The sequence below is a fragment of the Nicotiana tabacum genome, chromosome 7, assembly GCF_000715075.1.
Source record: "Nicotiana tabacum cultivar K326 chromosome 7, ASM71507v2, whole genome shotgun sequence".
Lineage (NCBI taxonomy): Eukaryota > Viridiplantae > Streptophyta > Magnoliopsida > Solanales > Solanaceae > Nicotiana > Nicotiana tabacum.
Window position 1 is genome coordinate 11,168,187 of NC_134086.1, and position 72,089 is coordinate 11,240,275.

The 72,089-nt window shown below is 35.3% G+C and overlaps 3 protein-coding genes across 4 annotated transcripts; 1 reads left to right on the forward strand and 2 right to left on the reverse strand.

The window, feature by feature from the left end:
* Nucleotides 1–24,612: 24,612 nt before the first annotated feature.
* Nucleotides 24,613–29,079, reverse strand: LOC107826975 (ER lumen protein-retaining receptor). The gene is made up of 6 exons (XM_016654019.2): nucleotides 28,818–29,079; nucleotides 26,598–26,863; nucleotides 26,334–26,449; nucleotides 25,246–25,319; nucleotides 24,988–25,051; nucleotides 24,613–24,907 (listed from the first exon to the last, which is right to left on the reverse strand). Exons 1-6 carry the CDS (start codon nucleotides 28,906–28,908, stop codon nucleotides 24,871–24,873), a joined length of 648 nt encoding a protein of 215 aa, XP_016509505.1. The 5' UTR covers nucleotides 28,909–29,079; the 3' UTR covers nucleotides 24,613–24,870.
* A 30,251-nt stretch (nucleotides 29,080–59,330) lies between these two features.
* LOC107806588 (purple acid phosphatase 15) lies at nucleotides 59,331–65,285 on the forward strand. Of its 2 annotated transcripts, XM_016630775.2 has the most exons (8): nucleotides 59,359–60,587; nucleotides 61,243–61,434; nucleotides 62,076–62,409; nucleotides 62,652–62,869; nucleotides 63,044–63,234; nucleotides 63,351–63,635; nucleotides 64,444–64,560; nucleotides 65,135–65,285. In XM_016630775.2, the coding sequence occupies exons 1-8, from the start codon at nucleotides 60,314–60,316 to the stop codon at nucleotides 65,144–65,146; spliced, it is 1,623 nt and encodes a 540-aa protein (XP_016486261.1). In that variant the 5' UTR covers nucleotides 59,359–60,313; the 3' UTR covers nucleotides 65,147–65,285. The 2 variants fall into 2 exon arrangements, with proteins under 2 accessions (XP_016486251.1, XP_016486261.1); XM_016630765.2 differs by lacking the exon at nucleotides 65,135–65,285 and having other exon boundaries at nucleotides 59,331–60,587; nucleotides 64,444–64,870.
* An 804-nt stretch (nucleotides 65,286–66,089) lies between these two features.
* On the reverse strand, nucleotides 66,090–71,043 carry LOC107807562 (PLASMODESMATA CALLOSE-BINDING PROTEIN 2-like). The gene is made up of 3 exons (XM_075256935.1): nucleotides 70,605–71,043; nucleotides 69,932–69,965; nucleotides 66,090–66,501 (listed from the first exon to the last, which is right to left on the reverse strand). The coding sequence occupies exons 1-3, from the start codon at nucleotides 70,915–70,917 to the stop codon at nucleotides 66,246–66,248; spliced, it is 603 nt and encodes a 200-aa protein (XP_075113036.1). The 5' UTR covers nucleotides 70,918–71,043; the 3' UTR covers nucleotides 66,090–66,245.
* Between the last annotated feature and the right edge of the window lie 1,046 nt (nucleotides 71,044–72,089).

Here is a 72,089-nt window from a genome sequence, read left to right on the forward strand (position 1 = left end):
GGCTTCAATGAGAGGCTAGAGGTTTGGAGACATGCCCTTGAGTCTAAAGGTTTCAGGCTGAGCAGGACGAAGACGGAATACCTCGAGTGCAAATTTGGGGCCGAGCTGACGAAAGCAGGAGTGGAAGTGAGGCTCGACTCTCAAGTCATCCCTAAGAGGGGTAGTTTCAAGTACCTTAGGTCAGTTATTCAGGGGACCGGGGAGATCGGTGAGGATGTCACACATCGTATAGGGGTGGGTGGATGAAGTGGAGGTTAGCAACGGGAGTCTTGTGTGACAAGAAAGTGACACCGTTACTAAAAGGTAAGTTTTATAGAGCAGTAGTAAGGCCTGCTATGTTGTATGGGACCGAGTGTTGGCCGGTTAAAAATTCACACATCCAGAAGATGAAAGTAGCAGAGATGAGGATGCAGAGGTGGATGTGCGGGCATACAAGGATGGACAAGATTAGGAATGAAGATATTCGATAGAAGGTGGGCGTGGCCCCATGGAGGACAAGATGCGGGAAGCAAGACTCAGATGGTTCGGGCACATTCAGAGGAGGAGCATTAATGCACCAGTGAGGAGGTGTGAGCGACTGGCTATGGTGGGCACGAGGAGAGGTAGAGGGAGACCTAAGAAGTATTGGGGGGAGATGATCAGGCAGGACATGGCACGACTTTGGTTGTTAATATGGGTATGCATCGATCATGTGTTTTGTTGGTAATTTCAGCAATGTTTCTGTTTATTAAATCTACAACGCACTAGAGGGAGACTAGCCATTTAGGAGTTAGACTTAGGATGCTACTGATCTGCTACTGATGCAGGGCTATATCTGTTGGATATTAGTATACCTTACATCATTTTCGTATTTCCTATATTTCTTATAGTATTGTTATTTTTTTATTTTATGTTATGTATTTTATGTTATTTACTATGAGTCTATTGATAGTACTAATATATTGTCTGTTGTTGCTCTCTTGAGCCGAGGGTCTCCTGGAAACAGCCTCTCTGCCCCTCAGGGTAGGGGTATGGTCTGCATACATATTACCCTCCCCAGACCCCACTTGTGGGATTATACTGGGATGTTGTTGTTGTTGTTGTTGTTGTTGTTGTTGTTATTTATTTTTTCAAATGGAAATAAATTGCACATCTGAATCTCCTAAAAAAGATTGGTTAGAATAAACTTATTCTAACAAATATAAAGAAATATGAACCTATTTTTGTCTCATAATAATAAGAAGTAGTCTTTGACTATCTGTAATTATAAGAAAACAAATTAGCAAATTATATTTGAAAAACTTCAATACAATTCGTTTACAAAACTTTTAGAAATATAATCAATCTAACTAACTTATTTTATACTTTTTTGCAGGATACATATTATAAATTCAATGCACAAATAAATAATATAAAAAATAAAAATGATAAGGTCCTTAGAAATGTTGATTTAATTTGTTGCGATTCACTAAAAAAATCCATCCTCGACAAAAAAAGCCATTTGCTATTTTCTTAGATATTAAATAAGTATAATCTTATACAAAAAATATATAGGCTATTTTGGCAAGAATGTGCTGAAAATAGATGTCTAAATAAATATGTCATTTAGAGTTACGTTTCAAAATATCTTTAATTAAGGAGATGCGAAACAATATCATACAAATAATTAATAATAGGAGTCTTTACAATAAACTCATTGGTGATAATGTTTATTACAATTTTTTTTACAAAATGTTTAGAAATAAAACCATTCTAATTAATTTATTTTATATTTTTTTTGCAGGATACATATTATAAATTCAATGCACAAAATAATATAAAAATAAATATGATAAAGTCCTTAGAAATGTTGACTGAACTTTTTCACTAAAAGATTCCATAATCGACAAAAAAGCCATTTGCTATTTTCTTAAATATTAAATTAGTATAATCTTATACAAACAAATAGGCTATTTTGGTGAGAAGTGTGCCGAAAATATAAGTCTAAATAAATATGTCACGATTCAAAAGTAGTTTAATTAAAGAGATATCACATTATCATACAAATAATTAATAGGAGTATTTACCACAAAGTCGCCAATGATAAAGTCTATCAGCTACTACTTTACTTCAATTTATTCTTCTTGTATACTAAAATTTTACTTATTGACGACAAATATGCGTATGCAAAGCACATACACAAGGGTATAAAATTTAACGGCAAGCAATTTAGCAACGGATTAATGACGAAGTTCGTAATTAAGTCCAAATTTTTTAATAATGTTTGCTGTCAAATGAGGTACCTTCGTCTTTTTTATCCTTCGTAAGTGTATTTCATATTGAATTAAATTGTAATCATAAATAAATTTAGCTAAATTCTCTCATGATAATTCTACACTAATTACGCTTGAATTTGTTAAAGAAAGTTCTTATTCCCTTGATTTCGTTCCAAATTTAGAGACCTAAAGAATTCGTTTCGAGAGTTGAAGAAGATCTTGTATGACTGCATAAGCGTATCTCCAAGTAAAAATATGAGAATTTGTAATACATTCCTTATTGCAATGGAACTCATTTTTCTTTTGTATGTCAACTACTCAATGATGGAACAAATTAAAATCCTTCCAGAAGAAGACGGAGCCAAATACTTGTATAAGATATTCCAGTAGTCCGTATTCATCATCAATTTTAAGCAGTATTTTGCAAAAGGTATAATTCTACCTTTTAAGTTTATTTATGATCTTAGACAGTGATTAATATATAAATGATCTTGTATTTACAGATTTAACTTAAAATGTAATTTTTTTTTATTTCTTTTTTTGCTTTTGATTCTGTTGTAGGAATGTAACAGTTCTGTTAGATTCTTTTTCAATAGTCTTTTAGAGGCCCATGACTTAGGATTACTGAGGACATGGCCCTTGATAGGGAATTATGGAGGTCGAGCATTAAGGTTGTAGGTTAGGGGAGAGTGTGAATATTTCTACAGCACAATAGAGTGAGACTATCCAGTTAGGAGTTAGACTAGGAATGTCATTGGTCGTCTATTGATGCAGGGCTTTACCTTCTAGTTGTACTATACCAGCCATCTATTTCATATTTCGTATTTCGTATTCTGTATTTCATATCTCTTATATATTGTTGTTATTTTTATTATGCATTTTTATGGTACTAATATATCATCTCCTATTGCTTTTTTGAGCCGAGGGTCTCCTGGAAACAGCCTCTCTACCCTTCGGGGTAGGGGTAAGGTCTGCGTACATATTACCCTCCCCAGACTCCACTTGTGGGATTATACTGGGTCGTTGTTGTTGTTGTTGTTGTTGTTGTGTTAGTGTATTTCTTTGTATGCATAGTCGAAGTTTTTATTCTTCTTCCTACAACTCTCACATGTGACTCCGATTATTGTTAGAGATAGTTATATTTGAACATCTAGATTCTCATGCTCATTATTTCTGATTTATCATGTAGTTCATTTTTTTTTTCCTCTATTTTTTACATTGTATAATTTTTCATGAATCCAATAATAACTTCAACTTTTGATTTCAGAACTCAGCAGGGAATCTTCGCTCAATTTCTAGCCCCTGCTTTTGCTTTTGTTGACAATCTAACAGATCAAATAATTTATGAATCATTAAGCTTTGAAAATTTTTTGCTTATGATATATTTTCTCATTTGTAATACAAACGAAGTATTATAATTTGCTCTCAGTGTGCTTTGTTCAGCCCTTCTACGGAGTAAATGTATTCTTTTCCGTAAATCACAAATTTATTGGTATAGGACTCATAATTGATTACCTTAACTTTTTAAGAGTAATATATTTGAAACTCTTGAAATAACTATAAATCTGTAATTTTTTTCCTATAATTCTGAAAAATTGACATCAACGTGGTGAACTCTTAAAATTTCAGAACAATTATTTTCTTGTATAATGACATATGAACATAGAGTTTATAAAGAGATGCTAGGTGAAATACATAACATAACATATTTGTATCTTCTATAATAAAATATTTATAACTACAAATACTACTACAGAACTAATTATAATAAATTCTTTAGAAACTATTGAATTCAACTATGTTGTGTCAATCTAATAGTATTCATTTTCATCATTTAAACACTTGATGCGTTTAGTTTAACCTCCATTTCTGTTTTTCAACAATTTGCATATTTTTTTTATTGATTAATGCGATGCAAACGTGCAACGCACGTACACTAAAACTAGTAAAGACAAGAACACGTGAAGTGCAATGGCCGTAGTCTTTTATAGAGGCTGTGTTGTGATTCTCGGATCAATATGAAGATTATTTGGGAGGAAAAACAACTCTATTTCACAAGAATAGAATTATAGAGAATTTACACCAAGAATTTCTCTCTACAAAAAACCTCACCAAACTCTCTTTTTGTTCTCACAATCTCTTCCTGGATTGTATTTCAATCTCTCTGGATTGATGTTTCTGTGTAAAACATAAGGCTCTATTTATAGTCTTAAAGAAGGTGGTTGGTGGTTGAATTCTTCATTCAACAATGGAGGCTTCAACAATGGTGGCTTCTAGAATGGGTTGGTGGCTTCAACAATGATGGGCTTCTAGAATTGGTAGTTGGCAGCAGCTGAACTTATCAATTCTCCCCCTTCAGCTGCATTCCAACGCAGCTACTATTTGAAAGTTATTCCAACTATGTCTCTGCACAGCTCTAACTTTTCTTGAGTGACCACCTTTGTTAACATGTCTGCTGGATTCTCCTTCGTATGGATCTTCACTAGTTTCAACAGTTGTTGATTCATCACCTCGCGTATCCAGTGATAGCGAATGTCGATGTGCTTTGTCCGAGAATGATACATTGAGTTTATGCTTAAATCAATTGCACTTTGACTATCACAATGTATCTTATACTCTATTTGATTTATCCCTAGTTCTTGGAGAAACCGCTTTAGCCACAACATTTCTTTTCCAGCTTCCGCTACAGGAATATACTCTACTTCAGTTGTGGATAGTGCAACACACTTCTGCAATCTTGACTGCCATGACACAGCTCCCCCTGCAAAAGTATAAACATATCCTGAGGTTGATTTTCTTCCATCAGGATCTCCGGCCATATCTGAATCTGTATAGCCTTCCAAGACTGGATCAGCTCCCCCAAAGCACAGACTTGATTTTGAAGTACCTTTAAGATACCTGAAAATCCATTTAACTGCCTCCCAATGTTTCTTTCCAGGGTTAGAAAGAAAACGACTTACCACACCTACCGCATGTGCGATATCTGGCCTCGTGCAAACCATGGCATACATCAGGCTTCCAACTGCTGAAGAATATGGAATTGTAGACATCTCCTCAATCTCTTTCTTGGATGAGGGGCACAAACTCTTGCTCAACTTGAAGTGATTTGCCAAAGGGACACCTACCGGTTTGGCATTACTCATATTGAACCGTTTGATCACCCGTTCAATGTAATTTTCTTGAGATAGCCATAACTTCTTGTTTCCCCTATCTCGAGTTATCTGCAATCCCAAAATATGTTGAGCTGGACCTAAGTCTTTCATTTCAAAGGACTTAGAGAGTTCTTTCTTCAACTGTCTAATTTTTGTTGCATCTTGTTCGACGATCAACATGTCGTCTACATAAAGTAGAAGTACAACAAAATTGCCATCCGAAAATCTCTGAATGCAAACACACTGATCTGCAGCAGTCCTTTTATATCCTTGACTTACCATAAATGAGTCAAACCTTTTGTACCACTGCCTCGGTGCTTGCTTTAGGCCATATAAACTTTTCGTAAGCTTATAGACAAGGTTTTCTTTTCCTGAAACCTCAAAACCTTCCGGCTGCTCCATATAGATTTCTTCATTTAGATCACCATGAAGAAATGTTGTCTTGACATCCATTTGTTCCAGCTCCAAATTCAAACTGGCTACAAATCCAAGGATGATGCGGATTGAAGTCAATTTTACAACTGGTGAAAATATTTCATCAAAGTCAATTCCCTTTTTTCTGTAGGAATCCTTTGACTACTAACCGGGCTTTGTGCTTCACCACCTTTCCGCTGGCATCTTTCTTCAGCTTGAATACCCATTTACTCTTCAGTACCTTCTTTCCTTGTGGAAGTTTCACAATCTCATAAGTGTTGTTTTTCTGTAAAGAGTTCATCTCTTCGGTCATTGCTTGCAGTCATTTTTCTTTATCCGTATGAGATATAGCTTCATGGAAACTCTCTGGTTCTCCATCTTCAGAAAGTAGAATATACTCGGTTTCTGGGTATCGAGTTGATGGAATCTGACCTCGTTCAGATCGACGAGGTTGTTGATTATTAGCTTCAAGATGTGTACCATCATCGTTCCCCTGTGATGGTTCTGTAGTTTCCTGAGGGGTTTGTGCCTCCCCCTGCCAAACATCCTCCTGTTCTGCTTCTGGTACTGCTTCATGCTCCCCCATGCTATTTGTGTCAAACTGCAATGGTAGTGGATCTGGACCAACTTTTTGGGCACTGGAACCTCTTTCATAAGACATTGTGGGCTTTTCAATGTCTTCAATTGTCTGGTTTTCGTGGAATACAACATCCCTACTTCTGATCACCGTCTTCTGTATTGGATCCCATAATCTATACCCAAATTCTTCATCTCCATAGCCTATGAAGATACATGGTATAGTTCTACCATCAAGCTTCTTCCTGAGCTCCTTGTATACATGTGCATGTGCTAAACAACCGAATACCCTTAAGTGAGAATATGAGGGATTCTTACCCGACCATATTTTCTCTGGAACCTCAAAATTCAACGGGGCTGATGGTGACCGGTTGATTAGGTAGCAAGCGGCACGAACAGCTTCTCCCCAGAATGGCTTAGGCAGTTTTGCGATACTGATCCTACTTCTGACTCTTTCCATAATTGTTCGGTTCATTCTCTCGGCTACTCCATTGTGTTGTGGGGTGCGTGGGACCGTATTTTCATGTCGAATCCTTTGTCTCTTGCAATAGGAATCGAACTCCTTGGAAGTATACTCGCCTCCATTATCTAAGCGAAGGCATTTTAATTTCTTTCCCGTTTCACGCTCTACCATGGCATGAAATATCTTGAAATAATCAAAAGCCTGGTCCTTTGTCTTTAAGAAGTACACCCACACCTTTCGAGAAGCATCATCAATGAAAGTCAGAAAATACCTATTGCCGCCAAGTGACTTCTCCTCCATGGGACCACAAATATCAGAGTGTACCAGACTGAGTAACTCTGATTTTCTGGTTGAAGAAAATGTAAAAGAGACTCTATGTTGCTTTCCGAATAAGCAATGATTACAAGGGTCTAAAGCAGCATTCTTGTCCATTCTGATAAGCTGCTTTTTCGTTAGAATTGATATCCCCTTTTCACTCATGTGACCGAGTCTCTGGTGCCACAGGTTTTGAGACGCCTCTTTTTCCATAACATTGAGGCTGTCTGAACATACCTTCACATGAGTTTTATATAAGTTGCCACAAATATGTCCTCGAGCGAGAATCATAACCCCTTTCAGCAATTTCCATGTGCCTTTTCCGAAATAACTTTCATAGCCCTGTTTGTCAAGAGCTATACCTGATATTAGGTTTAGACGAAGATCTGGCACATGACGGACATCCTTCAATATCATTGTACTCCCGATATTTGTTTGTATTTTGATATCACCAATTCCAACTATCATACAGGAAGAAGTGTTCCCCATCTTCACTACTCCAAAGTCTCCTACTTTGTATGTTGTGAAGAAATCTTTTCGGGATGTGGCATGGTATGATGCTGCAGTATCTACCACCCATTCGTTTTCTTCTTGACTTGAGACGTGAAGGCATGTCTCTTCTTGGATGGAACAAATGGCTACCTCTCCGTGGGTAGTGACTAATGCATCTCCATCCTTTTGCTTCAACTGCTTCTTCTCCTTATGCAATTTTCTGCAGTTCTTCTTTAAATGGCCCTTTATTCCACAGTGGTAGCACGCATATGATGACTTCCTACCATCCGTGGATTTTCCCCTACTCTTGCTTCTGCCTCTCCTCTTATCTTGACTTCTTTCTTGTTGTCTCCCTCTTTCTGTAATAAGGGCATGCGACTCACCATAATCGATGTCCTTTCTTCTGGCTTCTTCATTAAATAAGGCATCTTTAACCATAGACATGGTCAGATTTCTACTAGGAGCTGAATTACTGAGAGAGACTACCAGCGTCTCCCAACTATCAGGAAGAGAACTAAGAAGTAGTAGGGCTTGCATCTCATCCCCGAGCGGCATGTCAACAGACGATAATTGATTTATCAAGCTCTGAAACTCACTGGTATGCTCGGCAACTGAAGTTCCGTGCTTTAACTTCAAATTTACCAAACGCCTCATCAACGAGGCTTTGTTCCTCGCGGTCTTGGCTTGATACATCCCTTCTAACTTCACCCAGAGGGCATACGCATCTGTCTCTTGTGCAACATGATGAAAAACGCTATCGTCAATCCATTGTCGAATTTGACCGATAGTTTTTCTGTTTAATTTCTTCCACTCTGCTTCTTTGGTGGAATCGGGGTTCCTACCCTTTGCTTCTATGGGATCAAACAAATCTTTACAACTGAGGAGATCTTCCATCTGAGGTCTCCACAATGTGTAATTTGTGGCAGTAAGCTTTATCATAGCTCCAGATGATGATGACTCTTCCATTATGTCTTTAAAATGGCTTGGTCAAAATTTTGGAGCAGAATCTCACCAAACGGAACTCACCAACACGTCCGGAATGGTGAAAAATGGTAGGATTGACTCTTCTTGGGTCAAAATAGGGCCTTCAGAAAATTTTCAAATTTACACCAAACTTTTGGGGTTAAATTGAAAATATACTGAACTTGTGGGGCAGATTTATAATTTCAGTAACTTCAGGGGTTATTTCATAAATTTCTAAAAATTTTATGATGACTGGATGCTGACGTGGCGCTGACTGGATGCTGACGTGGCGATGACTGGATGCTGACGTGGCGCTGACTGGATGCTGATGTGGCGCTGACTGGATGCTGATGTGGCGCTGATTGGGCAGTTACTATTCATCATCTTCTTCCTTGGGCAGAAGAAAAAAAATTGCCATAACTTCTTCGTTTTAGCTTTGTTTGGCCTCCGGAAAATTGCGTTGAATTCGTATCGACGCCAAGGAATCTAATGAAATGATCAAAACACACCGAAGATCACGTTTTCGAAAAACGTAAATCCGGGTTGAAATTTTCAGTGTTCCGATATTTCTCGATGAACACAGAATCGAAGGCTCTGATACCACTTGTTGTGATTCTCGGATCAATATGAAGATTATTTGGGAGGAAAAACAACTCTATTTCACAAGAATAGAATTATAGAGAATTTACACCAAGAATTTCTCTCTACAAAAAACCTCACCAAACTCTCTTTTTGTTCTCACAATCTCTTCCTGGATTGTATTTCAATCTCTCTGGATTGATATTTCTGTGTAAAACATAAGGCTCTATTTATAGCCTTAAAGAAGGTGGTTGGTGGTTGAATTCTTCATTCAACAATGGAGGCTTCAACAATGGTGGCTTCTAGAATGGGTTGGTGGCTTCAACAATGGTGGGCTTCTAGAATTGGTAGTTGGCAGCAGCTGAACTTATCACAATATCAGTTACCGGGAGGCTAGAGTAAGAAGGAATATTTCTATAAGTACAATTGTGAATTTTGTTTAATTTTATTAGCACTACCAATTACTCCTATAAAATATCCATGTCAAACCTTCAAAAACTTGTCCTCTGGCACATGTCAGAAAATATTTGTAAGTTATTATACTATACAGTATATATGTTTTTTTAACACTATTAAATTACTTTTATCTATTATAAAATATAAGATGCTTTATTTTTAGGAATTTACTTTTAGTTCATGCATCCATGATATTGATTAAATCCTGCAAATTGAATAGTCAAAAAATTACTGTTTCTGGTTTTATAACAGCAACATTAACAAATCCAGTATAATCTCATAAGTGGAGGGAAAAAAAGGCAATTGTTTCTAGATTTGACCAAATTTTAGTTCTCTTTTTTTAAAAAAAAAATTCTCAAACTTTGTTATCGTTAAAACTTATTAAGTGAGAGGTGAACTTTTGGGCTAATTATTTTATTAAATCTTATCCCCTCTTGTCATCTTTCCACTATATATCTCGCAAAATATAATCTTTTGGATTGAAGGAAATGGCAAGAAAGGAGAGAAACGTAAGTTTAATCATTTAGTTAATTATTGGGTTCACGAGCACATATTACCATTATATGTATATAAAAATTAGTTATAAGACATGGAGAAGTAGAGTCGCATTCAACCCGTCTTTCACATTGGCCATAAAGTGGTCTAAAAAAAACTAGGAAATTAAATAGGTAAATATTTACCCGCACCGGGTATTTACACCAAACTATATTAACTCACCATGGTTAATTAATTTAATTAATTAAAATGCATATAACTTACCATGATTAAATGATTGAAGTTCATATGCAAAACACATATCATATATCTATTGGTTTGGTGTAAACACCCGGTGTGGGTAAGTTTTTACCAATTAAATAACAAAGTGTAGTAAACAAAAGAAAAGCTTTTAAACTCTAACATTTAGAAAATTAGCCTTTTACCATCAGGGATATTTAAAGTAAATAAGAACCCAAATCAACTTATATAACCATATGAAAAGGAATAGAAACTACAAAACTAAAAGACTAAAGATTACTCCAATTTGATAAAATCACCTACTTCTTTCTCTTGTGCATGCATGGCATATTGGATTTCGGAAAATACGAACTCTCCAAACATATTGGAATTATGTAACGTCTCGAATCATTGGATATTTGAATCGACTTAACAAATCGACGTCGTTTAGGATCATAGATGAAAATACGATCAAGCCCCCATCTTGCATGGCAGAGAATATCACCATTTCTCGTGTAGCCCAAAACTATAATATTATTCGCTATATAGTACCGGTAAAGTTGTTGCAATTAATTTTTATTAACAATTTCCATCCATCTTGTTCCATGATCCAAACATCCAATTCTTTGCTATAATAACTACATACTAATTGGCTAATTTTATTAAATCTGAAACACCAAAATACATAACCGACAATGTTAATCCCCGAACAACACTCACATGACTTTGCATCAAGGTCTCGTGCTTCTCTAGAGAAACTATATGTTTTCTTCCTCCAGTAATTCCTCTTTACGTAATAGATTGCATAAAAAGATTTATAAATCAATATAACCTTGTAGTCATCGTCACTAGTATCATAACACAATCCACAACCATGTGGAGTCATCCCATTCAAATATGGACATGCAATGGTTTGACATTCATTGGTACAAGGATTCCATAAAGCATATTCCTTATAATCTATATGTGTTTTCATTAGTACCAAACTATTTTTTTTTTAGGCAAAAGGATAATAATATTAATACTAAGTACAGATAGAGTTATTACAAGCCAAGTTGGCAGAACCAGAGATGCTTAACATTGCATCAATATTACCTAGAGCTGCTAGTTTGCTACAAACATCAAAAGCCATATTACGAACTGTTCCATCGCCACTTTTATCCCCCAGCATCCTGGACATGACAAAGTTGGGAGGATTATGATAACATACTAGGTTATTCCTGATGGTTTGTTTAGCTACTTCTTTTGCTAGTAGATGTGCTGCTCTATTGGCTTCTCTGCAGCTATGGCGGAGAGTTACTTGTCCCAGCTTGTGCATCAACCATCTACAGTTAGAGATAATATTAACGTAGATCAGTGACCCCTTGTCAAAACAATTTAAAATATCAGAGGAATCAATTTCTACTTCTAGTGGAGTTAAGTGCTCTGAAGCTGCATAGATCAGTCCTTGATGGAGAGCTAGAAGTTCTGCATGCATGGGATAGTTTGTATGTACTGATTTCATGAACCCAAGGATCCAAGTTGAATCAGCATTCCTGAACAGTCCTCTAATACCTGAAGATGTCTCAGTACTATGAAAGGATCCAGCAGTATTGAGTTTATACCAACCTCTAGGGGGTGCATGCCAAGAAATCCTCACCTGAAGGGTTTTTGTGATGTTGGTAGTTTGTTCAGTTAGGAACCTATATTCCAAGACTTGATTCTTTATTGTGTAGGGAGTTAGAGAGAGGTTTGTGTTATTAAAATTGTTCCTATTCCTGGTGGTCCAAAGGTTCTAAATTGTGAAGGGAAAAATATTTTCCCATTTCATAAAGTTGGTTTGTAAGCCGGAACAATATATGGTAGGAGGGTTCAAATTTTTAAGGGAAAGGAGCCAGTGCTCATTAGGAGTGTAAGCGATTATAAAGTTATTTAAGTTAAAGAGAGATTGCCAGAAAACTTGAGCATTTCCACAGTGAAGGAAGATGTGGTCAGTGTTCTCTACATCTTTCCGACAGATTGTACAAGTAGGATCAATGTTTATACCAAGGGAATTTAGATAGATTCTGGTAGGAATTCTATTATGGAAGCAAAGCCATAGAAAAATTTTGATTTTATTGGGGCATTTTAAGACCCAAATCCAGTCAAAGCTTTGTCCAGTTATGGCATTAGCAGAGTACGTAAGGAGATTGTAGCAAGACTTAGTGAAAAATGTACCATTTGAAGAATGAGTCTAGTATAACCTATCAGAGAGGCCATTGTGGGGGAAATGTAATAGATAGGATTTTTGTAGATATGAAAGTAGGGATTTCAAAGGAGTATCAAAGGCCCAAGAATTGTTTTAGAATAGGTCACTAGGTGTTAGGAAAAGGTCTTTTGTGGTAAAGGACCTATTAGGATGTGGCGAAGAGGCTCACAGTTGGGAATCCAGCTATAAGACCAAATATTTAATTTAGAGTTCTGGCCTATCGACCAGGCAATACCTTTGGAGCATATACTCCAACCAATTTTAAGGCTTTTCCAAATAAAGGAGGGACGATTGGTTGTGGTATGGATGTACTTGAAAATGAGTAAATTAGCCCAAGGGGTTGAGGGATTATTTAAGAGACGCCATGCAACGCTAGTGAGAAGGGCTTTATTTTTGTCCCGAGCTTTCCTTATGCCAAGCCCCCCTAAAGATTTATCCCTAGTGATAGTGTCCCAATTAAGGAGGTGGAGTTTTTTCCTAGTGTCAGTTGTACTCCAAATGAAGTTCCTAAAATGATTTTATCAATGCTGGCAATGATCTTACTGGTAGCATTATGGTTTGCATGACATAATTAGGAATGCTTGCTAGAGTATATTTAGCAAGGGTGGTCCGGCCGGCTATGTTTAGAAAATTGGTTTGCCAGCTACCAGTCTTGTTCTTAAAGAGTCCAGAATGTAATAGTAGTCCTTATTTTTGGGATGGTGATTGTTAATAGGGAACCCTAAATATTTTCTAAAGACGTTAGTGCTCTTGATGCCCAAGTAGGTTGAGGCAAAATTAATGTCATTTTTGGAGCAATTGGTGGAGAAGTAGATCCTAGATTTTGAGTAGTTGATTTTTTGCCTAGAGATATTGCAAAAATTATTGAGACAAGATAAAATAGTGGAAAAATTTTTCTTGGTAACTTTACCCATGAGGGTTAAGTCATCAGCAAAAAATAGATGAGAGAGGTAGGGTCTTTTTGGAGTCACCTTAATGGGTTCCCAAAGGTGAATATTAACAAGGTGATTAATGTGATGTGAGAGCATTTCCATGTAGAGAATGAAGATGTAGGGGGACATAGGATCACCTTGGCGAATATCCCTACTTGGGCTGAAATAATCCGTATGTTGGCCATTTACAAGAATGGAGATTTGGCTAGTGGTTATGCAGGACATAATAAGTTTGGTAATTTTCAGAGGAAATTTAAAGTAATGGAGTGTTCGATGAACAAAGTCTCATTCAATTCTGCCAAACGCTTTTTCTAAATCAATTTTGATGACCATGTTACCAACTTTGCTCTTTTTTTTTTATTAATAGAGTGAATAACTTCTTGGATGATAGTAGCATTATCACTGGCCCGCCGATTTTTCATAAAACTGGCTTGAAGGGGGCTGATAATGGTGGAGAGGAATGTTTTTATTCGATTGGCAATTATTTTGGTAAGGATTTTGTAAATCATATTACAAAGTCCTATGGGTCAAAAAATTTTAACGTTGTTGGCATTGGGAAATTTGGTATGAGACAAACGTAAGTATTATTTAAGGGGGTAGAGATAGTGGAGGTACTAAAGACCTCGTGACAGCATGCTAAAACAGATGGTCCAACAATCTGCCAAAATTTTTGGAAAAAAAAAAAAGATGAAGGCCATCCGGACCCGGGGCTTTGAATGGTTTAAAGGAAAAAGTGCATTAGCAATTTCTAGATTAAGTAACGGATTGTCTAAGGAGGATAGATTAAGGCTAGAGAAGCTAGAAGGGTTGTTATCAATAAGATTCCTAGTAGAATAGATTATGGAGGTATTAAATAATGTATGGAAGAATTTGGAAGTGTCGCTTATTATAGTATCTTGAGTATCAAAACAATTACCATGCTCATCTTTGAAAAAGACAATCTGATTTTTCCTTTTGCGATTGGAGGCGGTTAAGTGAAAAAATTTAGTGTTGGCATCACCATCATTTAGCCAAGCAAATCGAGATCTAATTTTCCAATAGTCTTCCTCTATCTTAAGAATATCATTGTATTCCCGTTAAAGCTGATCTTCTAGGTTGTGAAGGAAAGAACTAGTGTGATAATGTGTAGAGGATTGGATGCCATTTAGCCTAGCGAGGATATTCTTTTTTTTATTAAGAAAATTCCCAAAGGTATTATTCTTCCAAGCAAGGACATTTTTTTGAAAATTGTAGAGGCATTAATGATGTTGTTAGACCAACTATTATGGATAACATTTGTAAAGTCAGGATGATTGCACCAATAGGATTCTAGATGAAAGGGTCTAGGACCACTGTTCTTAATGGTATTAGAAAGAGTAAGAAGAAGAGGGTTATGGTTCGAATAGGTCTTAGGGAAATGTGTGACAAAGGTAGTGGGAAAAATATTTAGACATAAAACATTAACAAAAATGCGACCAAGGCGTTCCATGATCAAACCTTTGGATCTTTTCCTATGATTCGACCAGGTGAATTTACAACCTTTATATCCTAAGTCTAATAGATTACAACGGCTAATATATTTCCAAAGGAGGGAGGTTCTGCGAGTATTAATCGGACGACCCACTAACTTATCACTATCCATAAGTACATCGTTAAAATCACCACCAACCAACCAAGGACCATTATAGTTATTAGAGATGCTAGTAAGATTGTTCCAAAGATCATTTCTATTAGTAACAGAAGTACTAGCATATATTGAACTAAAGAGCCAAGTTTTTTTGTGACAATTACCTCGATCATTTCATGAATGGCTTGGTCCCGCCTAGTGAAGTTATGGACATTGACAGAGCTATTGTTCCATAAAATTACCAACCCTCCTGCTTGCCCTTCCGCAGGAACCTCGATCATGTTAGTGAAGTCATAATCATTTAAGAGTGGTGCATGGGAAACCATACGGGTTTCCAGAAGGGTTACTACACTAGGTTTATGGGTATCCATTAGATACTTAAAGTGCCTATGAAAGGTATCATTGTTAGCACCTCGAACATTCCACAAGATTATACGAGCAGGTCTATTCATTTGAGGGACAAACAGATTGTGGGCTTGCATCCCCTCCTCCGGAGATGGAGGGGGGTTCCTTCTCAGGCAAGGTACCAATATTATGGTATTCTTCCCCACTGTGGGGTCCTGGGGTGGTCGAATATCTATGGAGCATTTGTACAATACCATCGGACAATTGAAGATGTACTTATTGTCCTGCATTTCCCTGAATAATAGCACCTTTACATCTCCTAGACTTGCAAATTCTGTTGGTAGCTCGTGGTGGTGGAGGTCTAAGTCCTCCTCTTCTGCTACCAGGTTTGATATTGGAGGAGGATTGTTGGAGAGATATTTTCTTGCATGGGAGCTGGAGGGTCCTTCTGAGGTGGAGTTTGGTTGTGGTGGGGTTGGATTTCCCATTGCATGAAGATGGGGTTCAGTGTGGTCTATTCTTCTGGTGGAAAGAAGGGGAGGTTGGAAAGTTGGAGGGGTAATGTTGGTGGTTGGTTGTGAGGGGGCAGGTTCCAGTGTTGTTGTATCTCCTGAATCAGACTGGGGTTGCGGTTGGGAGCTAGAGGTTGAAGGATGTGGTTGAGCCATGTCTGGTTGACATAGTAATTCATTGCAAGATGCATTCCTTCGGAAACTAGTTGTGCGAGATACTGAGGATTTTGGATTATTATGACAGTCTCCTGGCCATTGATCATCATGTTGAATGAGATGGCATGGCCCATGAGGCCCATCTCCAGCCAAAAAAGAGGTTGATGGTTCTGGGGTGGCGGAGGAGAAGTGTAGTAGTAGGGGTGGATTGAGCAGTGGGAGAGGGAGGTTGTTCATGACTGTTTGATGTTGATGATTGAGTATTTGAATTAGCCTTAGCCTCCTTCTAAGAGATAGTGGAATTTGTGGCATGGTTGTCACCTTGGTTTATAAGGGATTCTGATGGAGAAGAAGAGTGTGGAGTAGTAGGCATATGTAGGTGAATAGTTATAGAATCTATAGGCATGCAAACCGTTTGAGGCATGGATGGATTAGCAAAATATTTGAGGCAGATTTTCAGTGAACTCTGAAGATTTCGATCTGCCATTTGGTTGTTGCATGCAGTGGTTGTTGACAAGTGTGAGGTGGTAATTACAGTAGATGGTGGGATGGAGGCTTCGAGTGCATGCATCCGACTAGGGGTTTGGGTTAGCTTTGATGTGTCTATTGGCATGTGAGATTTAGTAGTAGGATTAGTAGAGTTAAAATCATTTAGGCGTGGCTCATTAGAGGAAGAAACTGGTAATGATGTAGTTAGACAGGCTGCCACGTGGCCATCATCGGGGAAAAGGGGTTCCATGTCAGCCTTCATGCATTGGGCGATCATAGAGTCCGTTCCGCTGGTAGAGGTGGTATTATCAGTGTCTGTAGGCTGGATTTGTAGCTTTACAAATTGATTTGTGTGTTCCTGGATTTTGAGAGTAGGAGTATTCATGTGGGAGTGTAATTGTTGCTTATTGGGGCCAAGTTTGTCGGAGGCAACTTTATTAACATATTTCAGATTTTGAGTGTTTAAAAACTTACCTGTTTCAGCATCAAAAATTCGAACCTTTATACCTCTATCATCAGGAGAGGGGTTTTGTTGTCGAGGTGGAAAGGTCTTCTTTCTGGAGAAGGAGACTATGTGTCATTCCTCTCTGAGCTCGTTGGTGGTTGATGGAGGGAGGACTGGTGGTTGTTGTGGAGTATTGGGGCTTGCATATGGACAGCTGCCTTGAGTGTGGCCAAGTCTACCACAATTCTTGCATAGAAAATGCTCTCCTTCATATTGTATGACTTGACGATGCTTGCCTATGTAGATGTGTGATTTAACTGGGGAATCCATTGGGAGTTCGAGGCAGAGTCTAGCATATCTGCCTCTTAAAGTGCCAGAGGTGCATGCATCGATCTTTACTAGCTTCCCTATTTTATTACCAATTTTTTGTAGGATGAGGGCATCATAGAACTCAGTGGGAAGGTTAGGTAATCGAACCCAAACTGCAGTGATGTGTGGTCTGGCTTCAGACGCAACGAAATTTGGGGACCATCGTTGTAAAGACAGATAAGAACCATTGATGAACCAAGGTCCTCCATTGAGGGCCTTGAACATGTTTTCTTCAATGGCGAATTTAACTATGTAGTAGTCTGACCCTAAGTCTATTAAAAGAAAGGATTCTGAAGATTTCCACATATCTTGTAGCTTCCTTTTTAGCTAGAGATGTTGGACTCGTTTGCGTAATAGTTTGATGATGAGAGAGTGCCTCCAAGGATAACAGATGCGCTGCAAATCCTCCAAGGAGAGGTTTACTTGTAATTCTTCCGACTGAATTGGTTGATCTTGTTCCATGGTGGCAGTAGAGTTAGCCATTTCTATTTTTCTTGGACCGTTTGGAAGTTGCATAGATATGGGGTGGTCAGGGGAATTTGAGAGGAGAATTGCTTTGAAAGAAGGGATAGAATCATGGGGGGTGGCGGGTGAGATAGAGTTTGGATCTTGAGTAGATGGAATAGGATATCATAGGATTCCATGGTTGGAAAAATTGGCTTTGCGGCTAGTTGTGTTGGAGGAAAAAGCTTTGCATTAGGTTTGTTCGTCTTTGTTTTAGTTTGATGTAAATTATATATAGTTTTACCTCGATGTGGAAAAAAGGAAAGAAAATAAAAAGTGAATGTTTAGAGCTGAAATATGATTCAAGACCTATTAGAGTTTTTTTTGTTTCGTACTCACAAAGTATACGTGTTTTTTTTTATTTTGTATTCTGTTATTTTCTAATATTTGCCCCAAACGTGTTAGGAATATTATTTACATCCCTAAAATTCATAAATCTCTAGTTCTAACTTTTGTACCAATTACACTTTTGGAATTATAAATTTAAAATTGAGTTTACTTAAAATAGTAATTTTCTTTCATCTATATCTACAGTCAGACATCTCTATAACAACATTCATGGATAACAATACTTCACTATAAAAGCCAAACTTTTTCGGTACCAATTTTTATGTTATGTTATAATATATGTTCTCTATACCAGCACCTCGCTATAACATCCAAAAATATTCGGAGCAAACGAGGTTTTTTTAGAGAGATTTGACGGTATATTCCGTGTCAAAAACATTGTGATCAGTTGAATCAATTGACTATATGCTATATAATTCAATGCTACTACTTTTGGTATCCACATTCTATTTAATCATATAAATTTTACGGTGAATAAAAATTTCAACGTGTGAAAATTTTAAAAGAATAAACCAAACAAAGATAGAAAGAAGTAAAAGTACTTAATTAATACGAAGAAAAAAAAAAGTAATACTAGATATGTCCATCTCCCTTGGACGCTAGTTCTAGAAAGAAAAAAGAAAAACAAGATTGACATAAGATTTGAACTCACAATCTCACTTAGAAAGGTGCACCCAATAATCATCGTATCATATATATATGATACTTTGAACTTGCGTTTACGCACGTATATTTAAGTTTTTTCGAAAAAAATATGATATTACTATACTTCTATGCTCATTGCATTTCTTGTGTTTTGACTGTTTAATTCTCACATGGAGCATTGAAATTTATCTTTTTAGTTGTATTAGTGACAAAATCCAATGGAATTTGGAAAAAATAATTCACTAGTAGGAATATTTTTGAAGTACATAAGATAAAAATAATGTTACAAAACTAAAAATACTCTAGATTAATACTCATAAATAAGTCATACAATTTAATAATAATCGTTGCACATATAAAAAGAATAATAATAATAATAGGATATCATAGGATTCCATTGTAGTAGTATCTTTAGCAGACAGCAATTGCTGTGGCTGATGTATTATATTGAAGGAAACGTGCTTTACTTCAATGTGAAATAGGAAAAAAAAAATAGGAAAAAAGAAAAGATTCGAGAATTAGATCTGAAATAGGATTCAAGACCTATTGCTAGAGTTCTTTATGTTTGTACTCCTAGCGTATACATTATTTTCTTATGGGATCTTACCGAAATATCCCAAAAAAGTCTCAATTTACCAACCTCTAGTCATTAATCATAAACTTATCAAAATTAGTCAAGCACATATAAAATAAGGTTCTTTCTCTCCAAGAATCACACACAAAGCTCTCTTTCCATATTTTTAAGCGTGATTAACAACATTAGATGCAAGACGGAAACGAAATTTAATGGATGAGGTAGCAAATAAGGTGATAAAATATAAAAAATATATATATATATACAAGATTCCAAAAATCTAGGCAAAAAAGGACTTTATTCATTGAAAACATACATATGAGTCAATACACAAAATTTGAGGAAGATTGGAAGTGAATTGGTATCAAAATTTGTAGTTAAAATCGAGTTCAAAAAGTTCTCCTGCGACACAGGTATCAAAAATGTATCACGTATGTATCTCACACGTAGGTATACATTGATATACATGTGATATACATTTGATACAAATATGATATATATCTGATACACAGTGTGATACATATATCATTTTTTCATGTTCATCTTTTACTTCGAATTTTCAATTCAAACCACATCAACATACCACCAAATCATCTCAAAACTGAGATTCAAGCTCCTTAAGATGTATCCAATCAATTTTAATAACACTCACTCAAAACAAAGCAAAATTTTGACTTTGTTTTGCTACAAATAGCTAATTGGTTAATATTAGTAATATTTTATGAATTGGCTAATTTTTGTAATAAGCTACTTATAAATGGACATAACTGGTATTTTTCTTATTTGCACCATATTATTTCTTATAATTCGTCCGCTTAACCTTTACATATTTTAAAAACACTATTAATCAAATTGTTTTAAAAAATTAAACCAAATTTACAATTGTTCTTATAAAAACTAAAAGACAAACAGTCAAATATCAATTTGTAAGGATTTGAAATGTAGGAAGAAGCCTGTCATGACCCGAAATTCCCAACATCGGGACCGTGATGGTGCCTAACATTTTGCTTGCTAAATAAGCCAACGTTAGAACAATTTATCCTTTTTTCAACAGTTTAAATTAAATAATGAGAAAGAATTAAAATAACTGTAATAATCCAAAATAAAGTGCGGAAGTTATAATAACTAAAATATCTGATACAACTCTGGACCCGGTGTCACAAGTGCATGAGCTATTAAATTAGTACAAACAAGGGTCTGAAATAAATATAAAGCTATCTGAAGGAAAATACACAGCTAGATAAAAGAAAGGGGACTCTAGGAGCTGTGGAAACTGAGCAGATGTACCTCAAGTCTCCACAAGCTGACCAATTCGAGCACGCTAATAACCGCCGCTAGGACCGACTCCAAAATCTGCACAAGAAGTGCAGAGTGTAGTATGAGTACAACCGACCTCATGTACTTTGTAAGTCGAGTCTTACCTCGACGAAGTAGTGACGAGGCTAAGGTAGGTCACTTACACTATAACATGTACATAGTATATAATAAAATAGGAGAAAGAAATACAGAACGAAATAAGATAGTTAACTGAAGAAAATAGTTAAATCCTCAAGGGAAACCAGCACCAATCAGAATTACTAATCCTTAGAGTTTCGTATGAAAAATACCGAGAACCAACACAATACAGAGAAATAGAAGCACATAGGTTGTTGCGGCGTGAAACCCGATCCCACCGTACAGCACAATCCTCCCTTATTCTACCGCAATAATATCACAATCATAAACAAATAATATATATGTTGCATCGCGCAACCCGATCCCACCATATAACAAAATCAGTATCATAATCACCCTTATTTTACCGTATCAATTTACCCTTATTTCACCTGTTACGGCGTACAACCCGATGCCACCATGTCAGTACAAATTCACCTTTATTCCACCGTATCAATCCACCCTTATTTCACCTGTTTCAGCGTGCAACTCGATCCCACCATATCAGTACCAAATATTCAATGAGCACAGTCAAGTCAATAATTCAAATCACAAGAACCTCTATGATCGACGAATACAAAGCTGAATTAGAAAGGAAAACCTTGTACAACATGGAAATTCATATATGTAATACTACACGGGCAGACAAGTTCAACAAATGACAATTAGAAAGTGCAAGTAAATCAATTAAGGCAAATAGCAGCGAGTCATGAAAGAATGAAAAGGATCTAGCATTGTTAATAGGAGAAAAAACGATTAACATGTAGCGAATAAGCATGGAAGACATTTAGAGCATATAACAGTTAAAACCGAGAAGGAGATAATTAAAGAAAGACAGAAAATCAGGGAAATAAGTAATTTGGCGGCGTATAAGCACTCGTCACCTTGCATATATACTGCAACACATGAAATTAACATAGCACATAGTCCAAAGGTTCCTAATTCCCTCAAATCAAGGTTAAACTCAACACTTACCTCACTTAGCAGTCAACTCAAAGCTCTACCGAGTCTTTCCCCTAGAATCCACCTCCAAATCACTTGTATCTAACCACAATTGACTCAATAATATCAAATATTGCTAAAGGAATCAATTACAATGCATAAATTAAGAATTTCCACACTTCTCCCCAAAATGTCAAAAATCGACCCGGGCCCCCTTGGTCCAAACTCCAAATTTGGATCAAAATCCGATTGTCCATTCACTCCCGAGCCCGGTTATATTATTTGTTTCGAAACTCAACCTCATATTGAGGTCTAAATTCCAATTTTACAAAACTCCATAATTCTACTCAAACCCTCAATTTCTACCATGGAAATCCTAGATTTTAGGTTGAAATCTTATGAAATGTAATGGAAGATTGAAAGAAAAAAGGTTAGAATCACTTACCAATGACTTTGGGGAAGAAGGGCTCTTGAGAAAATTGCCTCTAGGGTTCTCTAGGTTTGAAAATTTGAAAGAATGAGAAAATTCCCCTCTAACTCAGCTTTTGACCAGTTCCAGATGTCGCAATTGCGACTTGGGATTCGCAATTGAGAACCCAGCAAATGCGAGGTTTTCTTCGCAAATGCGAAGTCCCAGCATCTCTGCTATCATCGTATTTGCGATGATTTGTTCGCAATTAGCCATCACGCAAATGCGACCTATTGATCGCAATTGCGATCCATTGCTGCCCCGTCCTTCTTCGCAAATGCGAAGTCCCAGCATCTCTGCTATCATCGTATTTGCGATGATTTGTTCGCAATTAGCCATCACGCAAATGTGACCTATTGATCGAAATTGCGATCCATTGCTGCCCCGTCCTTCTTCGCAAATGCGAGGAAGTGGTTCGCAAATGCGAACCTGTTAGGAATACTAACTGCTCTCAAATACAAAGCTTTCTTCGCAATTGCGAGGCTCGCATTTGTGAGCCAGACCTCGCAAATGCAAAATCTGGAGCAAACACTAGAAACCAACAATTTTTTTAAGTTCTAACCATCTGTAGCCTATCCGAAACTCATCCGAACCCTTGGGGCTCCAAACCAAGCATGCACACAAGTCCAAAAACATTATACGAACTTGCTCACGCGATCAAATCGCCAAAATAACACCTAGAACTATGAATCGGACACCAAATCAAATGAAATTTTTACGAAAATTTTAAAAGTGTTATTTTAACAACAAGACGTCCGAATCACATCAAACTAACTCCGGTTCTCACCAAATTTGACAGACAAGTCATAAATATAGTAATGGACCTACTAAGTTCTGAAACTAAAAATACAGACCTAGTATCAACAAAGTCAAACATTGGTCCAACCTTTAGATTCATTAAGCCTTTAAACATTTAATTTTCGACAAAAAGCGATAACTCGAGCTAGGGACCTCCGAATTCGATTCCGGGCATACCCCAGGCCCCAAATCACGATAGGGACCCACCGGGACCATCAAAATATGGATCCGGATCCGTTTGCTCAAAACTTTGGCCGAAGTCAACTCAAATAGATTTTTAAGGCAAAATTTCATATTTTATCAATTTTTAAACATAAAAGCCCTTTGAAAAAATACCCGGACTAAGCACGCAAATCAAAAAGGGCTTAAAGAAGCTATCGGAGACTTCAAAACACAAATTTAAAATTTAAAAATCTAGATAACCTATCGGGTCATCACAAAGCCATTGGATTGGAATGTAATCAAAGGATCTTCTATGGAATAGTAATATATGTAGAGTGTCCCATCACTCCTTTCTCCAACCAAATACTAAAAAGTACTCTCTCTACTTCTGATTAATAACATATTTGGTCAAGTTGAAAAATCTATTTATTTTGAGAAGTACTTTTAGAGAAAAATAATTTTTATTTCAATAATCAACTTAAAAATCACTTTTGAGTAACAATTTGTGTTTTGTCAAGTTTTTCAAAAAGTACTTTTAAATATCAAATTGCGAATAAGAACATAAAAAGATGTACTTAATAGTTAATATTATACAAATATATAAATAATTATAAATATTTATTATTGAAGACAATACCTAAGTTTTTTATTTTATTTTATTTAAGTAAATGTACGCATCCCTTTACTTTATTCTTTCAAGATGATTTAAATATATCAAAAAAAACATTCAACAAATATGAAAGTTCACACAAAAGTTATTATATATTATTTGATAGTTTAAACTAAGGTTATTTTGGTATATACAACATTTTGCTAAGGATATTTTTGGTAGGAAGAAAATTCAAAACTGCTTCTGGGGAGAAGCTATTTTTTTCTGCTTCTTAAAAGCTGCTTCTGCTTCTCCCGAAAAGTACTTTTTTTTTTCTCCCAAAAGCTTGGCCAAAAAAAAAACTTGATCAAACATATAAGAATACTCTACTGTGGGAAGGGACGGACGATTCATTTAAATTATTAACTTTTCATGCGAAGCCTATATATATATATATATATAAAGACGCATTAAAAACTCAATCAAAATTAAATCTGAACATATAATTTTAACAAATATTAAACGTTAAAATTATTAAATTTAAACTTTGAATCCACCACTAATCATGTGTAGGTGGTTTCTCAATTGGGCTCAAAGTTGTTTGCCAATGAAATGAAAAAAAAACTATTTTATAAACTGGTGAGGGATAGAAGTAGAGATAATTTTCTCTTTTTCTTGAACTGATAAGAATGCTTCCCCAAGCATAAATAAAGTCCAAGAAACAATTTCTAGTACAACAAAAATGAAGTCACAAATTTTTCCTGTTACATAAAGAATATGCTTTAACAACTTACTAGCAAAAACATGTTTCTTGATGAAAGCAGATTCTAAAAATTATGATATATTATCTGGTATCTTACTCTGACCTAATTAGCCAACAAAATAAGGATGTTTTTAGCTCATTAAACACCCAGCAGACGTTCATTGTTTACGGCCTGCTCCTGTTTTCTTCGATATGAGGTGAGCTCAGGCAGGAAGTTCGAGTTTGGTGTTATTCTTCCAGCTGCAACCGATTATGACCAATGAGTTATAACATTACAAGGATCCGCATATGCTTTTTACAGGAATGATAAATTTTTTTACCTTTGGAAGTAGTAATAGAAGAAATCAGCGTAAAGCGCTGTCTGCACGAGGCCTGCAATCCACGCTGCAATAACAAAGACAAACAAAGCATAGAAAAGTAGTCATTTTCATAACAAAACACATGAAACAGGAACCTTAAAATGATGTCTGTTTGGAGGTAAAATGCTAGTTAGATCTACAAACACAGGCATTCTTGTATCCAAGCAAGGAATAAACGGACAAACAAAGAAATGACAAGAGGTAGGTGGTGATTCATACTTATCCAATGTACAAAGTGCGGTTCTGTGAAGTAGCGATATACCCAGTTCAAGATGTAGAGTGACCGATATGCACTGCAAAACCGGAATCAAGAAAACAGGTCAGGCAAATTTGTCATGGTTTCCACGGTCACATGAATGAACAATGTGAAGAGCATGAACGAAGAATGGTTGCTAAGTCCAAGTCTCCAAATTTTTCCAGAACGCTCTTAATCCAAGAGCCTTGTAATAACACAAATGATTGTTACATATCCTGTTGGCTGACAAGCAATATGTTCATTGCCGAAAGGTGGTTGTTGTCGAACTGCATGAACCATGTCTCAATAAGAAAGGGAGCGCTTTGTTTAATCACTTGTCTGTAACCATCACATGTAGGCAAATGTTTTTTACACGAGCCAAGCCTGTGGCTTCTTTTATGATGTATGGCAGAGACACAAAAGAAGGAAATCTGTCAATCTAGTACCTGATGAATTATGTGACCGTCTTATCTAACAGCTTAATTATTATGTATTTAACCCTTAACAGGTCATGTGCTACAACAAGAAGAATTGTTTCAGGTGTGAAGGAAGACGATGATACAGGGATGGATGGATGGATCCAACTATATGTGCCTATGAACTAAACCATTCTCCTGGAATAAGTTCTTGGGTGCGAAAAAACCAAGGTATGGCCTAAGAACCATTTTATAAGTAAATGAAAGCAAAGTAAAATTCACAATCCATTACAAAGAAAATACATACAACAGGAGGTGGTACAAGGACTCTATCAGGCTTCACCATTCCGATCATTTTAAGATTTAAAAGGTGAGACCGCACTCTTTGCAGCTCCCGTATTCGATCCCCCCCCTCCCCCGAGATACCTAGAGTGCTTTTGGAGCTTTTCGCCCTTGACAACACTGCTACAAGCGAATACCCACCCCTCAAAAAGAATCAGCAAGATAAATAGAAACTGAGATCTTCATTTGAAAAAATAGAAACCGAGATAAAAGCCCTTAGCAAACAAAATAAGAAGAAAAAAAAAGAAGGAAAAGAGATTGAGATGTGAGCATAATCAACTTTCGCAAATGGTAAGAAAGGAAAGATACATCACCCCAAGAGTAAAATGTATTGTCCAGTCAAGTTGTCTATATTTCTCGTTCTCTGCAACAAGACCAGCTGAGGAAGGATGGCAACAGCTTCCAAGAATATGGAAAAGGTCCACATTATCTGGTAAAAAATGCAACCACATGTCCTTGATAATGAATATACCAATTAACGAGAAAGTGGAAGCACATCCAAGTAACAAGTGACATAATAATATGAAATGCTACAACAAAGATTTAATTCCAATGAGCTATAGAGAGTGCATCAATACCTCTTTGAAGGTAAACTTCTCATGTATAACAAGAGCCAATACCAGGCAAGGAAACACAAGGAAAATGTGACGAAAAGTATCCTGGTCTTTGTCATAAGATCTGCGCACAATTTTGTGATGCCTCATGTACCACACAATGGATAAAGAGCTTCCTAAGAAAACCAACTTCATTGTAGTATTGTATAGTGAAATAAAGTCTGTAAATATATCCAAGTAGCGAGTAACAAAGACGAGAGCATACAGCTCTTGAGTCTTCAGAGAAATACCTGTGGAAAAAAAAACATTAATTAACAGAGTCTAGTCACTAGATATAGCTTTATACTGTGATACCAAATTAACAATTTCATCAAGCATTAACAATTATCTATATACAGACATTTGACCAACTATAAAAACTACGAAAGGACAATTGCACACGATCTGCTTGGTATAGATAAAAAGAATGTTTTTGTAGCTTGGCAGCTTCTTTAAGGGATAAATCTCGACCAGCATAATGCAGAGTGCATCAACAGTTCCAACAGTCCAGGTAACATCACTCAAGGCCAGGGCTCGTATTGAATCATGCTTACAACGCAATCAAAAGTGCCCAATTTCGCTTAATGTGTCTCGATGCGCGGCTTAACTCTTGGTGGCTTTAATGCAAATAAGGTTATTTGTATGACTTAGGCACCTTTAATCGTTCATTCCAGCTATTTCACTTAACGTCCACTCAAACATTGACAAACCTACCCTGCTTTTCCTTATTCTGGTGAATATAGCCACATCAAACAACTGAATAGAACAAGCATCCATTTATTTGGGCTAGTAGGCAATTAAACATAGGCATCAGACACATAAGGCGTATCCATTATAACCTCTATATCATCATTCTGCTACTTCAACCTAATATTTCCACGATACCAGTACACACGAAGCAACTAAATCCTTACTGAGATATCTTTCAAAATCATTACTCCCTCGTAAATCATTACAGTAAAGGCTTTGTATTGAAGTTCCATCTCTTTTTTATGGGTAAAGATTATAGAAACAGGAACCAGACACCAAGATGGTGACTGAGATTTACAAGAGTGGGCATTCCCCTATGCAAAATGACAAACCGCGTTCCATCTCTCCTCCTTGTAATCAACAATTCTAGGACAGATTGCTCTAGTAATAGTCTCTAAAAAGTATCTAGATTAAAGGGCAGCCCGGTGCATCACGCAGGGTCTGAGGAAGGACCGCACCCCAAGGAATGTAATGTAGACAGCCTAACCTAATGCACACATTAGTAGCTGCTTCTACGGCTCGAACCCGTGACCTTTTACCGTTGCTCCAACGCTCCCCTTCCCTAAAAGGTATCTAGATTATCAAATTAAAATTAAAAGTAAATTAAATAAAATATAACAAGCAACAGGCATACAAGTATACACACGACAAACTTTTTCTCTTCAGCATTATTCCAATATTATCGGGTGTCCCAAGAGGGGACATCTTTTTCCCTAATGTATAAGAAAACTAAAAAGTCAAAAGAGTTCAATCCCTTCTTGTTCTTAATATCACATATCCATGTTTATGTACACCTCACAAAAGAACCTTCATGCCCAAAGTCACTTTAGCCTTTGAGGATAATGTCGCTCCATGAAAAAGGTTAACCAAAAATGAGTGAAAGATTATCCTTCTCTTAAACAATTTTCTCCGCTGTTTGTGCCTTTGTGGTGATGTATATTCATAACATATATCCACATTTATTTGCCTCGGAAAGCATACTAGTAATTTTAACTTACTACACTATTCTCTAATTATTTCCTCTCAAAAAATTCTAAGAAAAGGAGCTCTCAGGCATTATAGTTTTGGTTCAATTTACACATTTCTCGTTTAATTTCTAACAAATAACATGTCATTATCCAATTAAGTATTAGATTCTGCTTTCTGCAATAATGCAATATACAGGAGCTTCAACAACAGGAAATGCAATCCATTCACCTCATCAGCTCAAAAAAGAACCATTTGAATAAAATGGTCAATATTACAAACAAGATAATGCATCTATAAATCCTAATATTAAAACGAAAAAACCCAACACAAGCATTTTTCCTATTTCAACAAATACCCATGATTGTTCACATCAATATAATATACCAATCACTTAAAAATGAAGAAATGAGATGAAAACCAAAAACTTAAAACGTAACTATATACAACACATAAATTTAACTTTTTTGCTAAAATAATGGAAAATACCAGCACAAGATTTAATAGTGTGGATCTTGAGGAGCAAAACAAGAACACTAGCCAAATGGGTCATGTCCCCAGCAAGCCTGAATATATTCATATTTGCTTCTTATTTTGAACAAACCCCAGAAACAGATCTGCTCAGAAAATCCTTTTTTGGGTTACAGATCTTGGTTGATTTACACACACACACACACTGAGTTTTTTGTTTCTTGAAAAAATTGTACACAAATGTTTCGGGCCAAAATAAGATTTCGTTTTGGTAACGGTAAGAAAACGGGTTTAACGGCGTTAGGCTAAAGAGGGAAGTGGTGTTTTGCAATCACCTATGTACGTGTCTTATCCAATCAAAATTTAGCTTCAAGCGTGTGAAAAGTGTTGATTAATAGTACTCCCAATTTATATGGCACGCTTGAGGAGTAATTAAAATTAAAATTTAAAAAAAATGCATGTTTAGTGAATTGCCCGTTTTTTTATTTGGAAGGTCGTTTACTTTAGCATTTATTTTTATAATAACCATCCAGATTTTAAAGGTCCGACTAATTCAAATTTACATCATGTATAGCTTAACCTGTTGGCTATAAGAATTTTTTTTATTTTTTCAAAAATATTTTACTTTTTTTAAAATCAGCGGTTCGATCACCCCACATATCGACGGTTTTTTATTTGTCCATGAAAATTTCAAAATTCACTCGAAGTTGAATTTTGGAATTTTTGAAAAACTTCAAAAGGCTATTTTTTAAAATTTTCACTTCAAATCACTTATAAAAGTTCAAAAAACAGCTCCAAATTGTATTCATGTCCAAACACAATTTTAATTTTCAAATACTATTCTTACTTAAAAATTTACTTTTTTCCATAATTTTACAGTTCTTATGTCCAAACGCCCACTAAATATTCTATATGAGGAGTTTTTCTATTTTCAGAGCTCGAATCAAAACTCTTAATTAAAGAAAGATGGTATTCCATCTGTCCTAACATATCATCAATGTGATTAATTATATATCGTATTCATTTTATTTTTATTATTTGGTTAGAAAGGATAGAATTTTATATATCAAACTACTATTACAACTATTTACAAGTAGCGTCCCCTTTCACATATTTATTCACATATATAAACAAAAATAGTTCCCAATTTGTCTGCATCTAATACATTTGAGGTACACATAGAAAGAACGGCAACAAAACATGATATTAGTAATAGTAATCTGCTTGACATGTTTCTTTTGGTTTTGTTATTTGGTGTTCGACAATTATATTGGTGCTTAGCAATTTTAGATTCGCACTAAAGGAGAAAGCTTGACGTACTAAAATTTTTATCATTCTTAGAATTCCAACCCGAGAACTAGGAATGGCAATGAAGCGGAGCGGGACACGTTTGAACTTAACCTACAAAATTTTAATCCGCTCCGCCCGACATAGCATTTTTTTCTATTTTCACCCCACCCCGCCCCGCCCTGTCCCGCCCCGCAATTTATTTATTTATCATTTTGTTATTTTTGCTGAAAAACACAAATTTAATATTATTATTTTTAAGTTTCTTAAATCCCTCAATGGATCCAACTATTATATTTTTATTTTCAGAAATTATAATAGAAAATATTACTGAATTGGAACGCGTAAAAACTGGAAAATAAACGCGTTGAAAAGTGTAAAATCAACATATTATATACCTAAATTTAGGTATTAACTTGTACTTGATAAATTTCCGTATAACAAATATGCACCATAAATTTTATATAACTAGTTTTTAATATGTAATATGTAAGCTATGATGGTAAGCAATCTCCACTTCCAATCAAGATGTTGTGAGTTTGAGTCTCCCCAAGTGTAAGGTGGGAAGTTCTTGGAGGGAAGGATGTCGGGGGTCTATTTGGAAATAGTCTCTCTACCCCAGGGTAGGGGTAAGGTCTGCTTATACTTTATAAATTTCCGTATAACAAAATGCATCATAATTTTTTTATAACTAGTTTATAAATATATACTATGATGTAACAGTAGTGGACACTGGACAAGGTCCTTGGCACGTATAGGTGAATGTCTTGTATAGTTAACAGTAATAATTGCATAGTCATATTTTCCAGCCACTTTATATTTATTGCTTGCCTTAATACCTTATTTTGTACAGTATGCAGTGATTTTCAAATTTTCGAAAAATTCTAAAATTCAACTTCAAGTGATATTTGAAATTTTCTTGGCTAATCACTGATTCTGAGCCGCAAGATCAAACCCACCTCGCCCCGCTCTGTCCCACCCCGCGTAAGATCAAATCTGCCCTGCCCCGCATAAGATCAAACCAGCCGGCCCCGCATCCGCACCCCTCATTGCCATCCCTACCGAGAACTATGATTAAGAGTAGATGAATTTTATTTATCTACAACTGTTGGCGGCTACTTGATATGTTTGTTGTTGGTTTCCATTGATATTGAAGGTCCAGGTTCCCACAGTTATAGCAGAAAAGTCAAGAAATTCACACAAACATTCCAGGAGGAATGTGTTTAATTCCTTCTAATGAGATTGTTGTTGGAGTAAAGTGATAGCTTCAGTTTGGAGAATTACTATTTATGCTTTTTAGAGGGTGTTTACCCAAGCTTATTAGCTGGTCAATGCGTTTGGCAAAGTTAAAAGTACTTATAAGCCAAGTACTTGTAAGCCAAAAGTCATAAGCCGATCACCCCTAACTTATAATTTTTTAGCTTATAAGCACTTTAAGTTTGACCAAGATTTTTACTTTTTATCCCTAAAATATTCCTTTTTAAAACAAAACTCATGTATCCCTGCGTCAAACCTATTTCTTCACTGCAAACCTATTTCTTTGCCTCGCGTATTGATTCAAACTTAAATCTTCTGCCTCTTCAAGTCTGCAATTCTCACTAATATTTAAGGTAAGCAAATTCTCTATTTCTATGCATATTTGTATTTATGTAAACACTAGTGTCGTCCATGATGAATCCTATAAAGTACGCATTAAGTGTTTGTTTTTTCTCTTCAAATCGTTTGTCCTATTTTGTTTATTGAAATTTTTTTGTCAATTTATTAATTATTATTATATAACTTCTGATTATATTCTTATCATAAAAATTATCTTATTTAATCACGTTATATTTAAAATAAAATGACAAATAGAATATTTTGTATTTGAATCGATCTCGAATTTAAAATTTTAAACAAATTACATCCTTATAAGTGTAAACAGTTTTAAGGTTATTTAAGTCATTTTAACATAAAAAGAGCTTGTCAATACTTTTTTATCAAACATCTAGCGGCTTATTATTAATTTCAACACTTGTATCCTAACAGATAACTGCTTATTTATTAAATCAGTTTCAGCATTTAAAGTTCTTTTCCGCACCTAATATTTATCAGCTACTTCAATTCAGCTAATCTAAACGGGCTCTTAAACATACCATTTCCAGATATTGGAAGTGATCGGTTAGAATATTTAGATCCCGTTTGGATATAGATTTTTTGTATTTTGCTTAAAACTCTTTTTTTAAATTCAACCAAATCTATATCCAAACGCTCGCTTAATTTTGATATGAAAGAAGAATTGAGAAACCAAAGCATTTGGAATCTATTGGTACATAATAAATTGTAGGAACTAAACATGTCAACAAGCTCAGACTATAGAAACCAAAGCATCGATTAGCTAGAGTATTAACTGCTTCAGTTTTTTCAAATGCTAAAACCTTCAGATCCAATCTAGAGGCCATAAGCAAAGTGAGGACATTGATTAGTTGACTAATTACTTCAAAAAAAAAAATCAACCAGTAAATTAATTTCTAAATAAATCTGACATTTCCCATCTAGAGACTAGAGAAGTAGAGATATTCCCTGTTGTATTTTGGAATATTCTTTGTGAAAGGGAAAAGGCAAACAATTAAATGTAACAAAAAGAATTTTATTTTGAGATACTTCTTTTTGGAAATTTTTATGCGGAGATTAACTGTTCTTATTTTATCAACCAAACGAGTCCCTAAATTTATAAGCTGTGTTGCATTTTATATCGAAATTAACTCTTCTTGAAAGACCAACCAAATAATGTATAATATGAAACTTGTCCTTAATATAAGGGTAAGTGCGCATATAGTCATTCTCAGGGATACTATTTAAAGATTAGTCTTTAAATTAAAAATCCTAATTTCAGGACAGTTCATGATATTTTTGTCCTGAAAATTTAAACTGCAAATATAAAATTCAGGATATACTGGCTAATTCCTAAATAGCAATCCTTTAAAGTGGCTATCTGGTGTCATTTCTACACAAAATATACAACATATAAGCCTGAATAATTAGCTGGGCCGGACAATTGACATGTTGTGAGGCCCAACAAGCTATGAGTGAGCAATAGTGGGCTATTCCAACTTTATAAGACCCAAATTCAAAAGCCCATTTCCAAAAAATGTAGAAACATTTTCAGCTTTCCCAACCAAAAAAAAAAATCAACAAAATTAGAGAAAAGATTCTCAGAGCTAAATAATGTGAAAAGAAATAGATCCCCTTTGTTGGAATGATAACAGTAAGGGTGTACAAAGGAAACCGACAAATCGCACCAACTCGATAATTCGAGTCAAATCGAGAAAAAAAATTCGACTATGGTTTGGTTTGATTTGATTTGGTGTTGAAAAATAAAACCCGATCATAATTGGTTTGGTTTGGTTTTAACTAAAGAAAATCAAATCGAAATCAAACCAACCCGACATTACATATATAAAAATTTTAGATATATTTAATATATAAATATACTTATTGTGATGTAATTTATAAATATTTCTTAAAAAATTTCATAATTTTATCTTTTAAGGTATTATTTCAAGGTTGGACTTAGAACTTTTAAATGTTCCAATAAGTTTTATAGCCATTAATATTAGGAAACTAAATAATGCTAACAAAAGCCCAAACCAAAATTAAATTAATACTAATGCTAACAAAAGACATTCAATTCAATACTACGAATCGGAATGTATTGAATATCTATTTTTTTTGTTTTGCAATAATTCAGATAAAAATGTATAACCTATTTTTATTTTTTCTTTAGCGTTTGGTCATGTAATTAATACTCCTTTATTAGTCTATTTATTTTAGCATGACTTAGTGCTTTTAGATTATGTATATTTTTATTATGGCTTTTTAATTAGCAATATTTATATTACATCATTTTATTGTTTATTGTTAAATATTTTAGGATAAAGCCATGACAAATCTCATATTTTGTATTATTTTTTGAAAAATACTTTATATAGGTGTATCTTACTAGGATTAAAGAAATATTTTGAGCACAAGTTATATATTTTGTTCTACAAAGATTTTGCTGAAAAAATCCCGAATAACCCATAAACCCGAGAAAAATCGAGATTGAAAAATCCGAATTTTATTAGTTTGGTCTTTAGATTTTATAATCCATCACAATTGGTTTGGTTTGGTAATTATAAAATCCGAACTAACTCAACCTATGTACACCCCTAAATAATAGCTAGTATATATTTGAATTGCAACATAAAAGAGAAATAATAAAAAATAAAGGAAAAAGAAGAAGATTAAGACAAGACTGTCATTACCGGACAAAAACTTATCTAAATCTAGCACACACCAAATAAGGAGTGAATGATACGTTGTCTTTATATATTTGGGCAAAATATAAAATTAGCTGGTTGGCGGAAGTTAATTACATTTTCTATATAATATATATATATATATATATTATATAGAAAAAATATATATACTATTGGCTATATTTTTTAAGTTCTACCATTGTCCCTTCTTTTATATATTTTTATTATTTAATTATAGCTAAGTGATATATATTCTTACCTTTATTTAATACTTTAGCATGAAGAATTTTTTATTATTTGGTGTCCTAAGTTTTTTCCTATCCCATAAGGAGGAAAATGTACTTATAGTGAGAAACCAAATCATATGGAACCTATGTCCACTAATTAAATAGAAACTTTGCGTCTCAGCAAGTTCAAACTTAAAAAGGAAGCAACATATAAATATAGATGCCATAAAGCAAAGTGAATGCATTGATTAGTTTGACTAATTAGTACGTAACTGCTTCATTTTTTTTAGGGCTATATTCATTAGTCCGAGCCAAAAACTATTTATATTAAAATTTGTATAATATTTTTATATAATATGCAAAATGTATATAGATACAAAAAAATATATATATATATATTTTCGGTCATTATTTTTAGAGCGGATATACAGTATCATTTCTCCATTTTTTTTATTCAGCCAGTAAATTGATTTCCAATTAATTATGACATTTCCCATCTAGACAATAGAAATATTCCTTATGGTATTTTGAATATTCTTTGTGAAAAGGCAAATTAAACAGATAACTCATTAAAAAAAAAAGTCAATTTAAACCACTTTCATGTTCCAATCTGTAACATGAGTATTATATAATATGCTGCCATGTGAATTTTGAATTTTGAGATCTGAAGTTTCAATGATAATAATAATTCTATATATTCCATGTGTTGTAGTGTAGTTATGTACTAAATATTATCTACATCCACTTAAATGGTTGAACTAAAATTAACCGAATATAATTTGACTCGTATAGACCATAAATTTGTTAAGTTACCAGGGATACTGTTTAGCTTACAAGAATAATGTCTAAGATTAAAAAAACAAAAGGCAAAAACATTTTATAGAAAATTCTCTATTAATTTTTGTAATAAAACTCCCTTTATATAATTCAATTTACTCATTATTGAAATTGAATAATTAATTCATATACATATTTCAAACCAATAACAAAGTATATTATATAAATCGTTATAGACAATGTATTAATACAACAACAATAATAACAACATACCCAGTGTAATCCCACAAGTGGGGTCTGGGAAGGCTAGTGTGTGTCACACCTCCTTTTTCCTACCCCCGAAAGGGTGTATAAGAGAGTTTTTTTCAATTTAAGTGACAATCAAAACATGATTACTTTCTTTAAAATTCAGAGTCGCCACTTGGGATAATTTATGGTGTCCCAAGTCACCGGTTTAAAATCCCAAATCGAGGAGATTTGACTCTGTATTAATGTCTGCAAAACACAGAAATTCGGATAAGGAATTTTGTTAATCCGGAAGAAGGTGTTAGGCATTCCCGGGTTTCGTAGTTTTAGCACGGTCGCTTTGATCATACTTGGCTTAATCAAATTGTCTAACTACTTATTTTAGAACATATGTGCATCCACCCCTTAATCGCTTTTATTTAAGAAATTATCTTGAAACAGGTCACGCGTACGTGTACCCATTTGTTTGGCGCGTCAAAAATCATGTCACGTGAACGTGTCCACAATTAATAACGCTTTATTATTAGTAAGAAAGTTTGGCCAAAGTTGCGCGAACGCATACTCCGGTTTTATTTTTAGAATCGTAATTATATCACGCGAACGTGTCCACAATCACGACGACATATTAAACGTGCCTAAAGCAAACTACGAATATCATTTTTAATATCTAAGTCATAGAATTAATACGAGGGCCATAGGGATTCAATTATGGATGGCGCACCTCGGCCTAAAGAACTATATTTAATTAAAGGGGACTATATTAATAATAATTTTATTATTAAGAAAGTTGGTCGAAGTTGCGCGAACGCATACTCCGAATTGATTTTTTAGAATCGTAATTATGTCACGCGAACATGTACACAATCACAATAGTATATTAAACGCGCCTAAAGGTCTTTCTACAAATATTCATTCTAATATCTAATTATAGTAATTGTGAGGGCCATAGGTGATTTAATTAGGATGGCTCACCTCACTTTATTTGTAAAGGACTATATTAAACGACCTAAGGATGTTCTTATTAAAAAAAAATGGTTTGAACTTACTAAAAAGCTATTAGTAAAAAAGAAAGTTTGGGGTGCATATATTGGCCCTTTAATTATTTAAAGCCACTTGGTTTTAACTTACTTCCAAAGAAATTGCTGAAAGGGAGAACTGGGCTCGATACGAACCCTAAAGTGTGGCCAGGCAGATGACTGCCCATTTCCAAGTGGGCCACATGTCCAGGTCCAATCCGACACTCGGAATAAGCTGTTTTTGGGGAGAAATAAAAGCTGAGGGTTATGGGGCTCAAGATCGAGCCCAAACAGAGTAGTAAAAATATCTGAAGCATAACGAAAACTGGTTGAGCCTATTAAACTATTATCAACATACAACAGTATGATATACAAGCCCTAAATACCACAACACCCAAATAATCATGTCATACATCTAAAAGAAACGTTGTTTTACTATCCAAGCTAGCAATACACATCTGGGATTTAAATTACCCACTAGTTATGCTGAATTCACAGATACAACTATCCTAACAGTATGGAAACCCTACATAGTGTGGAAATATTTAGCAATTGTCGAACAAACAACTTCTTGCTCAAATTATGACTCTCAAAGAACACAGATGCTCAAAACCAGATCCTAAAAGGAAATAAACCAATGAAATTATAATATAACCTACCCTGAACTGAAAATCAGCACTGACTTAAACAGACTTAAACAAAACCAAAGAAGATGTTCATCATCCGACTTAGATCCCTATTTGCAGAAAGTTTTAAGCATTTTATATACCCAACAAGAGGATTTTAGCCAACTCACAACCCAACATAATAAACTAAGTTCCTAATCCAAGACTTAAAAATGTGATACAATGTAAGCACGTGATTTTTGCCCTATATGAGAATTACTCCCAAAAAATTCAAAAATAAAATGATTTTCCTTGGTGTGCAATTTTGTGATATTTTTGAATAATTATTTGTATTTGTCTGTGCATGTTTATTTGTTAAATTAATAAAAATACAAAAATATGTCGCATTTTGCATGTAGGATTTAATTCTACAATTGTTAGTAATTAAGTTTGTTTTACAAAAATTAAAAATTACAAAAAATAGGCATCTTTTACATTTTTAGCATTTAATGTCCAAATATACAATTTTATGCTTAACTATTACTTAATTGTGCGTTAATTGTTATTGGGAGTTAATTTGCGCTTTTATAACTAAATTTAGTTCTTAATAATAATTTAAGTATTTTTATAATTTAGTTTTAGAAAAATAAAAGAAGAAAAGAGAGCGAAAATATAAAGAAAATCGGAATTGGGCCTCTTCTTCAATTTCAAACCACAAGCCCAAAAAATTGTCTAACCTTCCCCATGACCCGGTCCATTTTAAACCGGGTCGACCCGGTCCATAACCCCAAATACCCAACACCCCCTATCTTGCATTTCAAAAAAACAAAACAAAACAAAAAACCCTAAAAAAAACTACACTACCCATCCGCCCCCTCCTCTCTTTCCTTCTTCTTCCTCAAGCTCCATCCATGGCTGCCCCCTTCACAACAGTCCCATGACCACCTGCTTCCCTCCTTCTTCTTCTGCTGAAACACAAGCTCACTCCAAACAGTCCGCCTCCTCAAGCCATGAACGCCCAAGCTCCTCCGGTCACGTCGAGCTCCCATGGTTGCAACGTTGCGCATTCTTCTTCCTCGTCAAAGCTCCAAACAATGCTGGTTTTTTTTCCTTCCTTCACCTTACGCTGCTGCTTGATGTCCAGCAGCTCTCCAGCTCGTGAAGTTTCACAGCCTGCCATGGACGTTGCTATTGCTGCTTAGTCCAGCTTCTATTATCGCCAAACACCCCATCATCGAGCAAACAACCCTGCCTCGTCGTCGAAGCCATGAACGACGCACTAACAACCTTCACCATCGCTGGCGACACGCAGTCACGCCTCATGACCAGCCCGTCATTTCTGCTGCTTCTGCTACGCCCAGCTCCAGCATCATTGCACCTTAACGTCAAGAGGAAGTTCTGGACAGAATTATCGCACCATCTCTGTTGATTTTCTTTGATTTCAATTTGAGTTTCGAAGTGATAAAATTCAAATGAGTGGAAGGTGACGAATTAGCGGGTGCTCGTTTGAATGTTCGGGGTTTTGAGAGTTTGTTTTAGTGCTCATTTGTATTATTCTTCGAACATCAAATTAATCGGAGCAGTTGTTCGTCCGGGCACATTCAAGTGATTTTGGTGCGATAATCGTTTCCGGACATATTTGTTTTCATTCAAGTTCATCGTCGTTTCGATCTGGTTAGTGGGTTTGAGTTTCGTTTTTGTCCATATTTTTGTTTGATATTTTTCGGATCCAAAATCGATAAATGATTCAATTCTTGTTTTGTTTGTTCATCGTTGAAATAATTTTTAGTTTGTTCATGTGTTTTGTTGGTTTAATTTTCAGATTCAAATGAAACTTTAATTAATTATTTTTCAGTTTATTTCATGTTAATTTTATTTTTGTAAAAAAAAAAAAAGAATTGTTAGTTTAAGTTTAATATTGTTAGATTTAGTTTAAATCGCTTGAATCCGTTGTTTGTTTAATATAGATTTAATTCATGTTCATTTTTGTTTGAAGTTTGTTTTTAATTCAGTGATTTAATGTGAAGTTATTTTTTTAATTTTTGGATCATGTATCTTTGTTATAATTTTGTTGGATTTAATTTAAAAAGATTAATTGATTGTTTGAAGATTAGTGATTCGAATATGTTTATTTGTTTTGTTTAAGTTTAATTCGAAGTTTGAATAAAGCGTGTTTGTTATTGTTGTTGAATCTTTTCATTTATGTTCATACTTTGTTTGATTGATCTTGAATCCGAAATTAGTATAGTTTGATCTTATTGTTTGTTGATTATCATTTTTGATTATTTCTTCAGTTTGCTTCATGATTTTGTTTAGTTTTAATATAAGAATTGTTGGTTGTAAAGTTGTTAGATTTTAAGTTCAAATGATTATTGAATTTAGAAATCTAAATATAATATTTGTTGTTGTTGTTGTTGAATCTGAAAGTAGGTTTGTTTGTTGTTAAAGATGTTGTTCAATCAAGATAATTTTAGTTGTTTCTTTGATTTTCATCATTTAGTTTGAATTTTGTTGTTGAACATTGTTAGAAATTGATCATATTGGCAATATTTTAGTTAAGATTGACTAGGTGAATTGGTTATAACTGATGGGGGTAGTTTGGTAATTTACAGTACGTTCAGGGGTAAAATGGTAATTGCAATAAGGTCGGAGGGGTAGTTTAGGAATTGTACATTTTGTAATTCTTTATGTTAAGCATGAGGGACAAAATGTAATGGGATGTGGGTGATATAATTGTTTAATATAAATGGGGGACAAGACATAATGTAGTGGAGGGGAATATGGTAATTGTTTATGTTAGGCATAGGGGACAAGATGTAATGGGGTGAGGTTGATATATTTGTTTAATGTAATGGGGGATGAGTGGGAAGATAATGGGTTTGGTAGGAGAAAATGTGGTTTTATTAATGGATTAAAGGGTTTGGGAGGGGAGATAAATAAGAGATCTTGAATCAGATTTTAAGGAGAGAATAAAGGGAATAAGAAAAGAACAGACAGAGAGAAAAAAAGAGCTGAATATTTAAGAGAGAAAGAAAAATTCTGAAAAATATTAAAACTTTCAAAATAAAAAAAACAAAAAAAAAATCTTCTGCTTTCTTTCATTGTTTGAAATCAGCATTAATTGTGGTTGTTTCATCAAAGCTTGAGGCTTTTGTTTTGGGATTAATACTCCACCGGTTTGCAAACTCTGTTCCTGAGTTGTTACTGTTGCTGGACTGTTGTTGTTGTGCTGTATTGTTATTACTGCTGCTGATTCTCATCTTCATCTTCCTTTGTTTTCAATACCAGGTACACGACTGTAATACTAGTTATTGCAAGCTAATAATGTGGAAGCATGAATACATATGAAGAATGAAATTTTGAAGTTTTAATTTCGTTTTTCTTTGTTCCTTTTGTTGATTGTATTTAAGCTATTTCATGTATTACTGAATAATAATTGGAATAAGAAAAAATAACATAAGTTAGTCTTTAATGAATCGGTTTGGCAAAACGGGTTAATTCACTAGTTATGAAGGTTTCAAGATTATCAACAGTAGGTTAATCATGAATAAGTAGCTAAATTTAGCTAAGGCATGAATTTAAATTAAATTTCGTAAATTAGGCATTAAGGCATGATTTGAGTTCAAGCAAGATTAGAAGAACGTTTAAGTCTAATAAACTTTCTAATAAGCTTTAGTAATTATGGTTAAATCTAGTTTCAAATGGTTGTGAATAATTAATCTCAATAAATTTTTTATAACAATGCTGAGTTGTATTTGATTCTTTTGGATATTAGTTGTCGAATTTTTATTTTATTTATAATTTCGAAATTTTGAGTAAAATTCCTTTTTCATCAATATTTGTATTAATCTAGCAATTAGCATGCCATGTTTTCTTAAAATAATAAAAAAAGCTAGTAATTAATTAGGATTTTCTTTCTTTATTTTAGAGACTAATTTTTATAGAAAAAATGTAGTCGCTTTAAGATTTGTCCATTTAAAATAAATGAGATGAGCCTCACTTAATAAAATGTATAGATTGCGGGGCCCTCAATAAATGTACATTTAATTGCTTAGAATTCGGGAGGAGCCGTTTTAGCAAATTTCACGGCCCTACCCAAAATAATGATACGCTAGTCGCTTTAGGCACGTATTTAATAATGTTATCTTCTTAAACTCGGGTGCGTATTTCATGCGACCCAAATCCAAATCCTAAAACATTGAATAAAAATGTGTTCCGGATTGCGGGTTCATTTCATGTGACGTAATCCAAAGACATGTTTCAAACAATGTTCACGTTCTTGTAAAAATAATAATAACAATTATGAAAGCGGTAAAAAGATAAAATTTGCACATAAGTTCATATTTGTATAAAATCAGATAATCAAGCCGAATATAACAGTTGAGCGACCGTGCTAGAACCACGAAACTCGGGAATGCCTAACACCTTCTCTCGGATTAACAGAATTCCTTATCTGGATTTCTGGTACGCAGACTGTAATATGGAGTCATTCTTTTCCTCGATTCGGGATTAAAATTGATGACTTGGGACACTCTAAATCTCCCAAGTGGCGACTCTGAAATAAACAAACAAATCCCGTTTCGATTGTCCTTTAATTGGGAAAAACTCCTTGTACCCTCGCGGGGGCGGAAAAAGGTGGTGCGACAGCTCTGGCGACTCTGCTGGGGATTAGAGTGAACCACTGGTTCAGGGTCAGAAATTCGAGCTTAGATAAATTGTTATATTTGGTTTTATGTGATTCTGTTACATGATATATGCCTAATGTGCTAAATGATGCTTTTACCGCTTTAATATTATCTGAATTGTGTATATAAAACTTCCACGAAACCCTTCTTCTTTCTGAGTCTTCTGAATTTATGGTGCATACGTGCGTGGCCCACCTTTCTGTTAGAAGTCATACCAAATAAGACGAAGTCGGGACAAGTAACTAGGCCGGGTAGACTTTCGTGCTCCCGGTACGTTGCCCCCACTTCGGCTCAAGCTGTCCACTTGGGTAAGCCATGTCTAAAACAATATGCCTCAGGTTTTTCACTTAGAATAACTCAGCTTCATGTCGGATCCCTAGTAGGAACGTTTGTTTGCATCACGTGCATTTGACTTTGGAGGCTCAACACAGGGGTTGGGTCTGTCTAGGACAGGTGTACCAAAAAATGAAAATGACCATCCTGATGCATCTTACTTGCTGCTACTTGCGCATTTATTTGATTCGGACTTGTGTGTTGACTGACTTTTGAATATCAGGAATAATATTTTGAAATTGAAAAAAAAGAAATAACGGTTAGGCAATTGATTGTTTATTTTTGAAAAAAACGCAATGCCCAAATACTGTCAAAACTCTGCCGAAATTTTGAGAAAATGAAAAAAAAATGTTTTATTAGTTTGTTTTACTAAAAGCAAAGGAAAAATAGAAAAAAAAGAGTCGTTGTTGTGTCTCAATTTCAAAAATTGAAAAGGAAAATAGTTTGCCTTCCCATGAAAAATGAAAATAAAAAATGGTCTTGTTTTTTTTTAAAAAAAATAAAAAAAATAAATATATAGTTTGTTTTATGCCCGAACTACGCGGGTTTGATTCTCACCGGATGTGAGATACGTAGGCAACCCTCATCGGGTCCAACCCCACCTTTTGCTAAAATAGCCAAAAACAAATAAATAATAAAAAAAAACATGTCAAAATTTTAATTTTGTCATAAAGAAGTCGGGTGACGCTGTTTTATCAAGACATAGCCGAATATTCCCGAAAGGGACGCCGGAAGGCTGACTTTGCATAAACAGCCACCTTTGGGTCATTTTTTTATATTTGGTCTGGTTGACCCATACAACCTTAAAAATCTTCGTCCCCGAGGCGTTGAAAGGCCGTGTTTGCAATATTGAGTTTTCTAATTTGAAAAACGATAAAAAGAGTCATAAAGAAGTCAGGTGACGCTGTTTTATCAAGACATAGCCGAATGTTCCCGAAAGGGACGCCGGAAGGCTGACTTTGCATAAACAGCCACCTTTTGGGTCATGTTTAGGATTTTTGGTCCAGTTGACCCACACAGCCTTAAAAATCTTCGTCCCCGAGGCGCTGAAGGGCCGTGTTTGCAACACCCGGTTTTTATTGTAATTTGAAAAAAAAAAACAAAGAGTCAACGGTCAGGTGAATACCGTTTGGATTTTTGGTCAAAATAAGCCGAGCCAGCTTCGACCGCGTCTTAAACCGTTCTTGCCGAAATAGCCTTAGAGTATCTTTCAGTTGTCGAAAGGCTATTTTCGTAAAAGAACGGACAAGTTTGTAAAGTGTCAAAAATAATCCTCCCCGGCCTCAAAATTCATGTGAGATTTGGAAGGGGTCACATTTGCAAAAATAGCCGTTTGGTTGCATTTGTCAACCGGGGAAAGGAAGCTGGCCGTTTTGTTTCGAGGTTATAAATCTTTAATTAGAATATGTGGGTTGTTTGATTTTCGAGTTTGTAGGTCATCTTCAAACCTTTGAAACCCAGTTTATTTTAATATGAAATTTCAAAAAAAATGATGATTAGTATTGTCTATCTTTTATTGGTCCGAACTACGCAAGGTCTGATTCATGCGGGGTCATGATACGTAGGCAATCTCCATAAGATTCGACCACAACAAAAAAGAAAAAAGAATGAAAAAAAATGAAAAAAAAATGACAAAAAAAAGAAAAAGAAAAAAAAATGTTGTTAATAATGAGGACCGACTGAGTCCATTCTAACCTGTTTTGCTTTGAATCACAAAGAAAGTTAAGGTGGTTGGTTTGTGGTAAGCCGAAAATACAAGACCCAGAAGCACACTTTGCGGGGATCAGGCCTGATAACAGAAACACTCGAATCCTATTGGGACTTGTTGACTAAGGTTGATGATATTAAAGTTGGCAATGGTCTGGACAGTATTAATGCAAAGCTCAGTGGCTAAGATGCCAGGTTTGATAATTGGGAGGGCGCTTCGTTCCTTGGTTATCAAGAGAGAAGTTTTTGATGGTTTATTTTGTTGTCATTTCTGTTGACCGGATTATTCTTAGGGTTGTAGTCCGGATGTTGTCTGGTGTCAAACTTTCTTAACGTTCCATTTTGTCATATCGGTTTGTTTAAGTTTTGTCCAGTTTATTTTAGGATTTTATTCTGGTTTGTTTTGTTTGTCCATATTCAAACCATTTCACCGGTAGTCTAAAGCAAATCTGGTCTTTTATTATTTCCAGTCATCCTTTTGTTGAGTCCTTTTATCATTTTTGTTCAGCGCCGATTCTAGTGACATGACATGCGCACGCAGTTTGGGCCTAATCTTAAAAGTTAATCATAAAACCCCGGAAAGGTGATCAGAACATTTAAAGAAAATAAGGACAGTTTGAGATTATTCAGAGCTCGAGTCATATGGAATTGGGGCAAGTAAAACATAAAGAAAACAGTTAAAAGCAAGATTCACCTTTCATGATAATGAGAGTGAGAGTGTCGCCCAACGGTGCTTTAGAAATGACAAACGAAAAGCAAATGTTGAATATAATTGTCAAGTCCAGCACCATCGGAAGAGGCTACAAATCTTTATTTAAATGTGTTGTTTGCACTGGGCATGTTTTGAAGACTAGAATGACGAAGGCATTTTGTTCTGCTACCTAAACACTTTATCCTTCGTTAACCCCTTTTGAGCCTTATTGTTTTTTTCGTACCCCTCGTTCGGAATCAATAGCAACGACTAGAAAACCCAAGCATGACAGGTAAACAAAAGAAAAGAAAAAAGAAAGAAAGAAAAGAAAACAACAAAACGACAAAAGAAAAAAAAAGAAGAGAAAAGAAAAAATGATAACAAAAAAACAAAAGAAAGTCAGAAGAAAAAGAGGAATTGGGAACTACGTTTGACCTGATTCCTCAAAGAGGATACGTAGGCGCTTCACGGCTCGGTCATAGGGTGCATAATGGCCACAATGGTCACAGTGTGCATGGTGTAATAAATTTTTTTTAAAAAAAAAATAAAAAAAATTTAATTATAAATAAATAATCCTCAAGCAAGAAACTGAGACAAGGGTTGCACTTGTGGTAAGCAAAATTGGTTCCGAAGGTTGTAATTTTAAACCCCAAATTTATTTTGTTTTTGAGCCTTTAATACCCTTTCTTTCTAGCCTATCCAAAAACCCACATTACGGTCCAAAGAAAGACCTTCTGACCAGTCTGCAAAAGATGCCAAGTCAGACAAATGAGAGTCTTACCGGCGAACATAACATTCTGTTCCACAGCAGAAAGGACTCTAATCTCCAGCAGAGAGAGTCATACCGGCAACACTCCAAAATCCCCAGCTGGAAAGTGATACAAATGAGAGAGTCTTATCGGTGAAAATCTTTACGGACACCATAAGGCGATGCAAGCTGAGAAAAACAAACCAAAATGGGAGAGGCTTGATAGTGAAAATCCTTCGGGCACTACAAGTCGAATAAGATTGAGAATCAGATGGGAAATTGCCAATTGAAGGTCTTGAAAGACGATTGACGGCGGAGGATAGGCCACATGTGCATGTCATGACCATTAGAGTCGATATTTGCGTTTGATAGATTTTTATTTATAGTTTCTTTTGTTAAAGAGTCATCTTTTTCCTTTGTCTTTTATTCTATTCCTTTTTATCTTTCTCTTTTCATAGAAAATTCCCCAGTAGAGTCTGTTTGGTCAGAACCAGTGGGAAATGACTTGAAAATAGGCCATCAGCTTTACAATTATGCAAGATGAGATCTGACTAGTACATCCAAATGGTATAGTCAGCAAGGAACAAGCGCAAGGCCAGTGTCAAGAAAGATATCCCCAGCAAAAGGGAATTGACAAAAGGATTGACGAGTGTCAAGAGGGATATCCTTTCCGAAATCAAAGGTTATAAACCTCAAGGCCAAGGCCTGTGGACAAATCAAGAAGAGCAATGGGCATGATTTGGGAAATTCATACGAGACTAAAAGGTCAGGAAAATGACAGTTTCCGAAATATGCCACAAAAGAAGAGGGATATCCCCAGCAGAAAGGGATCATTCCCAGCAAATAATATCGTCCCCAGCAAGTTTTTTGGAACGTAGAGCAGGGAAGGAGAAAGGGAAAAGCCATCCCCAGTAGGAGTATCACAACCAACCACCACAGTCAAATCTTAAAAGGAAATGGCATTGATGGCGGAAAGGCATGCCACAAGGGAGATTGTCAAACTGGGGCAGAAAATTTTCCTTTCATTTAGAAAATTTTCTGGAAGTCAGATACCCATTCGGGGTAGAATGAAGATAGCACCAGTCTCAAGGGAAGTGGTCTTTGAACCAGTTTTACCCCCAGCATAACAAGTTTTAATAAAAGGAGTTGTGTCCCCAGCAGACAGAACCAAAGAGATGAAACTGGTGTTTAGAAAAAGCAAAAGCCATTATCATCCCCAGCAGCTTCCAGAAGAATGAAGCATCGATTTGAAGGGATAAAATTCCCCAGCAGCGTTATCCTCAACAACGTTATCCCAAGAAGATAACACTTTTATCCCCAGCAGTGTTGAGAGAAAATTTTTAAAAAAAAAATTGAAGGAGGGGAAGAAAGAAGACTTCCCCAGTGGTATTATCCCCAGCAAGTAGGCGTCCACCTGGAGAACAAGGAAGAACAATTGAAATACCAGCAAGCAGACGTCCATCTGGAGAACAAGGAAGAACAGTAGAAATAGCAAGCAGACGTCCACCTGGAGAACAAGGAAGAACAATTGAAATACCAGCAAGCAGACGTCCACCTGGAGAACAAGGAAGAACAATGGAAATAGCAAGCAGGCGTTCACCTAGAGAACAAGGGAATATAATTCAAATTTCAAGGTCAGGAGCCCCCCTGAAGAACAGAATGGCGATTTATTTTTGACATTATTGGTTGAAGTCAGGAGCCCCCCTGAAGAACAAAATGACGATTTATTTTTGACATTATTGGTTGAAGTCAGGAGTCCGCCTGAAGAGAGGAAAGGCGTTTTTAAAAGTTGTTGAAATCTCGCCAATCTAAAGAAAGGAATGACATTTTGTTTTAAAAAAAAGTTGTTGAAATCTCGCCAACCTAAAGAAAGGAATGACATTTTATTAAAAAAAGTTGTTTGTTTGAAGTTAGGAGCCCGCCTGAAGAGAGGAATGGCGTTTATTTTTAAAGTTGTTGTTGAAGTCAGGAGCCCGCCTGAAGAGAGGAAATGCGTTTATTTTAAAAGTTGTTTATTTGAAGTCAGGAGCCCGCCTGAAGAGAGGAATGGCGTTTATTTTCAAAGTTGTTGTTGAAATCAGGAGCCCGCCTGAAGAGAGGAAAGGCGTTTTATTTTTCAAAATTGTTGTTGAAGTCAGGAGCCCGCCTGAAGAAAGGAAAGACGTTTTATTTTTAAAAGTTATTGAAATCTCGCCAACCTAAAGAAAGAAATGACATTTTGTTTTTAAAGTTGTTGTTGAAGTTGGGAGCCCGCCCATATAACAGAGGAATACATTTCAGTCTTTTCATTTCAAGCGTTGAAGTTGGGAGCCCGCCCATAAGAACAGAGGAATACATTCAGTATTACATTTCAAGTGTTGAAGTTGGGAGCCCGCCCATAGAACAGAGGAATACATTTCAGTCTTTACATTTCAAGCATTGAAGTTGGGAGCCCGCCCATAAGAACAGAGGAATACATTCAGTATTACATTTCAAGTGTTGAAGTTGGGAGCCCGCCCATAGAACAGAGGAATGCATTTCAGTCTTTACATTTCAAGCATTGAAGTTGGGAGCCCGCCCATAAAACAGAGGAATACATTTCAGTCTTTACATTTCAAGTGTTGAAGTTGGGAGCCCGCCCATAAGAACAGAGGAATACATTCAGTATTACATTTCAAGTGTTGAAGTTGGGAGCCCGCCCATAGAACAGAGGAATACATTTCAGTCTTTTCATTTCAAGTGTTGAAGTTGGGAGCCCGCCCATATAACAGAGGAATACATTTCAGTCTTTTCATTTCAAGTGTTGAAGTTGGGAGCCCGCCCATATAACAGAGGAATACATTTCAGTATTACTTTTCAAGTATTGAAGTTGGGAGCCCGCCCATACAACAGAGGAATACATTTCGAGATCAAGTCAGAAGACAGTAAAACAGAGGGTTACAACATGAATCCCTAGCAGGAAACAATAAAAATCCCCAGCACCGGGAAGCAGAAGGTTGCAACAAGAGGTCCCAGCACAAATTCAAGAGCCTGAGTCAAAAGGAAGAAAGGACGCGTCTTGAAAGAAGCGGCTGGAGAACGTTAAATCATGCCCAGCATAACAAATCTGATGAAGAAAGTCGTATCCCCAGAGGAACCACCGAAAAGCTTAATGAAGAAAGCCATGTCCCCATCGGACCGAACAAAATGATGAAAACTGGTATTCAGAAAAGCAAAGGGCCAGAAGTCTCGGAAGAAAAGCATCGGAAGAAAAGCACCGGAAGAAATGCAAACAGACAAGAAAGCAAGGCAACAAGAACAAATTGCAGTCTAGCCTAGCTTCTTGTTTTCTTTTAAGCACGGTGTAACAAGGAGATCGGTAAGCAGTGGTAATAGCATGCAACAACAGTAACATTGCAGTCCCACGGTAGTCCCAGCTACCAAAACTTCCCGAACTACATTGACCTGATTCCTGTTTAGCCCAGGATATGTAGGAAACCTCTGAAGCAAAGGTTCGGTCAAATCTTTTTCAAAAAAATGCTTCATACGGAGTACTCGGATGGGCAAAAAATCGCTCGCTTTATCTTTGGACGAAAACCCTTCGTGTCTTCGGGCAAAAAGGGGCAGCTGTAAGCACGTGATTTTTGCCTTATATGAGAATTACTCACAAAAAATTCAAAAATAAAATGATTTTCCTTGGTGTGCAATTTTGTGATATTTTTGAATAATTATTTTTATTTGTCTGTGCATGTTTATTTGTTAAATTAATAAAAATACAAAAATATGTCGTATTTTGCATGTAGGATTTAATTCTACAATTGTTAGTAATTGAGTTTGTTTTACAAAAATTAAAAATTACAAAAAATAGGCATCTTTTGCATTTTTAGCATTTAATGTCCAAATATACAATTTTATGCTTAACTATTACTTAATTGTGCATTAATTGTTATTGGGAGTTAATTTGCGCTTTTATAACTTAATTTAGTTCTTAATAATAATTTAAGTATTTTTATAATTTAGTTTTAGAAAAATAAAAGAAGAAAAGAGAGCGAAGATATAAAGAAAATCGGAATTGGGCCTCTTCTTCAATTTCAAACCACAAGCCCAAAAAATTATCCAACCTTCCCCATGACCCAGTCCATTTTAAACCGGGTCGACCCGGTCCATAACCCCAAAGACCCAATACCCCCTATCTTGCATTTCAAAAAAAACAAAACAAAACAAAAAACCCTAAAAAAACCTACACTACCCATCTGCCCCCTCCTCTCTTTCCTTCTTCTTCCTCAAGCTTCAAGCAAGCAACCATGGCAGCTATCCTTTCCCCCAGTCCCATGACTACCTGCTTCCCTCCTTCTTCTTCTGCTGAAACACAAGCTCACTCCAAACAGCCCGCCTCCTCAAACCATGAACGCCCAAGCTCCTCCGGTCACGTCGAGCTCCCATGGTTGCAACGTTGCGCCTTCTTCTTCCTCGTCAAAGCTCCAAACATTGCTGTTTTTTTTTCCTTCCTTCACCTTACGCTGCTGCTTGATGTCTAGCAGCTCTCTAGCTCGTGAAGTTTCACAGCCCGCCATGGACGTTGCTATTGCTGCTTCGTCCAGCTTCTATTATCGCCAAATACCCCATCATCGAGCAAACAACCCTGCCTCGTCGTCGAAGCCATGAACGACGCACTAACAGCCTTCACCATCGCTGGCGACATGCAGTCACGCCTCATGACCAGCCCGTCATTTCTGCTGCTTCTGCTACGCCCAGCTCCAGCATCATTGCACCTTAACGTCAAGAGGAAGTTCTGGACAGAATTATCGCACCATCTCTGTTGATTTTCTTTGATTTCAATTTGAGTTTCGAAGTGATAAAATTCAAATGAGTGGAAGGTGACGAATTAGCGGGTGTTCGTTTGAATGTTCGGGGTTTTGAGAGTTTGTTTCAGTGCTCATTTGTATTATTCTTCGAACATCAAATTAATCGGAGCAGTCGTTCGTCCGGGCACATTCAAGTGATTTTGGTGCGATAATCGTTTCCGGACAGATTTGTTTTCATTCAAGTTCATCGTCGTTTTGATCCGGTTAGTGGGTTTGAGTTTCGTTTTTGTCCATATTTTTGTTTGATACTTTTCGGATCCAAAATCGATAAATGATTCAATTCTTGTTTTGTTTGTTCATCGTTGAAATAATTTTTAGTTTGTTCATGTGTTTTGTTGGTTTAATTTTCAGATTCAAATGAAACTTTAATTAATCGTTTTTCAGTTTATTTCATGTTAATTTTATTTTTGAAAAAAAAAAGAATTGTTAGTTTAAGTTTAATATTGTTAGATTTAGTTTAAATCGCTTGAATCCGTTGTTTGTTTAATATAGATTTAATTCATGTTCATTTTTGTTTGAAGTTCGTTTTTAATTCAGTGATTTAATGTGAAGTTATTTTTTTAATTTTTGGATCATGTATCTTTGTTATAATTTTGTTGGATTTAATTTAAAAAGATTAATTGATTGTTTGAAGATTAGTGATTTGAATATGTTTATTTGTTTTGTTTAAGTTTAATTTGAAGTTTGAATAAAGCTTGTTTGTTATTGTTGTTGAATCTTTTCATTTATGTTCATACTTTGTTTGATTGATCTTAAATCCGAAATTAGTATAGTTTGATCTTATTGTTTGTTGATTATCATTTTTGATTATTTCTTCAGTTTGCTTCATGATTTTGTTTAGTTTTAATATAGGAATTGTTGGTTGTAAAGTTGTTAGATTTTAAGTTCAAATGATTATTGAATTTAGAAATCTGAATATAATATTTGTTGTTGTTGTTGTTGAATCTGAAAGTAGGTTTGTTTGTTGTTAAAGATGTTGTTCAATCAAGATAATTTTAGTTGTTTCTTTGTTGTTCATCATTTAGTTTGAATTTTGTTGTTGAACATTGTTAGAAATTGATCATATTGGCTATATTTTGGTTAAGATTGACTAGGTGAATTGGTTATAGCTGATGGGGGTAGTTTGGTAATTTGCAGTACGTTCAGGGGTAAAATGGTAATTGCAATAAGGTCGGAGGGGTAGTTTAGGAATTGTACATTTTGTAATTCTTTATGTTAAGCATGGGGGACAAAATGTAATGGGGGTGTGGGTGATATAATTGTTTAATATAATGGGGGACAAGACATAATGTAGTGTAGGAGAATATTGTATTTGTTTATTATGGCATGGGGGACAAGATGCAATGGAGTGGGGTTGATATATTTGTTTAATATAGTGGGGGATGAGTGGGAAGATAATGGGTTTGGTAGAAGAAAGCGTGGTTTTATTAATGGATTAAAGGGTTTGGGAGGGGAGATAAATAAGAGGTCTTGAATCAGATTTTAAGGAGAGAATAAAGGGAATAAGAAAAGAACGGACAGAGAGAAAAAAAGAGCTGAATATTTAAGAGAGAAAGAAAAATTCCGAAAAATATTAAAACTTTCAAAATAAAAAAAAACTAAAAAAAAAATTCTTCTGCTTTCTTTCATTGTTTGAAATCAGCATTAATTGTGGTTGTTTCATCAAAGCTTGAGGCTTTTGTTTTGGGATTAATACTCCACCGGTTTGCAAACTCTATTCCTGGGTTGTTACTGTTGCTGGACTGTTGTTGTTGTGCTGTATTGTTATTACTGCTGCTGATTCTCGTCTTCATCTTCTTTTGTTTCCAATACCAGGTACACGACTGTAATACTAGCTATTGCAAGCTAATAATGTGGAAGCATGAATACATATGAAGAATGAAATTTTGAAGTTTTAATTTGTTTTTCTTTGTTCCTTTTGTTGATTGTATTTAAGCTATTTCATGTATTACTGAATAATAATTGGAATAAGAAAAAATAAAATAAGTTAGTCTTTAATGAATCGGTTTGGCAAAACGGGTTAATTCACTAGTTATGAAGGTTTCAAGATTATCAACAGTAGGTTAATCATGAATAAGTAGCTAAATTTAGCTAAGGCATGAATTTAAATTAAATTTCGTAAATTAGGCATTAAGGCATGATTTGAGTTCAAGCAAGATTAGAAGAACGTTTAAGTCTAATAAACTTTCTAATAAGCTTTAGTAATTATGGTTAAATCTAGTTTCAAATGGTTGTGAATAATTAATCTCAATAAATTTTTTATAATAATGCTGAGTTGTATTTGATTCTTTTGGATATTAGTTGTCGAATTTTTATTTTTATTTATAATTTCGAAATTTTGAGTAAAATTTCTTTTTCATCAATATTTGTATTAATCTAGCAATTAACATGCCATGTTTTCTTAAAATAATAATAAAAAAGCTAGTAATTAATTAGGATTTTCTTTCTTTATTTTAGAGACTAATTTTTATAGAAAAAATGTAGTCGCTTTAAGATTTGTCCATTTAAAATAAATGAGATGAGCCTCGCTTAATAAAATGTATAGATTGCGAGGCCCTCAATAAATGTACATTTATTGAGGAAATACATCATGCTTGCCTGATACAAGATGAACAAACGAAAAACATGGAAAGGGACTTCGACCTGCGAACGCCAACTAGGCTACCTCGAGAGTTTCTAGACTGAAGATAGCTCCTAGAAGTCCTGCTCCTGCGGTCCGTAAGCTGCTCCCTGATCTGTGCACAAAAATGCACAGAGTGTAGCATCAGCACAACCGACCCCATGTGCTGGTAAATGTCTGGCCTAACCCCGGCGAAGTAGTGACGAGGCTAGACAAGACCTACCACAATTAACCTGTACAGATATATATACAAGTGCAAGAAAACAATAACAAGATAATACAAAGTAAAGCTAGGAGGGGACATGCTATCGGGGAGTAACAGATAAAAATGAAATATCGAAAATAAACAGAAGAAACTCCGGTTCCCATGATATATATATATATATATATATATATATATAGTGGACGGCGTGCCACACGATCCCATAATATCATATATAAGTGGACGGCGTGCCACATGATCCCATAATATCATATATAAGTGGTAGGCGTACCACTCGTTCCCATTTCGTAAAATCATACATGGACGGCGTGCCACACGATCCCATAATATCATATATAAGTGGACGGCGTGTCACATGATCCCATAATATCATATATAAGTGGACGGCGTGCCACACGATCCCATAATATCATATATAGGCGGACGACGTGCCACACGATCCCATAATATCATATATAGGTGGACGACGTGCCACGCGATCCCATAATATCATATAAAAGTGGAAGGCGTGCCACACGATCCCATAATATCATATATAAGCGGACGGCGTGCCACACGATCCCATAATATCATATATAAGTGGACGGCGTGCCACACGATCCCATAATATCATATATAAGTGGACGACGTGCCACACGATCCCATAATATCATTCGAAACATCTGATTTTGTAAGGAGAGTCCCATTAGGGGAAATCAACAACATGTCACTCTAACCCGACAAGGTTACAACTAACAGCCCAAAATATCCCGACAAGGGAGAGTATATATATTGGTCTGCACATCCTGGCAAGGGAGTAATCACAACACATTCTTTTTTTTTAAATCCCTTCTTCCTCAACTAACACATTGATGTTCGAGCTAACGCTCCAAAAGTACACCAATCACAATTTTACCTCAACCGTTCACATTATATGAAACTCATCAAATAACCAAGGAGATTGTGTCACGTTATTCAAATTAAAAGCAATTAAGACTCACGGTCATGCTAGACTCCGGTGCATAGATAACCGTTACCATGCCTATACACCGTACTCCACATTAGCAAGTAACAAATAACATCCTAATCCTATTCCCTCAAGCCAAAGTTAGAACAAACACTTACCTCGAATGCTCCAAACTCAACTCACGCTTCTAGTATAGCTTTACCTCTTGATTCCACCACCAATCCGCTCGAATCTAGTCATAAGTTACTTAATCACATTAATAATTACTAAATGAATCACTCTCCATGCATGAAAATAAATTTTACAAGGTTTTTCCCAAAATGGTCAAAAATACCCCCGGACCCACGTGGTCGAAACTCGAGGTTCGGACCAAAACCAGGTTACCCATTCTCCCACGAATCCAAATATATGATTTGTTTTGAAATCGGATCTCAAATTGAGGACCAACTTCTCAATTTGTAGAAAACCTAGGTTCTACCCAAAACAGCCAATTTCCCCCATGAAAATCTTTGATTTGAATTTGAAATCATGTTAAAAGATGTCAAGGAATAAAAAAATTAAGTTAGAAATCACTTACCAATCGTTTTGGAGAACAAAAGTTGTTTGGAAAATCGCCTCTTAGGTTTTGGGTTTTTGAAAAGTGGAAAAATGACTGAAAATCCCGAATATATATATTTTTGTTGGGGGGCTGGCGCGGCCGCGCAGAAATGCACTGCGGCCGCGTGACTGCCAGCGCGGACCGCGCGGAAATGTACCGCGGCCGCGCCGAGGGAGGGAAGAAGTGGGCTATCTGAACCCACCCAGCGCAGACCGCACTGATTTGGTGCGCGGCCGCGCTGGTCGACTTGGCTACCGACCATCTGAACCCCCACCACGCGGATCGCACAGAAAAGCACCGCGGCCGCGTGGCTGCCAGCACGGATCGCGCGAAAACGGTCGCGGCCGCGCTGGGCCTGCAAAACCTGAACCTGCATTTTTTTAAGTCTAAGACCTCCCGGGCCCCACTTAAAACTCACCCGAGCCCTCGGGGCTCCAAACCAAACATACATATGATCTTAAAAACATCTTACAGTCTCATTTGTGCGATCAAATCGCCAAAATAACATCATATACATAGAATCAAACCTCAACACACATGATTTTCTTTCAACTTTCATAAAACTCAAATTCCCCATTTTAAGTCCGAAACACATCATATGACGTCCGTTTTTAGCCAAACTTTACAGATAGTGCTTAAAACATATTTAAGACTCGTACCGGGCGTCGGAACCAAAATACGAGCCCGATACCACAGTTTCTGATCAATTTTCTTCTTCATTTTCCTTAATTAATTTCAGAAAATAATTTCACACAAAAATTCATTTCTCGGGCTTGGGACCTAGGAATTTGATTTCTGAGTACACGCCCAAGTCCCATATTTTTCTACGGACCCTCCGGGACCGTCGAATCACAGGTTCGGTTCCATTTTACCCAAAATGTTGACCGAAGTCAATATTATGCATATTAATATCAAAATTCATCAAATTTTTCACAAAATTCACATATTCTAACATAAAAACTTTCCGGCTACGCGCCCGAACTGCGCACGCAAATCGAGACAACTAAAAGAGAGGTTTTTAGGGTCTTGGATGCACGGAACTAGGAAGAATTACGGTGATGACCCTTTGGGTCGTCACACCTCAACTCTTGCATCTTGTCCTCCGCAGAGGCCATTCCCACTATTGGTTCGGTTTTTATTAAAATCAAACCAAACCAAATATATCGATTTGGATTGGTTCGATTTTGTCGGGCTTTTCGGATTTTCAGGTTTTTTTTGTTATATGAATATTATTTCAATTTTACTTTGATAAATTTTTTTTATAAGTAAATATTGTTTAGTAAAAATTTTAAAAAATGACAAATATATGATCTATTAAAACATTCTTATGGAAGAATTTTCTTAGTAACATATGATAGTTATTTTTTAGTCGTCTAACAATAATTTTATGTTGATGTACACTTTCAAGGTTAACCGAATTTAGTAATTAAATATAAAACTAAATACGAACCTATATAATAATATGTTCTATTTAATTTTGAATTATCGAAATACCATTTCAAACTCAAAAAAGATATAAGAATTTAAAATATCTTGACATATAAATATGGAAGAACAAAGAGATTGACGCATTTCGCTAACACATGATCAGAAAGTGACTATACAACCCATTATTTAAAGTTAACAAATATGGAGTACTTCATATTTAACTAAATATTACTTCCCATAAGAGAATCACAAATATTTCTAGACATTTTTTTAAAGAAAATTCTATAAAAAGTCTTAAAAGTATATATAAAAATTATATATTTATATGTCGGTTTGGTTCAGATTTTTTTACTCAATACCAAACCAAATCAAAGCAAATCTAATCGGATTTTTTAATCGGTTTGGTTTGACTTTTCGGTTTGGTGCGATTTTCTAGTTCGGTTTGTACACTCTTATCTCCTGGAATACCCATACATCCATCTCAACATCCTCATTTCAACTACTTTTATCTTCTGAACATGGGAGTTCTTGACTGGCCAGTACTCAGCCCCATACAACATAGTATGTCTAACCATCATTCCGTAGATCTTACCCTTAAGTCTCGGTGACACATTCTTATCACACAAAACACCGGATGTGAGCCTCTATTCACTCCGCACCAATACGATGTGAGACCTCATCATCAATCTCCCCGTCACATTGGATTATAGACCTAAGATACCTGAAACTACTCCTCCTAGGGATGACTTGAGTATCGAGCTTCACATCCACGTCCGCTTCATAAGTTTCGTCACAAACTTGCACTCCAAGTATTTTATTTTGATCCTGCTCAACTTGAAACCTTTAGACTCTAATGTCTGTCTCTAAACCCCCATCCTTACGTTAACCCTGCCACGAGTCTCGTCAATCAGCACTATGTTATCGGCAAATAACATGTAACATGACACTTCCCCTTGAATGTGTCGCGTCAACACATCTATCGCCAAGGTAAATAAGAACGGGCTAAGAGGCGCGATCCCTGGTGCAACCCTATTACAACTGGGAAGTGTTCCGAGTTACTTCCGATAGTCCTCACCCCCGAGCCTTAGCACCATCATACATGTCCTTAATCACCCTAATGTACGCTTCCGGAACGCTGCTAACCTCCAAACATCTCCACAGAAGCTCCCTCAGGACTTTATCGTATGCTTTTTCTAGGTCTATAAATACCATATGTAAGTCCTTCTTCCTCTCTCTATACTACTCTGCCAATCTCCTCACCAGATGAATGGCTTCCATAGTCGATCTCCCCGGCATGAATTCAAACTGGTTCTCGACAATACACACTCCTCCTCACCCTCACTTCCACTATCCTCTCCCAAACTTTCCTAGTATAACTCAACAACTTGATACCCCTATAGTTATTGCAGTTCTGAATATTATCTTTGTTCTTGTACAACGGAATCATCGTACCCCACCTCCTTCTTCGAGTCTCTTCTTCGGACAGAAGATAATGCATTAATAAACATGAGAAATAGTTTTCTAGAAATAATGGAAGAAACAGAGAAGAAATCAAATATCTGACTCCCTGTTTCTTTTCTCATTGAGATACATAAAGAGAAAGAAATTCCAAAAAATACTCTTATTATTATTATTATTTTTTTGTTAAGAAAAGTAACAACAAAGTTCAAAGTTTTAGGCTTGAAGTAATATAAAAGAGGAAAAAAAATAATATCTAGATATGATTTTTCTCATTATATAACAGGGTCATCAACATAGTTCACAATCTTCTCCTAGATACAAGGTACCTTGATTTTCTTTTTCTTTCTGATTTTATAACTCACAACACATATTAAAAAAATGCATACACTCAGGCCTCATCCATTATCACTCTTGTAAAAGAATTCAGAAAAAAAATAAAAATACTACACTACAATTGAATGCCACATTCCAAGAAAAAGAAAGGCAAAATACCTTACCATCCTCCTCAACTTGACATGAATTATTAGTTACAGTCTTAAATTATTCGTGGTCTTAATTTCCCCCTCATCTTGGCCTTTTGAGAGCCAGTACTCCCCTGGACACTGACGTGGCAAAGAGTGCGGGTGCACTCGCCTGCCACGTGGATTTTTCTACATATGTGGTATTTTTTTGAAAAATAAAATATATTTTTACCTTTTTAATTATGTTACTTTTTTAGATAATTTTTTTCGAATACAATTTATAATAAAATTTAGATAGAACTACATTATTTATGCTAAATTTTTTTATTTGGCTAAAAATAATAAAGTTTTAGTGAAGCTTTTTTTGAATTTAAACTGAAAATAAAGATTTATCCAATTGAAATAAATAGTTAAGACATCTAAAAAGTTATAAAAATACATACTCTTTTTATTCCTTTTAAAAAGAAATAAAATGAGTGTATCCATAGAGTAAGTTATTTCTTGCAATTGTACACTCTTTTTATTTCTTCTTTTGATGCAATGACTATTTATTTTAATTGTGTATTTTTACCTTTCTCAGGTAAAATCTGTAAAAAATATATTTTTAGAGTAGCATAATTTAGAGTTATATAAAAAATTATAGCCAAAATAACTAATTTCATGTATTTTTATAACTTTTTAGATGCCTTGACTATTTATTTCAATTGTATAAATCTTTATTATCAAGCCGAATTCAAAAAAAGATTAACTAAAACTTTATTATTTTTAGCCAAATAAAATTTTTTAGCATAAATAATGTAGTTTTATCCAAGTTTTATTATAAATTGTATTCGAAAAAAATTATCTAAAAAAGTAACATACTTATAAAGGTAAAAATATATTTTATTTTTCAAAAAAATACCACATATATAGAAATATCTGCGTGGCAGACGAGTGCACCCACACTCTTTGCCACATCAACGTCCAAGAGGTAATGACTCTCAAAATGCCAAGTTAATGGGATAATTAAGATCACAAATAATTTAAGGTTGTAACTAATAATTCCTGTCAAGTTTAAGGGAATGATAAAGTATTTTGCCAAAAAATAAAATCTCAAGGTGGCTTAACGCATTATCAAATATAACGATAAGTCGGATAATTTGAATTAATTGAACTCTAAAATAAATATCGAACGTCAAACAGAAGTCGTGCCCCAAAAATAAATATAAAATACTATCAGTTCCGATTTTATTTTTTTAAAATATTGGGAGGTGGCGTAGCGTGAGAAATTCGCAGGAGGAGGGATAGAAACAGCAAAAGAAGAACCAAAAAGCATCAATTTATGGGTAATATACTACTATTATTATTTCACTAAAACCGAGGTTAAATTCATTGGATGCCACCATTTTTTGTTTCTTGTTTTCTTTTCTGTTCAGGCTAACTGCCATAACTGTGATTCCCTGCCTCAAAAAACCAGAAACCACACCATTCCTCACTATCTCTACACTTTTTCCTAAGAAAAGGAAATAAAAAAGAACAATGTTTTTCTTTTTCCCAATTTAATAAGAAATAGAAAAAAATAAAAAGAAACAAGAGTTTTCCCTTTTCCAAACTATATATAAGTGTCGAGCTTTAATTTTTTCTAGGAGCATATTTATAGCATATTCTTTAGTTTCAATAACTTGACCAAAGTTTCTTCCTTTCATACATTTAACCTTCTGTTTGCTATAATTATATAACCCCTTTTGATTTTCTTGGAGTTTTGGAGCTAAAGTTTTAATCTTTGCTATACTTTGTGTAAACCTTTTTGATTTCTTGAGTTTCTTTGCCTGCAATTTTGTTATTTGGAGCATATTCTTTAGTTATATGACCCCTTCTGATTTTCTTGGTGTAATTGTGCTAAAGTTTTAATCTTTGATATACTTTTTGTAAACCCTTTTGGTTTTTTGAAGTTCTTTGCCTAGAATTTGGTTATTAGGAGCATATTCTCTAGTTATATGATCCATTTTGATTTTCTTTGGGCTATTTTGCAAAAGTTTTAATCTTTGATATATTATTTGTAAACCCTTTTGGTTTCTTGAAGTTTGGAGTTTGATTATTTGGGGCATGCAAATTTCCTTTTGATTTTCTTGTGGTTTTGGAGCTAAAGTTTTAATCTTTGCTATACTTTTATAAACCCTTTGGATTTCTTGAGGTTTGGAGTTTGATAATTTTGGGACATGCAAATTTGTTTGGTATAATTATATGACCCCTTTTGATTTTCTTGAGGTTTTGGAGCTAAAGTTTTAATCTTTGATATATTTGTTGTGGACCCTTTTGATATCTTGAGTTTTGGAGTTTGATTATTTTGGGGCATGCAAAATTCTTGAATGAGATATGAAGTATTCTGGGGTGGTTGTTGTGTCAATCTTGGTTTGGTTTTTGGTTTTTGTTAGTCTTGTTGAGGTTAATAAGGGTCAAATTCCAACCACAGTTGATGGACCTTTTAAGCCAGTGACTGTACCTTTGGACCAAAGTTTCAGGGGACATGCTGTTGATTTGCCAGACACTGATCCCAGAGTTCAAAGGACTGTTAAAGGATTTGAGCCTGAACAGATATCTGTTTCCCTTTCTTCTACTTATGACTCTGTTTGGATTTCTTGGATTACAGGTAAACTTGCTAAAGTTTTCTTCTTTTTTTAGCCTATTAGTTTGAGTTCAAATTTTGAAGGGGGCCTTTTGCGTAACTTGTAAGGTTGCTCCTATGTGACTAGGAGGCCATGGATTCGAGCCGTGGAAACAGACTCTTGCAGAAATGCGGGTAAGGCTGCATACAATAGACCCTTGTGGTCCGGCCTGTCCCCGGACCTCGTATAGGGGAGCTTAGTGCACCGGGCTGCCCTTTATTAGATTGAGTTTGAATGTTAGCTTGAAGAATTAGTGCTTTTATCAATTCCAGTTAATCACATAGCTAGCACAGTGCAGGAGTTACTATTTCTTTCCTGCTAATACTATATGGTATGCCGAGAAGCTATTTATGATAATATCCAATGTTCATCGTCTAACAGAGTATGTTAAATTCAGTTATGTCACAAATTTGAGTTGATAAAATGGGAAGTTTGATACAAGGTTGTATACTTTTTAGTCATGGCCAACTGTCAATTCATAGCGATAAGAGCATATTATAGCATATACAGATATTCTTCATTGGTCTTTGCAATTTTAAATTGTGTGAGATGAAATATATTTTGGCTAACTGGTTAGAGGGCCTTAACATTCTTCATCTGGGATGTAGTTTAAGAATGTGCATTTTACTGTATTTGCAGGGGAATATCAAATTGGTGACAACATTAAACCATTGGATCCAAGTAAAGTTGGCAGTGTTGTTCAATATGGGAAAGATAAATCCTCGTTAAGGCACAAAGCAATTGGCGAGTCCCTTATTTATAATCAACTTTATCCATTTGAAGGACTTCAGAACTACACTTCTGGAATCATACACCATGTTCAACTTACAGGTATGCTAGCAGAAACTGAACAGCAGCTCCTCTGTCCTAGCTGAGATTACATTCTGCTAGTTCGATGTTTAGTACAGTCTCTGAGATCTCAACTAGTAAACTTGCTACTTTTGAATATAACCAAACTATTTATTCATTGCGTCAGCTTTTACTCTTTATGCAAAGAACTGAATGTTTGAACTAGATGTCAGTGTTCGTAACTTGACACCATGGACAAAGTAGTCGTACACTAAGAAGTAGGAATCATGCATCACACAGTTACTATTGAGATCAAATTTAGAATGTTGCCTCTATTAGATTGATAATGTGTAGAAGTATCTTCACTACAGTTTCACTTGCTGCTGTTAGGCCTCTCTACAACTGCAAGCCTGCTTAGTTTGGTTTTCTGCGGAAAACGTATATAGCTCATGCTTTGAGGCAGTTTGAAGACGCACAATTTGACTTTCCTTAGGTCTTTGAATGTGTACAACTGCAACAAGAATCTTTTTCAAAGTCTCATTCTGCAAATTTCATGTCTACTGAATTTCTTTTTGGGGGGTGGTGTTGGACCTTCACAATGGATTAATAATGCAAGTCTCTTATGTAGCTGATTTGTTTCTCATGTTTGATTTAGTCATCTGGTGCAATTTTTCGTTCTGCAGGGTTGAAACCAAATACATTATACTATTATCGATGTGGAGATCCTTCTATACCAGCTATGAGTACTATCTACCATTTCAAGACCATGCCTATTTCTTCTCCAAAGAGCTACCCAAAGAGAATAGCAATTGTAGGGGACCTCGGTCTAACGTACAATACCACTTCCACTGTTAGCCATTTGATGGAGAACAATCCAGATCTTGTTCTATTGGTTGGAGATGTCACATATGCTAATTTGTATCTCTCGAACGGAACTGGTTCAGATTGCTATTCGTGCTCATTTAACGACACTCCGATACACGAGACCTATCAGCCTCGGTGGGACTATTGGGGAAGGTGAGAGCTTGACTCCTTTTGCCCATTCAAAATTTTGATTCACACATCACGAATAAATTAATAAAATGTGATCCATTAGACAAAATGGATAGTTCCAACTTCTGTACTGAGAGTTCAGGGTTCAACTGAGATAACACCTGATCATTCATAAAAGACCAGTTTTAGATTTCTGTCAGAGCAGAAACACATGTATACTTCACTAGTTTAATTTGTGCTTCTGTTTTCTGACATTGTCGCTATAGATATATGCAACCGCTGGTGTCCAAAATTCCTATCATGGTGGAGGAGGGGAACCATGAGATAGAAGAACAAGCTGAAAATCAGACATTTGCAGCCTATCGTTCTCGCTTTGCATACCCATCAAAAGAAAGTGGATCATCCTCCCCATTTTACTATTCTTTTAATGCGGGTGGCATACACTTCATCATGCTCGGAGGATATGTCGCCTATAATAAGTCAGGTAAAAAACACTCTCAACCTTCCTTCAATCCTCTTCTCATTTCCCTTGTTATGCTTGCGGTAGACTTTGGAAATTTGTCTCAAATCATCGATCGGCTGGAATGTGTCCTTAGTTTTCATATCTTTGCCGTTCTGCTCCATCTAGTAAACTGATTCACTAAGCTTCTGATTACAGATGATCAATACATGTGGTTGGAGAGGGACTTGGCTAATGTTGATAGGAGAGTTACTCCGTGGCTGGTTGCCACTTGGCATCCACCTTGGTACTCTACTTACACGGCACACTATCGAGAAGCTGAATGTATGAAGGTAGCGATGGAAGATTTGCTGTACGAGTATGGTGTCGATTTAGTCTTCAATGGACATGTAAGTACAGGATTAATATACCGTTAGCCTAGAGCACATAAACTAATTTGTATGCTCTTCCATTCAAATTGCACATTTATGTATCAAATACTGATAACTTGAAGAAATCTATATAGGTTCATGCTTATGAAAGGTCAAACAGAGTCTATAACTACACACTGGATCCTTGTGGTCCAGTCTATATAACTGTCGGTGATGGTGGAAACCGCGAGAAGATGGCAATTGAACATGCTGATGAGCCAGGGAAATGTCCAAAACCAGATAGCACCCCGGACAAATTTATGGGCGGATTCTGTGCCTATAATTTTACATCAGGTCCAGCTGCTGGTAACTTTTGTTGGGATCAACAACCTGATTATAGCGCATACCGAGAAAGTAGCTTCGGCCATGGAATACTAGAGGTAAATATTTATTTCTTTCATTACGATATTTATCAATTCTTACTCCTACTGAATAAGCAACCAGAGAAACAGAATTTTAGGTATACCTCACATACCTTCAACTTATACCTTAAGATTAAGATAATTATTTTCTAGCAGTCTCTAGAGCTTTTGTCTAGTGGTAAGAGCGCAGCTCGTGATGTGTGATAGGCGCACATCACGAGTTCGAACTCTACATAGAAGGGCGGGTCCATTGTCCATTGAGTCTCATACTGTGTGCCAACTGGCCCTCGGAGTTTTCTTGATTATAAAAAAAAACGTTTTGTAGCACAAGATTATTTTGAAAGTCAATCTATTGAACCGAGGGTCTTCCGGAAACATCCTCTCTACCTTCACAAGGAAGGGGTAAGAACTGCGTACATACTACCCTCCCCGGAATCCACTTGTGGGAATATATTGGGTATGTTGTTATTGTTGTTAATCTATAGACCATTCAAAGATCACAAGAACTTGTCAAATTAGCCTATAAACCAAAAACAACAACAACAACAGACCCAATGTAATCCCACAAGTGGGGTCTGAGAAGAATAGTATGTACGCAGACCTTACCCCTACATTCAAGAAGGCAGAGAGGTTGTTTCCGACCAATAAACCAAAAAGAAAGTTGTAAAGTTTTTCATAAGTAGGAATGAAGGCGTATCGTCATGTTATACGTTCTAGTTCTTGCAACTTTAGTTATCGACTTATTGCCGCTAAATGCCATAACATTCACCTTTTTTGTTCATAGTTACAGAAATTTGATATGTTAATTTTTGTTGAAAATTTGCAGGTGAAAAATGAGACACATGCTCTATGGACATGGCATAGGAATCAGGATATGTACAATAAAGCTGGAGATATAATTTACATAGTCAGGCAACCTGAGAAATGCCCTGTTAAACCTAAGGTAATTAAACCCTGGCCAATTGGAAAATACCAATTTAATTGGATTTAGAAGATACTCTGACCCCAATTTACTTGTAATTTAGCTGAGAGAGGAAAAAAGAATAGGAAAAAAATAAATCTATTCTTTGGAAATAATGATTTATAAATTATGATTGACAACATTAATATTTTTTAATATATTAAAAATTGTACATGTAATCAAGAACCCTCCATTTGATGTATATTTGGAAGACTGTCACATTTGAATTTTAATATTTTCTGTAATTTATATATGATTTGTTGTGAATGTAAAATAAACTCATTTCCCTTCATCTAATTATTATTCTTTTTATCAAGTAAAGTATTCATCTTTTTCTTTTTATTATCTTCTACATTTATAGTTTTTTCCCGTCAGATTGAATATTTCAAATTGTGAATTAAATCAAGAAAAAACCTTTATTTGTTGTGCAATTTACAGGCATCGAGTTGGTTTAGTTTTTATATTTTTTGCAATTTATTTGTGATTGGTTTTGAATGAATGTCAAATAAACTCATCTTTTTCCTTTCCTTTTTTTTTAATCCTCTTCATTTGTAAGGTTTTCTATTAAAATGGAAATTATGTAATTTCCACGAAGATATCAAATGCAGAAGCAGATGATGGGAGACAGAAGCAAATGGGATTAGAGACAATGTACCAGCTTTACAGCTTATTAATCATAAATAATAAAAATATAAGAATTTCAGAAATATACATAGCTATATTTCCATTCAAATAAAATATTATAAGTTGGTTTGGACATAAAGAAAAATAAAGACCTCTAAAACCATTGGTCTTAAAGTAGGAAATAAATAGGATTAATTACTTCATTTTGATTCATAATTCCAAGAATCTAAATTTAAATAACGTCTGGTACGGACAACATGAAGTGGAAAATACGAGATTTTCTTTTTAAACAATGAATAGTTTGTCATATTTTCCTCACACCAAAGAAGAAAAAAAAAAGCAGCCTGACGCACTAAGCTCCCGTTATGAGCGGAATTCGGAGAAGGGCCAAACCAAAGGGTCTATTGTACGTAGCCTTATCCTGCATTTCTGCAAGAGACTATTTTCATGGCTCGAATCCGTGACCTCATGACAACAACTTTACCAGTTACGTCAAGGCTCCTCTCGTACCAAAGAACAAAAACAAAAATATAATCAAAAGAAAAACAGTCAAAATCATTAAATTTTGACCCAATTATCAATATGAAATGAAATGCAAAGCATAAACTAAATGAAATGGGTATGCAAAGACACAAAATAGTAGAACTTGGGCATGCTAACAGATGAAATGGTTTTAACATAACAATGAACCTAGACTTGTCATTGTTATAACCGAGAAATTCCCGAACATGTTCGAAACTCAGTGAATAATGAACCTGCCCCTTTAATCACTCTCCATTTTAAAGGCTAGGTTTTTGTCTGCCAGAGAATTCAAACTCATGACGTGCGCCTAACTCACACATTACATGTTGCACTCATACCACTAGATCAACGCCTTGTTATCAACATGGCAAGACAATTGATATTAATAAGGACCAATATGTTACTCTAATGGGCTAAAGTTTTCATAATAGCAAAATGAAAACTTCCCTTTTCTAACCAAAATTGTATTGTCCTAGTCTTCAAAACTAGCATAAAGTATGGGTTTACTCTACCAGAAATGCCTACAATAGTTGAAAAATATGAATGAAGAGAAGCATAAAAAATGCAGGAACTAAATTTGAGAACTTGTGAGAAGCTTTAGATTCCTCTGAGTCAGGAATATCAGGACCAACGCGCGGTGTTGTTCCTCCATTGCCATTGAAAGGATTTGCAGCGCCTGGTGGTGGTGGATAAAGAGTTGACGTCGTGACTGGTGTAGTCGTCCCTCCAGTCGTGCCACCACCAAGGGTGCTCGGAGTAGTAGAGCCACCAGCAGTGCTGAAATATTACAGAATCCAAGTTTGCATTGAAGATCAGAATGCCATTTTTTACTACAGAATTGACACGAATAATAGCATGCATGATAATCATAACTTGTCCATATACATGTTTGATTTGAACGAGCAAATGATCTTTAATACAGATACTAGCAGATTGATTGATGCATTAGCATGCATGCTCCTAAAACTAGTGTTTGGCAGATCCAAAATTTAGACGTGGGGTACTAAAATGCATATCTAAGGAGTCGTTTGGTACGAACGATAAGGGATAATTAATCCCGAGATTAAATTTAAAATGAGTTTATCCTACGGTTGGTTGGGATAAAGTCGTAGTATAACTAATTCCGGGATTAGTTATTCTGGGATTGTAGTGCTTTTTTATCCCATGGGAGAGTGGGATAACTAATATCGGAATAATTAATCATGAGATAATTTATTTCCCAACCAAACAACCCCTAAGTGTATCTATACTTATTTTCTGCACATATATGCATAAACTACGCATATATGTGGTTTTTTTACTCAAAATACGCAAATAAGTGTAAAAAAAAAGTTACCAAACTATATATAATGCCACAAATAGTCGCGTTATACAGTAACGTTAACTGCACCGTTACTGTATAGCGCCACTATTTGTGGCGTTATACTGACACACCTTACATAGCGCCATTAATAGTGGCGCTATACCCCTTATTACCTGACCCCACCAATAATTTCTGAGTTCAATAATTTAAATGCGTATAAAGCCACTTTTTGTGGCGCTATATACAAAAAAAAAAAAACCTCTCCGGCTAGCCATTTCCTATATAAACATCGTAGAATCGCCACAACTTCATTCAAATTTTTTTTAACTCTTGTTGGTTTCTATTGTTGTTAAATTCTCCAGCATTTTTTCATTATGTTTGAAGAACGTAGAATAATAGTATCATTATATTGGGGGGTGAGGTTGTGATGGAGAATAACTCTGTGGGCTACAGTTTACCTGCTAAGTGTAATGTTAAATTGCCACTTTCAATGGAGTACGAAACATTGATATCGTTGTTATGCAAAAAAATGAGTGTAAGAAAACGTTCAGTGATACTCAAAGTAACCGGAAGATATCCGTATTCCGTTACGCCGCAAGGGGTTGCTTTTTACTCAGAGTTTAACATCGACGATGATGACACTTTGAGTGATTTCTTGAGGACTCCGGACGAATGCCGGGAATTTCTTGTAATCACAATGTTGGAGATGTACGTGAAGGTCGAAGACGTTCCAAAAAATGAGGTTGTGCGTAGTAGAGATAACCCCCAGTCATCGGGTGGTTATTCTGGATCAGTTTTTGCCGGACATGTTCCGGATGAAAGATTTTTTCTTGATTTAAATTTATCACCGTCGGCAAATGAGCAGCGAGAAAATAATTTATACCCTGCTTTCCATAATTCACAAGAAGAGTGGTAAACTTCAATTTTCATTTGTGTTAATTATGTATATTTTTGCGTATTGAATTAATTTTAACGCTCATTTATTTAATAGGGGGTACCGGCCGGATATGAATTTTACAAGTGGCCCATCCGGTAGTCATCACCTAACTGAAAACGTCCATCATGGAATGTCATCACATTACGACTTGTAAGTGAAAAGCTACAGCCATATATAAAGCATTTATTAATTTAGTAACTTATATTTTTGTTGAAATGTGCAGTGAAGACGAGCAAGTTGAACTACCCGTACTCACTCAATTGCCCGAAAACGACGTATTACATCAGGATCTGGCAGATGAACAGAGTGAGGAAGAGAACAACGATTACGATAACAATGCCGATGAATCACAGGAAGTGTCCTGGTGGACTGCTGTAATGCACTCTTTGATTTTATACCTTATGGACGCTTCGATGTGCGGAATAAGTACAAGAGATATCAAGTCAATATCCAAGTTGAAGTGATTCCCGTTGAAAGTGTTCATTTCGCATGTGTGGGTGGAAATGTATTTACCCACTTGTAATCGTAATCGTTGTTCTCTTCCTCACTATACAGTAACAGTGCAGTTAACGTTACTGTATAACGCCACTATTTGTGGCGTTATATATAGTTTGGTAACTTTTTTTTTACACTTATTTGCGTATTTTGAGTAAAAAAAACCACATTTTGGTTCCGCAATCAATTGCAATAATACACAAATATTAGTTAGGTATGATGGATAAGCAGAATAACCCTGGGATAAAAATTTAGTAATGCCTTATTTTTTGTTTGGTTACTAATTTGGGATAAGTTATCACAGGATTAAAAATACTATTGAGATAATTTATACCTGTCAGAGGGTGGAATAATAATCGCAGGATTAGCTATTCTAGGATAAAACAGTAAAATTGACAATCCCAAGATTAATGAGTACAACATACCAAACAGTCAATAAGAAATAATATCAGAATAACTAATCCCAGCATAACTAATTATAGTATAACTAATCTCACCATAACTAATATCAACGTAACTTATCTTCAGACGAAACGAACCCTTAAAAAAATAACTAGAGCTAACTATTCATAAAAAGTAGAAGCAAATAACCAAAAAATAAATCAGATCAATAACCTGCTACAACAAGTTAAATTATATTAATAATATAAAATTTCTTTAAAATACAATGTAAATAGGTTAAATTCATAAGAATTTGACTCCATACACAGTAAGAAATGTATAGTCAAAATCAAAATGCTCTGCTCGAGATGACTATTGTCGCCAGATAGCTTAGCTGGCTTTTGCAGCTTTTTTTAGACTATCCATATAAAACAAGGACCATTGAATGGTTCAAAACTAAAAGAGGGGGAAAAAGGGGTAAAAAGATTCAAACTTTATGTATGGAACAAGCCAAAAAAAAAAGCATGGAAAAAATCTAATGTAATGTTTTTATGGGAAGGTTCTAATACCCTTTACTTTAGTATTATAGTTTACGTTGACTGTCACTCTATCTCAATCATTTTGTATCTCTCTCTCCCTCTCTCTCCCTCTCATATTATTTAACCATAGTTTTCACTCCACGACAAGCTCTAACACTAAAGTCTCCGGTCCACTCCAAGCTTGTCACTCAACTCAGAAAAGAGATAAAAACATAAAAATGGAAATTTATATAGTTTACTCTTCTTTTTAAGAGATTTTCTTTTTGTAGTTTTACTCTCCAAATATAGAGAATATTCGACATTCTTTTGGTCGTCAAAGTAGAAATTAAAATATAATAATCCTACTATTTACAAGTGATCTAGAGATTCTTTGCTGTCTACAAGTTTCTTCTCTTACACTTTTTCTTCTTCTTTATAGTATATTATTAGGACCACTTTCAAGAAACTCAACAAAACAGAAGATAAAAATTTACTAGAAAAATGTAAAGCATTAAATATCAAGAATTACACAGAACAGTCAAAGCAATGTACAGAGAAAGTTAAAGTTCATACCTTGGAGATGCTGGATAAACACAAGATCCATAACCTACATTACAAAAAAAAACAATCATTTCTCAACCCATAAATAACTAATATATATAGCCTTCGCATAACTAGTAAAGTTATTAATATGATGGTCACGTGTCCGACCCGTGAAAATAGTCTCCTACAGAGATGTAGGATAAGGCTACAATCAGTAGCGGAGGCATAATTATAATTTGGCCAATGGGGTTCAAAAAGTTAAAAAATTAAAAGAGATTGTGGCCAATGAAAATAGAACAAGAAATCTCACGGATTTTGAACCTTAACCACTAAACTATGCTTTTGGACTATATCAAGGGGATTCAAAATATAATATATAGGGACACAACGAATTTTATCTTATATATATAGTATAATTTTCCGGCGAAGGGGTTTCCAGCGAACCATCTACCATCCCTTAAATCCGCCACTACATACAATAAACCCTCGCAGTCTGGCTTTTTCTTGCATCCGCACATAACGAGAACTTAGTATACCAGGCTGCACTATATAAAAATATTTATAAAATATTTGAGAAAATCGTGGTAAGAAAAACTTCGGGACTCCTGAAATAATAATAGTGTCATGTAAAATGAAACTGATGGGAGTATTCTATAACAAGAAATTGTAAAAGAAAATGCATAAAAAAAAAAAAAAGATTTACTTGGATCAGTTTTGGCAATGGTTGCAGTGCCAGCAAATTCACAAGAACCAGGAGCTCTATTTCTGCGCTGATAATAACTATTAAAAGCATAAGAAGCATGAGCTTGTATTGTATTAGGAAGAAAACAAAGCCCATTTTCCAAAATAGTAACACAATCTGCACCAGAACTACAAGCATAATCTAATGCATTTTGTAATGCTGTTTCACTTGCATCACTTCTTGTTACACACCATGTTGCTTTTACTTTAACTATTTCGGTGCAAAATAAAAAATATATGAACAAAAACACCACTTGAAATGGTGGTTTTGCCATTGATATGAAGCTAAAAGTTCAAGAAAATTTATGGGTTTTGTTGGGGTTCTTTTTTTCTCTTTTTGGTGGGGTTTGAGAGTGGGAATTTTGAGAGTGATAAGTTGGGGTTTTTGTTAAAGAAAGGGTAAAAAAGGAAAGGAGAATGTTATGGTACAGTGTGGACAAAAGGACTGAATCAAATGGAGGAATGGGAACAAATTATAATTAATAAGGTCCATCACATAATGTTGTGAGATAATGGTATTTTTTAGTTTTAATTGGAGGTTTCAAGTTCCATTATTAAAAGCTGAAAAACACATAACAAGGAGTGCTTCTTTTTTTAAGGGTTGTTTTGCAGGAGGGATAAGGGATAATTAATTTTGGGATTAAATTTGAGATAAATTTATCTCATGTTTGATTGGGATAAATCGTGATATAACTATTTCGGGATTAGTTATGCCGGGATTGTAGTATCTTTTTACCCTTATGGGAGGATGAGATAACTAATCCTGGAATAATTAATCATGTGATAACTTATTTCCCAACCAAACGACCCCTTAGTGAGCTATAGGCGGTGCAAATTTTCTTAGATTTTTTACTACATGTTATTTCTTTTGCTTCAATTTTTCTATTATATTGTTATTGCTATTGCTTATCTTTCTATAGATTTATTTCCTTTTTACTACTGTCGAAATTTTATTTTACTTGAGCCTAGGGTCTATCGAAAGTAGACTCTCTACTTTCACAAGGTAAGGGTAAGGTCTACATACACACTACTCTCCCTCATACTTTACTTGTGAGATTATATTGAGATAGTTATTGTTATTGTTGTTGTAATGCATTAAGGTGAATTATGGCAATGCAAATCCAAATTAGTCGAACCAATAAATTCAGAATACTGAAAATAAAAAGGAAGACTGAAGAATTAACAAGAAGATGGTTTCTTTTATCTTTTTATTATTTTATGTGTTCTTTCAGCTGTTTCCTTTTTCTTTTGTTGTGTTCTTTTTGTGAGTTTGCTTTTTCTTTTTGGTGTTTGAGATTTTGAGGACTTTGAAAGTGATGAACTGAATGAATGTTTTCTTGGACAGATGATATTATTTTGTTTCTTTTTGTATGCTATACTATTTAATCTTTGGATGGATGCCTTTGGGGCATTGGCTTATAGATTCTTTTATTTTCCTGAATTTCAG

Coding starts and splice junctions, on each gene's coding strand:
- LOC107826975 (XM_016654019.2), bottom strand. CDS start 28,908: ATGAATATATTCAGGCTTGCTGGGGACATGACCCATTTGGCTAGTGTT. Junction 26,864..28,817: donor CACTATTAAATCTTGTGCTG/GTATTTTCCATT, acceptor TTTTTTCCACAG/GTATTTCTCTGAAGACTCAA. Junction 24,908..24,987: donor TTCTATTACTACTTCCAAAG/GTAAAAAAATTT, acceptor AATCGGTTGCAG/CTGGAAGAATAACACCAAAC.
- LOC107807562 (XM_075256935.1), bottom strand. CDS start 70,917: ATGGCAAAACCACCATTTCAAGTGGTGTTTTTGTTCATATATTTTTTA. Junction 69,966..70,604: donor CATTGCCAAAACTGATCCAA/GTAAATCTTTTT, acceptor TTTGTAATGTAG/GTTATGGATCTTGTGTTTAT. Junction 66,502..69,931: donor GTTTATCCAGCATCTCCAAG/GTATGAACTTTA, acceptor GTAATATTTCAG/CACTGCTGGTGGCTCTACTA.
- LOC107806588 (XM_016630765.2), top strand. CDS start 60,314: ATGAAGTATTCTGGGGTGGTTGTTGTGTCAATCTTGGTTTGGTTTTTG. Junction 62,410..62,651: donor CGGTGGGACTATTGGGGAAG/GTGAGAGCTTGA, acceptor TTGTCGCTATAG/ATATATGCAACCGCTGGTGT. Junction 63,636..64,443: donor TCGGCCATGGAATACTAGAG/GTAAATATTTAT, acceptor GAAAATTTGCAG/GTGAAAAATGAGACACATGC.